The sequence below is a fragment of the Alnus glutinosa genome, chromosome 11 (assembly GCF_958979055.1).
Source record: "Alnus glutinosa chromosome 11, dhAlnGlut1.1, whole genome shotgun sequence".
In the NCBI taxonomy this organism is placed as follows: Eukaryota; Viridiplantae; Streptophyta; class Magnoliopsida; order Fagales; family Betulaceae; genus Alnus; species Alnus glutinosa.
In genome coordinates, this window is record NC_084896.1 from 16,863,257 (window position 1) to 16,934,441 (window position 71,185).

General features: G+C 35.9%; 8 protein-coding genes, 1 long non-coding RNA gene and 1 pseudogene across 12 annotated transcripts in view; 6 read left to right on the forward strand and 4 right to left on the reverse strand.

Annotated features, from left to right (window-relative positions):
- The first annotated feature begins 13,090 nt into the window (after positions 1-13,090).
- LOC133881158 (zinc finger BED domain-containing protein RICESLEEPER 2-like) lies at positions 13,091-14,110 on the forward strand. Its single transcript, XM_062320112.1, has one exon. It carries the CDS (start codon positions 13,091-13,093, stop codon positions 14,108-14,110), a length of 1,020 nt encoding a protein of 339 aa, XP_062176096.1.
- A 93-nt stretch (positions 14,111-14,203) lies between these two features.
- On the forward strand, positions 14,204-17,220 carry LOC133881159 (zinc finger BED domain-containing protein RICESLEEPER 1-like). Its single transcript, XM_062320113.1, has 5 exons — positions 14,204-14,765; positions 14,826-15,155; positions 16,192-16,218; positions 16,768-16,852; positions 17,109-17,220. Exons 1-5 carry the CDS (start codon positions 14,204-14,206, stop codon positions 17,218-17,220), a joined length of 1,116 nt encoding a protein of 371 aa, XP_062176097.1.
- A 2,083-nt stretch (positions 17,221-19,303) lies between these two features.
- On the forward strand, positions 19,304-25,687 carry LOC133880927 (uncharacterized). The gene is made up of 4 exons (XM_062319892.1): positions 19,304-19,627; positions 19,721-19,781; positions 21,886-22,030; positions 25,044-25,687. Exons 1-4 carry the CDS (start codon positions 19,387-19,389, stop codon positions 25,293-25,295), a joined length of 699 nt encoding a protein of 232 aa, XP_062175876.1. The 5' UTR covers positions 19,304-19,386; the 3' UTR covers positions 25,296-25,687.
- A 1,046-nt stretch (positions 25,688-26,733) lies between these two features.
- LOC133880876 (chlorophyll a-b binding protein CP24 10A, chloroplastic) lies at positions 26,734-28,053 on the reverse strand. The gene is made up of 2 exons (XM_062319832.1): positions 27,715-28,053; positions 26,734-27,443 (listed from the first exon to the last, which is right to left on the reverse strand). Exons 1-2 carry the CDS (start codon positions 27,936-27,938, stop codon positions 26,894-26,896), a joined length of 774 nt encoding a protein of 257 aa, XP_062175816.1. The 5' UTR covers positions 27,939-28,053; the 3' UTR covers positions 26,734-26,893.
- Positions 28,054-33,429: 5,376 nt separating this feature from the next.
- Positions 33,430-34,374, reverse strand: LOC133881160 (uncharacterized mitochondrial protein AtMg00810-like). The gene is made up of 3 exons (XM_062320114.1): positions 34,030-34,374; positions 33,696-33,920; positions 33,430-33,558 (listed from the first exon to the last, which is right to left on the reverse strand). The coding sequence occupies exons 1-3, from the start codon at positions 34,372-34,374 to the stop codon at positions 33,430-33,432; spliced, it is 699 nt and encodes a 232-aa protein (XP_062176098.1).
- Positions 34,375-39,956: 5,582 nt separating this feature from the next.
- Positions 39,957-41,012, reverse strand: LOC133880958 (probable proteasome inhibitor; annotated as a pseudogene).
- An 11,304-nt stretch (positions 41,013-52,316) lies between these two features.
- Positions 52,317-54,320, forward strand: LOC133882529 (uncharacterized). Its single transcript, XR_009902680.1, has 3 exons — positions 52,317-52,602; positions 53,843-53,948; positions 54,081-54,320. It is a non-coding gene; the product is annotated as an uncharacterized LOC133882529 (long non-coding RNA).
- A 966-nt stretch (positions 54,321-55,286) lies between these two features.
- LOC133882528 (protein FAR-RED ELONGATED HYPOCOTYL 3-like) lies at positions 55,287-56,983 on the forward strand. Its single transcript, XM_062321729.1, has 4 exons — positions 55,287-56,231; positions 56,329-56,442; positions 56,538-56,586; positions 56,748-56,983. Exons 1-4 carry the CDS (start codon positions 55,287-55,289, stop codon positions 56,771-56,773), a joined length of 1,134 nt encoding a protein of 377 aa, XP_062177713.1. The 3' UTR covers positions 56,774-56,983.
- Positions 56,984-57,500: 517 nt separating this feature from the next.
- On the reverse strand, positions 57,501-59,938 carry LOC133881161 (uncharacterized). The gene is made up of 3 exons (XM_062320116.1): positions 59,935-59,938; positions 59,445-59,762; positions 57,501-57,874 (listed from the first exon to the last, which is right to left on the reverse strand). Exons 1-3 carry the CDS (start codon positions 59,936-59,938, stop codon positions 57,648-57,650), a joined length of 549 nt encoding a protein of 182 aa, XP_062176100.1. The 3' UTR covers positions 57,501-57,647.
- Positions 59,939-60,231: 293 nt separating this feature from the next.
- The window catches only part of LOC133882298 (probable protein phosphatase 2C 71), a 16,796-nt gene continuing 5,842 nt past the window's right edge, over positions 60,232-71,185 (forward strand). The window contains exons 1-4 of one of the 4 annotated variants that reach the window (XM_062321438.1): positions 60,232-60,538; positions 60,832-61,610; positions 66,515-66,645; positions 68,966-69,032. In XM_062321438.1, coding sequence (XP_062177422.1) covers positions 60,325-60,538; positions 60,832-61,610; positions 66,515-66,645; positions 68,966-69,032 — 1,191 coding nt within the window. In that variant the 5' untranslated portion in view covers positions 60,232-60,324. The remainder of the gene's footprint in view (positions 60,539-60,831; positions 61,611-66,514; positions 66,646-68,965; positions 69,033-71,185) is intronic. The other 3 variants (XM_062321437.1, XM_062321435.1, XM_062321436.1) reach the window with 3 other exon arrangements.

The window sequence follows — 71,185 nt, forward strand, 5'->3', positions numbered from 1 at the left end:
GATGATCCTATGGAGGCTCTTACTCGATTGAGAAAAATCATTAGTATTTCGATCTATAAAATTCAATTTGAGAAACTGTCCAATAGATTGAAAAGGTCTCTCTGAAAACTACAAGGTGAGTTGTTTTTTAAGCTGCTTAAAGGATGATATTAGGCTGTCTTTGAGACTGTTGAAACCACAAAATCTGAATGATGCATTTGGATTAGCCAAAATTTAAGAGGAATTTGTGATGAGTAGTCGAAGATCTTATAGATCTAGTGGTTTTCATACCACATCTGCTTTTCAGCGAGGAAATTACTCTCAAGGTAGGCAGCATCATAAACTTGTCTATACAAATGCTGCAAGAACAGAATTGAGAGGGGAAGGTAAGTTGGGGTTCCCTAATTTGTGGATCTTGCAATTTTCTCAAAGATTCAATTGGAGATCCAATTTGATGTTAAACGGGCTGTCAAGGTGGCCAATGGACAAATTGTGCAAATTGAGGGTTTTTGTCTAGCCCTACCTGTGAGGGTTCAAGGTTCTAATTTCTCTGCTGAATTTTATATGTTACCTTTGGGTGGTTGTGACATGGTTTTGAGAGTTCATTGTTTACGCTCTCTTGATCCCATTATTTGGGATTTTTCAAAGCTAACTATGGAGTTTTCCATTTTATCTTAAAGAATTGTTTGGAAGGGTCTAGTTCCTACTTAATCATCTTAGGAAGATTGCATTTTTGTCTCTAAGCTCCTTAAGACTAAAAAGAAGGTTTTGGTACTTCAAATGATGCATCCTGTAGTTTAGCCACAGAAACAACAGCCAAATGCCATTTTTACTGACCTTTTACAGGAGTTTGCAACAGTTTTTGCATAACCTATTGGACTACCACCAATGAGGTCTCATGACCATCAAATAGGTCTTAAAGAGGGAACCTAACCTATTTGTGTCAAGCCCTATAGGTACCCTCATTACCAAAAATGTGAGATTGAGAAGATTGTAAGGGAATTGATGGAGTCAGGAGCACTCAAACCTAGTTAGTCCTCTTTTTCCTTCCCTGTTTTACTACTTCGAAAGGTGGATGGAAGTTGGCGCATGTGCATGGATTACTGGGCTTTAAATCAAGTGACAGTGAAGGACAAATTCCCTATTCCTGTTGTGGATGAGTTATTGGATGAGTTGAATGGTGCTCAGATTTTTCTAAACTTGAACTTAGATCTGGTTAGCACTAGATTAGAGTTAAGCTTGCTTATGTGCCCAAAATAGCTTTTAGAACTCATGAGGGTCATTAAGAATTTTTAGTAATGCCCTTTGGGTTGACCAATGCACTTTCTACATTTCAAGGTCTCATGAATCATGTTTTTAGACCTTAACTAAGAAAGTTCGTATTGATTTTTTTTTTTTTTTTAGCAAGGATAATGAGGATCATTTAGTACACTTACAACTGGTGCTGGAAACCTTGCAGAATCAACAGTTATTTGCTAAGTCAATGAAGTGTAAATTTAGGTGTCCTGAGGTAGAATATTTTGGCCATATTATTTCTACTATGGGGGTCAAGGCTGATCTAGCCAAGATCAAAGGGATGATCAAATGGCTCTTCTCTAAAATCCTTAAAGAGCTTCCTTGATCTCATGGGTTACTATAGAAAGTTCCTTAAAGGATATAGCCAAATTGCAGCTCCATTGAAATCCTTATTAAAGAATGATTGATTTATGTGGACAACAAAGTCTATTGTTGCCTTTCTTCAACTCAAAGAGGCAGACACTACACCCATTGTTCTTATTTTGCTTGATTTTACCAAAGTCTTCAATATAAAGTGTGGTGCTTCAGGGGTGGTTATATGGGTTGTGCTCATGCAAGACTCTAGACCAGTAGCTTTTTATAGAAAAACCTTGAAAGGGAAAGCTCTCCACTACTTTACTTATGAGAAGGAACTTCTAGCCTTGGTTTCAATAGTTAAGAAGTGCCGACCTTACTTGTTGGGCAAACCTTCAAGATCAAAACCAATCACTAGAGTCTGGAATTTTTACTCAAGCAAAAGATTGGAACTCCAACTCAGCAAAAATGGATTACTAAACTGTTGGGGTATGACTTTACCATTGCATATAAGATGGATAGGGATAATGTTGTGGCTGATGCTCTCTCAAGGAAAATTGAGGACTTGTTGGTTCCTTTACAGGAAGGCCAACTCATGCTTATTACTTTTCCTAATCTAACTTTGGCTAATGATATCAAGGACAACTATTTACAAGATCCAGTGCTACATCAACTTCTGCTAGACTTGCAAAATGGTATTAACCTTCACCCTAAATATAGCCTTAGGAGTGGTTTACTCCTCTACAAAGGCATATTGTATGTGGGTCCCTTTGAGTATTTGAGGACTCAAATTTTAAACTTGGTTCATGATAGTCTTGTTGCAGGACATTCAGGTTATCAAAAAAACTCTCCATTGGGCCAAGCTCGATTTTTATTGGCCAGGTATGTGCTGATATTAAACATTACATTAAGCATTGTGAGATGTGCCGAAGGAATAAGTGTGAAACCCTATTGCCTGCTGGGCTTTTACAACCTCTCCCTATTCCTACACGAGTTTGGGCGACTGTTTTTATGGATTTCATTGATTACCTCTATCTCATGGAAATAGTATCATTATGGTGGTGGTGGATCGCCTAAGTAAATATGCCCACTTCATGCCTATTTCTCATCCTTTCACGGCTGCTAAGGTAGGTAACATTTTCATGCTTAATGTCTTTATATTGCATGGTCTGCCTTGCTCCATTGTGAGTGACAAAGATGCAATTTTCACAAGCTCCTTTTGGCAAGAGTTATTCAAACTAGAGGGCACCAATTTATCTATGAGCACAGTTTATCATCCCCAAAAGGATGGACAAACTAAGGTGGTCAACAAATGCCTAGAGCATTATCTTAGATGTTATGTGGGAGAAAAACCTAAGCAATGGTCTACTTGGCTTGCCATGGCGGAATACTTGTATAATACTAACTTTCATTCTTCTACTAAGTTCACACCATTTGAAGTTTTGTATCGCATACCTCCTCCAAAGCTACTAGAATAAATTGTAGGGACTACTCTTAATCAGGCAATGGATAAGCATCTTCACAGCATAGAACATATTCCTGCAATCCTCATGCATAATCTCTTAGCTGCACAAAAAATGTAGAAATTTCATTATGATAAAAGGCGCAATGAAAGGTCTTTTGTTTCAGGTGATTGGGTTTACTTTAGGCTTCAACCTTATAAGGATAAAACTCTTGCTTTATGGAAATGCCTGAAGCTTTCTCCCTGCTTCCATGGCCCTTTTCAAGTGCTTCACAGGATAGGCGAGGTCGCTTACAAGCTCGATCTGCTTGTGGATTCCAAAATCCATCCAGTCTTTCATGTTTCCTATCTCAAGAAATAGATTGGCTAGCGCTTGTGCCCTTACCCTCTTTACCTCCAGTTGATAGTCATGGTGAAATTCAGCCTGAACTCGAGGAGATTCTACAACGTCGGGTTAATAAGGTTAATAATCATGCTCTTACCAATGTTCAGATTAAATGGAAGGGCACTTCAGTGGAGAATGTGACATGGGATGATTTTTGGACTTTATGGTCGTTGGTTGACATTTCCTCACCTTGTGGGCAAGGTTCTTTAAAGAGTGATGGACTGCAATGATCACTAGTTTTAGTGAGAAGAAATAAGAAGAAATAAGAAGCATGGAGGTGTGTGCATGGGAAGAATAAGGGAACACATGTTTGTTGTGCTGAAGTATTAAAACACACGTATGATAGAAGTTGTTAGGCTAGCTGGACTTAGTTGTTAGAAGAGCCAGCTGGGGAGTCAGTTGTAAATAAGTGGGCTAAGCCTAGCAATTGTAAGGCTATAAGCCATTGGGATTTGTAGAAGTGGGTACGAAAACATCTGAACTCTTTTGTAGTCTTTTACAATTTGGAGCTTGAGATTGGGCTTGAACCATTCTCCTTTATTCAATATCCATTCAATTCTTTCTTATCATTCACTCTCAGAATCACTACATTCTATCATCATTCCATTCATAATTCACATAAAATACGAGAGTATTACGTTCAATCTGGAATTGACAAATCTGAATTTAACTTCACTTAATGAAATTCTAATTTGCTTATTTCCTTGATTGATTAGGCTTAACCACATCTTCTAGGTCTTCCAATTTAAGTTGGATTCAGCCTTGGATAAAATTCTTCACCGACTTAACCAGTACACTAAAACTTATAATCAAATAAGTTTTGACACCGAATTTGCCAATACTAAAAACCTAACATGACTTATGTGACTATGTCATTTATGTGACTATTATAATTTATAGTTATAGCTTCATTTTTAATTATATATAGTTATGATTTATGATTCATATCATATGATATGAGATTATATATAATAAGATATGAACATTATGACTTATTTTTATCCTAACTTCTTAAGTATCTAATAATAATACAATTTAATACTTATATCGTATAATATAACTATATAAGCATTATCATTATAATTTAAATATATATAAGATAGAACCATATGATTATTAGATTCTATAATAAAGATACATTGTGCTATATGAGATAAGATTTAATATTATATAAATTGTTAGATCAATGATCATTTGATATAAAATTTAATGATAATACTTATGATCATATTATCTAATGATAATACTTAATTTGTGATTATAAGAAACACATTGTTGATTTTAATCCTAACCATTTAATTTGTGATTATATAATATATCAATCACATTATTATTGTTTCTAATTATATGAATAATAATAACCATGTTTATTTGTTATTCTATACTTAAACTAAAATAAGCTATAAGTATCCATCTAAATTATGTTCTTAGAATCTTAGATCATACTTAAATTTAATCAAATGAATTGTTAGATCATATCACATATTGTTGTTAAATCATAGTACATTGTTAGATCATACTTAATTATACACTGATACAAAATAAGTATTGTTGATATGATTATTACATTTTATAATAAAGATATAATGTGCTATATCACCTAAGATTTAATATCATATAAATTGTTAGATCATATGATCATATCAAAATTATGTGCTTATTGTATATAGGTATAACTTATAACCTAATTTTTGTAGTTTACATTACTATGAATTGTAAATTTATGAGTTAGGATTTAGGAATTATGTGACATTATATGACTATAAATTTATAGATATGTATATATACTTAATCATATCACATATAAATTTTTATATTATATTCATAAGAATTGTTAGATCATGTTACATAATTTACATGATTATATCATACTTAGTCACTAGTTATATATACAAAATAAGTATTGTTGATCTGAATGATGAGTCATATGTTTATTATATAATTTACATTATATAATGAAGATATACTGCGCCATATCAATGTATCTCCTAACTTCTAAGATTTTGTATCATATAAATTGTTATAACTTATAACATAATCTATATAGTTTATATTAATATGAATTGTATATAAATTATTATATACTTAATTATATCCATAAGAATTTTAGATCATATTATATCATTTACATGATTAGATCATGCTTAGTCAATAGTCATATAAAATAATTGTTGTTGATATGAATTATATGATTATTACATAAATTACAATATATAATAAAGATACATTGTGCCATATCAGTATTTCACCTAACTTCTAAGATTTAGTATCATATAAATTATTATATCATATACTGATTTAACTACCATTAGATACTTAATGGTTAGATAATTTAAGATATGACCATATGATTAACTTTAATAATTAAATTATATATTATATAGATAATTATAAATATAATTATTTAATTATAGTTTATACTTTATAGATATAATTATATGTTGTATACCAATAATTATTGTTACTTAATTAGTATTCAATATATACATATACATATATACTATATAAAATCACAATGACTATTGTTAAATTGTCACTTAATAAGTAATATTATATATATATATATATATATATATATATATATGAGTCGCGCTAATAAGCAAGCCGAACCCTTATACGAGTATGTTCGTGTAGACCACGCGTCGACCTGAGAGGACCCAACGCTTGCAGATGCGATTGGAAGGAAGATGGCCATCAAGAACAACCTACAGCAGCAACGGTGGAAGGCTTGGAGGAGGAATGTGGCCACCACGTGCTGGCAAGTGAGATCCACTTGCTGGTATGATGTGAACCTCGTCAAGAATAACGAGACCCAACAACGAAAGGGAACCCAAGATCGTTCTATGGACAGATTCGAATGGAAGACCTAGACCCGTTGTTTATGACAAACAAGAACCTCGGTATAAGAAAGACGCCACAAATGGTGGTGGAAACTCCGTTTGATAAGTCGAGATGAACGCCACGGGAAATCCCGATAAGTTCGCGTAGTTCTTCAAAGAACCAAAGAGAATAAACCTCAAAAGTTTTATGAATAATCAATGTCTCCTTTTTCATTGCTTATGCACCTATTTAAAGGGCTGAACATTACAAGGAAAAAAAACCTAACATAGAAAACCTAATTAAAGCCGAAAATGGGTAAGGAAAGAAATCATTACCTTTCTAAAACACACAAGATATATAAGGCAATAAAGGCTGGACGCCCACCCTCCTAATCAAAGCTAAAATAAATCCATACTTGCCTAAAAAAAAAGACGCTAAAATAGGAAAGAAGAGCTGGACGCCTAGAGTCATATAGAAGGAAACAAAAGACAACATAAAAGGAAAGAAAGTGGCGCCTAGAATAGCCATGCAATCCGATCCTTCTAGAATAGACCCAAAATATTTCTTTCCAATTCTTAGCCTTGACCGGATCCTTCTAGAACTTGAATCAAGGTGACGATTTTTTGTTGCCTACGTGGATCATGCTATTGGGCCTCCACGAATTTGCTTAAGCCCATAACTCTTGAATGAGTCCGTTGAGTACATCCTTGAACTTCTTTGCTCGTGCTCTCGTAACAGGCCCAATTGGTACTTGAATGAGATCCTTCGAAGCGGTGCCTTGATCTCCATCATGGTACAAGTAGGCCACGCTCCGGTGCATGGAAGTCTATTGGAGATGATCGGGGACACGGTGGAATGGCGCGTGTCAGGCTGGATCTAGTGGAGGAAAGCAAATCTAGTTTTGAAAAATTCGACCCAAGATCATTGACAAATCTAGCTGAAGACATGATAGAGGAGGGAGATGGCCAGGACATCTACGATGGTGGAGAGTTAGTCGGCAGAGTAGATGAATTGAGATAAGGCCTCCGAAGAGGTGGATAGGGCTTCCAAGGAGACTGTTAAGGCCTTCAAGGATGTAAGTAGAATCTCTGGGGAAGTAGTTGGAGCTTTAGAGGAGGCGAGAGGGGGAGAGGAAAAGGGGGGGGGGGGCAGAAGTGAAGGGGGAGCAAGAGGGGTCTCTTAACAGCAAGGGAAGATTTGCTTTTGGGAATCAAGAGAGAGAAGAGAGAGTTGAGAAGATGCTGAGATGAAAAAAATCACATTATAAAATAGTTACTAAAAAGAAATGTAGTTTCCTTCGTTAGTACGAGCCAAACCACTCTTATTTAGAGCATTCCCAATAACTTAGCCATTTTTTCACTTTTAGGCTAAATGACTAACCAATTCATTCAAAAGTCCTTCCATCCGATTATGCAAATCAAATGCAAAATGTATTTATGATGCATTTGTGAATAAAACAACTCCACATGTGGAGCAACTCACTATTCATACATGCATATCTTTTTTTATTTGTTTATATTTCTTTCACTCTCTCTCTCTCTCTCTCTCTCTCCTCCCCTCTTTCACCAAAAAATCATTTACGCCATAACAATATTGTAATATATCTCTGAATCTGGAAAATTATATTTTAAAGTATGTCTATATGACAAAATCTATGTTTGCTATGTAAAGGTCACACACATGCAAATCATATCAGATGAGAACAAAAATTTTGCCGACTTTATAGCAAATAATTATTCAAAAAATGACCATATTAAAAAAAAGAAAAGAAAGATTTATCGTTGAAAAAATATCTTAAAATTAAAATAAAAAATAAAAAAAGAATAAAAAATATTTAAACAATATAATAAAATAATAAATAATCAAATGTATAGTATCTTTTTAAATCCATTAATTAAAATAGATAAAATAAATGTTTGATTAGCTACTGTACATATAAAAATAGATAAGCCTTTCAGAATTGCCGTTCTCTCTCTCTTTGAGACCGCAGAGAAAAGTTGAGAGAGTAGAGAAGATAACAGTGTGCTTGCTTGTCGGGGGAGGGAGGTCAGCCTCCCTCCTCCCGGCTCTTGTCTTGCTGCTTCCTCCCTGAGCTTTTCTCAGTGGAGGCTAGATTTTCTCCTGGCCTTTAGGGTTGTGGAGCTTTTGTTCTCCTAGCCTTGATAGGCTATGATGATTTATATTTGTGTTTTCTTTCTCTTTTATTTTGTTTTTGGCAGGAAAACTCAAATCTAGGAGTTCCAGCCTAGAGGTGTGGCGGTGATTAGGGATGTAAAAAAACCAGTCCGTTCGACAACTCGCTCGATACCCGCCCGGTTAAACTCGACCCGAACTCGAGCTCGGCACTGTACAAACCCGCTCGTTACTGTAGAAACCCGCTCGATTAATAAGTGATACATACTCGACTCGCTCGACAAAACTCGATAGGGGCTCGCGAGCCTAACTCGTTTAAAGCTCGACCCAACCCGCTCGCCCGACTCATTTAGGGGCTCGTGAGCCTAGTTAGCTCGTTTAAAGCTCGACTCAACCCGCTCGCTCGACTCGTTAGCTTTATATATAATACATACATATATATATATATATATATATATATATATATATATATATATATATATATATATATATATATATATATATATATATATATATATATATATATATATATATATATATAAGAATGTATATTAATAATTAAGTAATATATATTATACTTATATTGGTTATTCAATATTTGTATTTATATTACTCCATTTAATTTTTATATCATTATCATATGAATATAACCATATAATTTAAGTATTATTATTATATATTTATGAAATCATTAAATCACATGATCTGATATTTAAAATCATATGAATTATGTGATCATAAAATAGTACTTAGCAGTTAGCTCATATGATCTAATTTAAGTATTATCATTAAATACTTATGAGTTGTGATGAAGCTCGACTCAACTTGTTAACTCATTCATACATCTTTGTATATATATATATATACAAATATATTAGAATATAGTTAGAATATTTTAATTAAAATGAGTGATGTACATTTAAATATGTATATTAGTAATTGAGTAATATATGCTATATAAGTAACTTTAGGATAACATATTAACTAGTTAGTTAATAAACTAATCTATTATTTAGTTAATTAATATATACTAAGTAAATAAGTGAATTAGTAATATAGTTAGAATACTCAATATTTTGTGTTAATATATCTATATATATGTGTGTGTATTATATATTAGCATCAAGTGCTGACATACTAACTAGTAATGAGTTAGTTAATATGTTCGTAGTTAACTATAGGTTATTTTAATAAAAAAAAAAGAAAAAAGAAAAAAAAGGTTACTTAATATTTGTAGATGTATTATATATATGAATGTGTTTAAACAATAATTCGTGAATAACGAACAATCAGAGCTATTACTCACTACATATGTATTTGTGTGTATATATGTTAGTATTAATGTCCTAACTAGCTAGTTAGTTAATAAACAAACATATTTAATAGTTAGTTAATATATACTAACTTAATATTACTAAATTACTAATTAAGTTAATTAATATAAGTTATATGTTATAACTATATAAGGAGTTAGAAAGTTAGTTAATAGGTAATATGTTACTGTGTTTGCGCATATTAAATTATCAATTATAGTTATAAATGTATTAAATTATTAATTAACCGTATATGATTCATAAAGTATAGGTAAGAAATTATAGTATTATTAAGTAACTAACTAGCTATTAAGTAACTAATTACCTAGATAATTTCATATCATAGTATATGATTCATAAAGTATAGTCAAGGAATTAGAGTTTTATTAAGTAACTAACTAACTATCAAGTAACTAAGTAACTAAGTAACTAAATAACTAAGCATAGTTAAGGAATTAGAATTTAGGGTTTAGGGTACATAATATTTTGTATATATATCATATATTATTAAGTTATTAACCCATAGTAACTAGTTACTTAATAAAATAACATTTTAACTAGTTAGTTAATACATAATTATATACTAACTTATATTTACATTATGTATTAATTACTATATTTTTGTATTTACACAAATAACAAATTATAGTTACATTATGTCTGCGTGTGTCTAAAAATAAATCACATTAGTATAGTTACATATGTATATTAAATTACATAATCATATTGTGTATAGAATATAGATAATAGTCTTAATAGATATAAATATATGAGAAATGTTAGAAATACATTTTTGTATATATATATATACAAATACATATTAATATGTTTGAATATGTTAAACAAAATGAGTTATATACATTTAATAAGGACAAGTGTTATCATAATTACGTCTGATGCATTGGGGGTGGAAAAAGATGAAGAGATATGCATACACATATATAATGAAAATGGGGAGTTTTAAGGTGTAATTACTTAGACAGTGTAAGCAAGAAATGGACGATTCAGTGACTTCAGTCTTTCAGATGACAAATAATATACATTATATACAACATATTAATCTAAAGGCTATTAATATACAGTTTTTATCCAAGTATGAGTCGTATGCGTGGATGATTTTATTTGAAAGACAGTCAGACCACGCATACGACTCATACAAGGATGAATTACATGGAAGACAGTCAGACCATGGCATTTTAATAGCCTGTACGCGTTTTGGGGGGTGGGTCTACAGTGTCCAAACCGACAACGACGAGTTGACGACTGACGAGAGTCACGAGACTGAGAGTTTGGGAAATTGGGAGAGATGAATAAAATACAAAAAAGAAAAAGAAAAGAAGAAACCCATCATTTCAGAATTCAGAGTTTCAGACCTTCGGTGAGTGACTGAGCGAAAACACCGAAACAGTGAAACGGGAAACCCATCATTTCCTTTTCTTGAATCTGAAGCGCCAGCCTCAAAACCAGTTGATTCTCCTTCCATACGCTTAGGCTAGGAGTGCTAGGTAGTTCAGAAATTTAATGCTAGCATTTAATGCAATTGTTTTCACCTCAACTACTCGTTCCTCTTGTTTGAAATCCAGCCTTTGATTTTCATTTACCCATTTAATCGAACGGCTTCTAACCTTCTACATGATTTGGGTTTGATACAATTTAGAGTTTCAAAACGAAATTTTTGATTTCAAACCAGACGACCGATCAGCTATCCCATCTCGCCGCCAGATTCCGATTTTTGTGGCAAAGTTTTGTTCTTTCTCACACACACCAATGACAGAGGCAAATATGACTTTTGATATTTTGTACTTGTTTCTTCTTCCTCGAATCCCCTATTATACTCATACAACTCATAGTTCTGCTCACGATTTTATGAGCAAGAAGACTCTGAAGAGAGAACTCCCCCCCCCGTCTCTTGATTCTTAAAGTAGATTACATGGTAGATACGTTTCAATGGTTTCATATGCCCTTTGATGTTATATTTTTTTTGTTTACTTTGTATTTAGTAGTTATGTTTTAAGAATCTTTAAGTTCTAATGTTAATTTTTGGCTTTTTAACTTTCAGGAGAGGAGACGAACGTTCATTTTTTGCTGCTTTGGTTTTGTTTCTCGATACTCCAAGGCTCCAAACTACAAACCTGCATATGACACACTGACTCTGAAGGTATTTTCTTCTAATTCACCAAAAGTAATTACTGATTGTAACTGTTTAAAGAATACCTTGCAACAAAAATTTGTATAACAAAATAAAACTACAATGCAAATCCAGGAAGTAATTAAACAGAAAATGTTTGTACATGTATAATTTCTACTTTAGGAACAAGTATGTATAAAGAATTTTTTTTAGATAACTTTTTAATTTTTTATAAAAAAATTCTTTATATAATCTAATTTTTTCTTTTTTATTATATTGTTAGTAGATTTCATATTAAGATAAAATAAATTGTAACTATAAAAATAAGTTATAACTGACTATATTGCCGTATCTGTTTGTGTTGTATTCATAAATACATGTAACATGTTCACTTTAAAGAGTATAATTGAATAAATAACATAAAGATAAAAGAATGTAAAGAGTATCACCCAGATCGAAGTCCTAGGCCATCCATTAGGCAAGCAATTCACGTTCTTAATTTTAGAAGCAACAATGCCAAATCTTCCAACACAGATGCCTGTTCCCATGTATCATCTACCTACACTAGTAGTCACTTCTGGTGCTGTGGTGCACCTTCCATAACTTCAAGCCTTCAACATGGTCGTTGAACAAGTGAACCATCTTGGTTTTTAAAACTAGCATAATCACTTTAGCCTGGCTAGCATTATGGTAAATGAGATATATCTGTTAAGTTTTAGTTATAGGATACATCTGTAAGGGTTAATATATCAAAACTAGCATAATCACATCTAATAAGCAGAGTTTTTCTAGTGCTGCCTACAACTGCTTCTGTATGAGGAATATAATTAAGGATTCATAATTAACAAGAATATTATTTTATATTCTATTTGATTATTAAATGAATTAAACTTATCAGATATTCTATTTTGGGCAAGAATGTTAGCATTCTATTTCTACAGAAAAGGTGAACCTCACAGTAATGAAGTGGATTAAACATTTAAACCTAAACACCAGCAATGTGACCTTTTCCTCTCTAGCACTACAATTTCGAACCAGATTCAGTTAATCAAATAAACCCAATATTTACCAAGAAGATTAAACTAAAAACAGGACCACACATCTCTGTATCAGATATACCAAGATTAATAGGTGGTCGATATTACCATTAATAACAGGTTTCTAATTCTTCTTTCAATTATTGGTGATTTTAGTTTTGTTTTCTGACATGTTTGGTTAGTATGTTTGTTCCTAGTTTTGGGCATTTTTGTTTCATACCTATCTTTCACATCTTAATAGTTATGGAAGATACAAGTCAACCAATAGAAGTTGATCGATCTATGTGTGGGGATGATTCAATGATAAGTCCTTCCCTAGAAGATGAATCTCAAACTATGGGTCCTCTTATCGATGAAAATCCTAAGAATAATGCGTATGGAAAGAGAGAGAGGCGGAAGACTTCGCCTGTTTGGAATGACTTTGATATTGTAGAAGTTTGTGGTGTCAAGAAATCGCAGTGTAAGTGGTGCAAAAAGTTGTTTGCCATTTTTAGCTCAAGTTCTACCTCTACACTTGGTAGACATTTGGTTGCATGTCTCAAATATGTGGCTGCCAACAAGAAGCAAAAGTCCATTGTCCTTGATCCTAATGCGGCGGGGGATATATCTTTGTCAAATTATACTTTTAAAATTGAGAGATCTAGAGAACTTGCTGCTCACATGATTCTTTGCCATGATTATCCTTTTAATATAATGGAGCATGAATTGTTTAACAAGTTCTGCAAGTCCTTAAATCCCCTTTGGAAGAAGGTTAGTCGTACAACCATTAGGAAAGACTGTTTTACTACGTACAATATTGAGAAGAAGAAGTTGAAAACATTGTTGACGGGGGTGGACAAGGTAAACATCACCACGGATATGTGGACAAGTGCACAAAGAGTGTCATATATGGTGGTGACTTGCCAGTTTGTGGACTCCGATTGGTTTCTTCAAAAGAGAGTGTTGAATTTTTGTAACATACCACCTCCACATAGTGGTGTTGTTATTGCTGATGCACTGCGAAAGTGTTTTGGTGATTGGGGCATTGAAGACAAGGTATTTACAATAACGGTTGATAATGCTAAAGCAAATGATACTGCCATTAGAATTCTTAAAGATGATTTCGAGTTGAGGGAAGTCTTGCCTATTGGAGGTAGACTATTTCATGTGCGATGTTGTGCTCATGTAACTAACTTGTTGGTGCAAGCAGGACTTACTGAAATTGGAGACATAGTTGATTCAGTTAGAGAGGGTATCAAGTATATAGTGGCTTCTGAGGGTTGATTGAGAAAATTTAGTGACATTGCTAAAAGATTGCAACTCCCTTGCAAGAAATTGATTTTAGATGTCCCTACACGTTGGAATAGCACTTACATAATGTTGGCGACAACCGTACAATTCAAAGAAGTATTTCCTAGGTACCATCAAAGTGATCAAGCTTTTCAGTGGTTAGTAAGCCTTGAAGAATGGGAGAAGGTTGAAAATGTGAACCAACTTTTGTCAATTTTCAATGAGGTGACCAACATAGTATCTGGCAGTGAATACCCAACATCAAATCTATTTCTACCTGAGGTTTGGAGGATGAAGGAAATATTGTTGTTGAAGTGTAGGGATAATAATGATTACATCAGGGCAATGGCGAGTAAAATGAGTAACAAGTTTGAGAAGTATTGGGGCAGTTGCAATTTATTGATGGCACTAGCAGCTGTGCTAGATCCGAGATACAAAATGAAGTTGATAAACTTTTGTTTCCCTCTAATTTACCCAGAGCCTGAAGCTTCTATGAACATTGATAATGTCCTATCCGTTCTTCATGAGTTATATGAGGTATATGTAGCGTCTCATAATTCATCTATTATGCAACTGCAACAAAGTACTCAAGAAAATTCTCGTTCTACAAGTGGTTCTACTAGAGTTGCTGCAGTCAAGAAATCGACTGGTCGATCAATATTTATGGAACACATAAGAACTAATAATGTTGTGTGACCCACTAAAACAGATTTGGATGTATATCTTGAAGAGGACGTTTACATATGTGAAAAGGATGTTAATGGAGAAGACATAGATGCTGAGTTTGAGGCTTTGGCATGGTGGAAATTTAATGCCTTGAAGTATCGTATCTTGTCTAAGATGGCGCGGGATATTTTAGCTGTTCCAATCACTACAGTAGCATCAGAATCATCCTTTAGCGTTGGTGGTAGAGTCATTGGTCCTCACCGAGCGAGATTATCCACCGAAACAGTAGAAATGATCTTGTGTGGGAGTGATTGGGCTAGGGCATTACATGGACTTAGAAAAAACTCTATAATAGATGAAGATGAAGCTGTAAGTGAGACTTTTATGCACATTTTTTTTTATGTGTTAATTATTTCTTTTAAGGCTCTATAGTAAGTTATTAACTTTTTTTCAGTTTGTTTTTGTAGAAAGTAGTTGAAGTAGACTTGCCAATGCCACCATGATTCAAGAAGTTCAAAGTTGCAGGGACTATATATGTAATTTGTATTTGGTATTATATTTTGAACTGTTGTTTCATACTTCTATCTTAATTTTAGGCTTTTTGTTGGAAAATCTATGTAAAGTAATTAATACCTGAAGTTGAGGTAATCTACTCAGTTTCCTATTATGCTTTTCAAATAATTTATGTGTTATTTTATTTATAAACCTCCCTTGACATATTTCTCAAGGTTTTTGGGACTTTGAGTAAATAAATGCAAGGGAGTAAAAATATCTAACTTTTTTTTTTTTTTTTGACAATTCTTGTCTTTTTTTATTTGCTCAATATTGGTGCTCTTGTAAAGCTGAGGTTTGTAGAGGCTTTTAGAATCACGTTGGCTCAAAAGGTTTGTCAATTATACATGCTAAATAAATCTTAAGTGATGAAGCTCCCTTGACATGTTTATCAAGGTTTTTGAAACTTTGAGTAAATAAATGCAAGGGAGTAAAAATATATAACCATTTTTTTTTTGAGTATATGCAGGTCCTTCTCCTTGAATAAGAAAGAACTATGGTATGATATTCTTCATTAAGTATTGTTTTAGCTTATAAAATATATGTGGGATCCAGTGCAACTATGTAGAAAAAATGTATTGTAAAATTTCTGAAAGAATGAGGGATTAGATTAATTGTAGAAAGTTCTGTTTATAAGCATTTCTTTGGCTAGATCTGTTGTTCGGTATATTATATTCTTTGGTTTTTTTCTTTCTAGATTTTAAGATCATAGTTTGTCCATAAATTCGGTTTATTCAGACGAAAATTGATTAACATACTATGCAGGGAAATAGGTATTCAATGGTCGTCGGTTTATTTTTATATTCTAAAAACAGTCTTTCTTGTTTCTGATTATTTGTGGTTATTCATTTTGGCAGATAAGATCCACAGCAAAATGGGTGAAGGTATGATAGAAATTGAAATGCTACAGCAGCTTCGTAAACATGCTAAATAAATCTTAAGTGATGAAGCTCCCTTGACATGTTTATCAAGGTTTTTGAAACTTTGAGTAAATAAATGCAAGGGAGTAAAAATATCCAACCATTTTTTTTTTTAGTATATGCAGGTCCTTCTCCTTGAATAAGAAAGAACTATGGTATGATATTCTTCATTAAGTATTGTTTTAGCTTATAAAATATATGTGGGATCCAGTGCAACTATGTAGAAAAAATGTATTGTAAAATTTCTGAAAGAATGAGGGATTAGATTAATTGTAGAAAGTTCTGTTTATAAGCATTTCTTTGACCAGATCTGTTGTTCGGTATATTATATTCTTTGGTTTTTTTCTTTCTAGATTTTAACATCATAGTTTGTCCATAAATTTGGTTTATTCAGACGAAAATTGATTAACATATTATGCAGGGAAATAGGTATTCAATGGTCGTCGGTTTATTTTTATATTCTAAAAACAGTCTTTCTTGTTTCTGATTATTTGTGGTTATTCATTTTGGCAGATAAGATCCACAGCAAAATGGGTGAAGATATGATAGAAATTGAAATGCTACAGCAGCTTCGTAAACATGATAAAGGTGGCAACCGGTGAGTGTTCTGTTTCTTGTTGAACCACATTTACTGTCCTTTATTTAATGGTTACTGTTAAGAAGTTTTTATGAGCTCTTTGGCAATTGTTAAATGGGTTTATTCCTTGCTGTTGTGTGCAAATACGGAACTAGTCTGACTATCGTAACCATATATGTATTGTAAGTATATGATTGATTTTGTAATGGATTAATTACCCAATTCACAAATAATTTTGGGGTTAAGACTTGTGGGTGTATTTAAATGGTTTCAACAGGTGTTTGAGAAGCTTGGACCAAGCTTATACAATTTTCTACGGAAAAACAATTATTGCCCATTTCCCATTGATCTTGTCCGTGAGATTGGCCAACAACTATTGGAATGTGTAGCATTTGTGTAGTAATTTCATAAGCTAGTTATTTTTCAATCTTTCCTTTGTTTTTCTGCCTTGCTATTACCGTTTGATCTACTGGTTACATCTGAGTGTTAGATATAGAATAATTTTCTTAATACAGTTGAGTGATAATGTCAGATCATATCATATCATTGTTCTGCCATTTATCAATATATGTAAAATGTGGCAGTGATATGTTTGGAAATGATGTTTTATTGCATTGAATTGCCTAGTCTGGTGTCTTTTTTTTTTTTTTTTTTTTTTTTTTTTCTTTCTTGTGGCTTTGTTTTCTGATGATGATGTTAATCACATTTGGAGTTATGCATGATTTACGTATGATACATATTGACCTGAAGCAGGAGAACATCCTTTTAGTTTCTTCAGATTATGTTAAAGTTCCTGATTACAAGGATATTTGCTCTCTCCGTAACTTCAAAGATTTGCTTTTAGACGGTAGCAACTGTTTTACTAGGCTTACCAGGCTTATGGCATTTTGGGGTTGCTCTATTTAAGTCTGGATCTTTTTTTCTTTCGAAGTTGCTTGTAATTTTGTGAATGTTTGAAATAAGTTAGTTATTTGACGTTTATCAAGAGAGTAATAATATTTAACAAATTTTTTTTATTGAATGTAGGGTGACAAGTGGAAAGTGCCAACCCTTTAAAGTTGAGACTACATTGTTTTAAATTGTAATTTGTATTGTATTTTAGTTTTTTATGTAAATTTTATCTCTTATTTCACTTACGGATTTTGGGTTTTTTTTTTTTTTTTTTTTTTTTTTTTTTTTTTCCTTGCAATCCAAGATTTATTTTTTTTCAAATTTGCTTATAATATTGTGAATGCCTTATGCCTAAAATAAGTTATTTGGCATTTTTAAAATTGATATTGTATTTAATAATTTATTTACTCACATTTACAGATCATATAAAAAACAAACTAAACGAGCCTTAAATGAGCCGAGTTGCTCAAATAAGGCTCAAATAGCTTTTTAATCGGGCTCGAGCTCGGGCTCGGGCTCTTTTAAAATTTTAATTACATCTCGAGCTCGAGCCGAACCGAGCTTATCGAGTCCCGGCTCGGCTCGATATGGTTTACTTAACGAGGTCGAGCTCGAGCTCGAGCTCGAGCTCGAGCCAAGGTATTTATCTAACGAGCTGAGCTCGGACAAGGATTTTAAAGCTCGGCTCGAGCTCGAGCTCGGCTCGATTAATGGGCCTCTTAAACGAGCTAGTCCCGAAAATGTAAAACTCGACTCGGCTCGGCTCGATTACATCCCTAGTGGTGATCGTGTCTTTAACGGAGGTTGTTTGGCCGGTTTTTCCTAGATTTCTTCTTCATTTTTGGAGCTAGATCTATACAACTCCATTGTGTTTTCCAAGACACGTGCCCCCCAACCGTGCTTCCCGTCTTCGTCCGCTCCAGTCGCCGGAAGCTTGGGCCACGGTGGTCGTCGGTGTTCGGCGCGTGGCTTGCACGCGCCAGAGAGCTTGTTGCTCTTTGGCGCGCGTGATGGCCACGCCCCGCTTCTTTTGGCCGTGCACGGTGCTGGTTGAGGTCTACGGTAGTTGATCTACGGCTGGGTGGGAAAGGTGACGGCGCGTGTCATTCATGCGCTGCCGTCTTCGGTGGATTCCGCTTTTTCCTCTACTGTCTCTGTATTATTCAAATTTTATTAGAATTTCTGTTGGCTAATTGCTAGATCGGCCCTCTTTTATTTGAGAGTGGGCGTTAATGTAAGAAATATTCAAATGTAATTCTGGTAAAATTTGATATTTCTGCTCCTGCAATTGTTTTAAGTTAGATGCTTCTGACTTAGAGTTTAAGGGTCTTGTTCACTTTCCTTTGTCTGTACTGCCTTTGGGCTTTTAGTTATATGTAGTAGCAAATGCTACCTGTTTTTTGTTTTATAACAAAAAAAAAAAAAAAAAAAAATAGATAAGCCATTCAACAAGCAATCAACTTCAAACATTGGAATCTCCGTTAATTCTCCCACCAACTCTGCAACGGCCAAACCATTTTGCACAGTCTCCTCTCTTACCTCGTAACTCTCGCCTTCACTTATAAATGCTTTAGTTATTAGTAATTGACGCTCTCGTCGGTCTCTCTCACATCGAAACCAGTCTCAGAACAAGGCCTCGTTCCCTTTTTCTGGTCCTCTAAACAATGGCAGCGGCGTCGGCTTTCTCCAATTCTCTTATGTTATCTCCTTCTCTAAGTTCCCACTCGTCGCCCTCTCATCGACCCTGCAGCATTTTGTCCCCGTCACGATCACAAATCTCTCTTGGTGGCTTCAGATCTCTTCCTAGAGCGACCCGATTGAAGAAGAAGAATCCAAGCCATTTCACTACCCATTGCTCTCTGGACGCTGCAATAGATCCAAAGGAAGACATTCCTATCGAATCAAGTATGAGCTTTGCTTTGCAACTCTCTCTCTCTCTTAGTGGATTGGTGAACTTGATGGGTTCATTTCTTATTTTTTGTTTTTTGTCTTTTGCAGGATATGCAGCATTTCCGACGGTGATGGATATCAACCAGATTCGTGAAATTCTGCCTCACCGGTGAGTGACTTTTCCTGTAAGATTCGTGCAAAAAATCTGTTTTGTAGACTTCAGTAGAACAGAGTGAGAAAAACCCTTGTTGCAATGCTACCCAAATTTTGTTTGGTTGCTGAAAAAGTGAAAAAAAGGGAAAGAACTTTTGAATCTTGTTTTATTTTGCTTTTGTTTCCAAAGATGTGAAGAAATTAGCTCTATTCAGGCTTCATTTGTTTCGAGTAAAATTTTTTCACCCGAAAACATTTTTTTGGAGAAACTGGTTTTTCCATTTTTTTTTTTTTTTGCAATGAAAATGGGGAAAAATACACTTTACAGTTTACGCCCCAATGTTTCACTTCTTTTCCAATCTTGCATCCAAAGCGAAAAAAAATTTGCAATGCACCCGGACCAAATTTTAAAAATTTTCAATATTACCCATCTGTTACTTAAGTCTGGCATTTTTTACGAAAATAGTTCCACGTGCGATACACGTGGGTTTTTAAGAGAAATCTTCCCCAAAATATTCCTAGAAAAGTCAATTTCTATTTTATTTTTATTTTTATTTTTGTTTATTATTATTTTTTAAATAAAAAAAAAAACCAACCAAAAAAAAGAAAGGAAAAAAAAAGAGAAAAAAGTTTGGGGTGCCCGAAGCCACCTCATGGACCATTTGGGGGTGGCCCATTCGGCCGGTCTGGGGGTGGATTGTGCGAGCCACCCCTATTTGGCCAAGGGATTGACTCGGCCACCCCCTATTCGGCCAGCTTGGGGGTTTGGCCAATGGGGTGGCCAAACCATCCCCCGGTAGGCCGAATAGGGGTGGCTCAGCTAGCCTGTTGGACAAATGGGGGTAGCGCAAAGGGTTTGAGGTGTCTTCGGCCACCCTCATCTGGCCACATGGGGGTGGGCGGTCACCCCCAAATGGAGAAGCCACCCCCCCCAACTTTTTTTTTTTTTTTTTGGTTTATTTATTTATTTTAAAAAAATTGATTTGGGATATTTTTGGGAGAATTTCTCTTAAAAATTCATGTGCGTCGCACATGGGTCTATTTCCATAAAAAATGACAGACTTAAGTAACCGATAGGCAACATTGAAAATTTTTAAAATTTCGTTGGGGTGCATTGCAAATTTTTTTCACTTTGGACGTAAGATTGGAAAAGAGGTAAAACATTGGGGTCGGGGGGGGGGGGGGGGGGGGGGGGGGGGGGGGTAAAGTGTATTTTTCCCATGAAATTGTGAAATTATAAACATTTAAATTTATAAACAAAGTTTTCATAAATAGTCTCAAAACTTTTCATCCTCAACCAACTGAATGTACCTATATTTCATCAAACATCTTCTGTGCATGTCCGATTTTCCTGCACTTTGCAAGCAAGTCAACAATGGAGTTCCCCCACAAATACATAAGAGATGCTGCCAAGGCAATAACATTGATTATCATAGTCTATGTCTTTTTTCATTCTTCTATTTATGCCACTCGTTAGTCACATGATCAAATCTCTTAGAGACTAATGACTCCACCTCAAACTTAGTTGATTTAATCAAAACTCGTATTAGATTGGATTGAAAGAGTATAAGTGAGTTTTGACTGAGAGGGGGTGCATGCATCTATACTGGGTTAGGGGGTGGGGGTTAGGCTGGAAAAGGGTGGCTTCGGCGGGATGGCCCTAGTGGGGTTTGGTTTTGACAGGAGAGGGGGGGTGGTGTATGGGGTGTATCGTGGTATGGGAAGGGTGTCTGAAGAGAGGAGTTGTGAACAGAAAATGTTGCACACCTTAAAAAAAAGTAGACCATTTTACAGAAAACAAGTGGGTGGTTTTACTGTTGACAAAATGTTTTTTATTAATCAAGTTTTCCTTGCCTAAACACTCGAAAATACCAAAACTGTTTTGCAAAAAATGTTTTATGTCGAAACAAACGGAGTCTAAGCGAAATATAGTAAAAAAATTGTATTAGGTCTAGTTGATTGAAGGTGTTTTTTGCTTCTTCTTCTATTTATTTATTTTTTAATTCCCAAACAATGAAGCATCTTAGCTTTAAATTAAATGTTGTTTCTCTTAGGATCCAGAGGAGCTTATGAAAAGTTTGTAAGTATAAATGTTTTTCCTTCTTTTGGTTGTGGTTTAGGTTTCCCTTTCTTTTAGTGGATAGAGTCATTGAATACAATCCTGGAGTTTCAGTTGTTGCCATCAAGAATGTAACAATAAACGACAACTTCTTTCCTGGCCATTTTCCTGAAAGGCCAATAATGCCTGGTGTTCTCATGGTGGAGGTAATTGCTTTTTTCCATTGATTGATGTTTGAGGGGTAGTTTATAAATTTCATGGGGATTTTCAAATATGGAGCAATGCTCATCAAGAATTGCACCGGTGTGCAAAGTAATGATCATGCATTTGGAACTGAAACTTCTAGTGTTATGATGTGTTCTATGTTCATAATGAGGTTGTAAGACAGTTGAGGAGCTTTCTTTTGTTCCTGATGACCCTTGACTGAACTGTGTGTTTGATCATCCTATCTTAAGCTTCCAAAGCTATGGACTTTGGTTATCAAGACCCTTAGTTGTCAAGAAGTATATTCCAGTTCATTGAAATCAACAGTTAAAACTGGACTACACGATAAGAACAAAATTCCTTTTGGTCAGAATTATAAAATAACTCTTGGGCCACTGATAACCTTTCATAAGGGATAAATGCTTACATTTCAAAGCACGTATCTTTTTATTTATATGAGTTTTGTATTTTCGAAATTATCTAGGATTAAAAAGTAGAGGAATAAATTAGATCACTTATTCACAATTGGAGTCACCTTTCAAGTGGATTACTGTATTTTGACTGATGTCTCTTTCCACATGCCCACTAGATTACATCAATTTTATCAATCCTTAGCTCAAGTAAAGCACATTTTTCCAGTTCCCTAGCGTTAATCACTTGAGGCTGATACTTTCCTCAAGTGATGAAGGTGCGGCATGGTGATGGATAAATATAGTTTCAGCTCTTATGATTCAGAAAAGGCTGATCATTGTGCGAAATGCTAATGATGGTTGTTAATGTTACACTAAATAAGATGTAATTGATTAGAAATTTTTTCTTTGGAATCGAACCTATTTTGGTCAGTTCAAGTGCTTGATGTTGATAATGCATCCCATAATTAAAAGTTCAAGATGGATCCTTTGGGATTTGAGGTTTGTAATTGGATAAGGTTTGCCAGTTGAACTGCTCCTACCTCTACAGCATTCAGTTCATTTGCATATTCTACTGGATTCTGTGTTGTTTTCAGAGTAGTGTAGAGTAGCAAAATGGTGCTCAGTGAATGCTGATGAAATTGTCATGGCAAGGTGGTACTTAGTGATGCTGATGGAGATGTTAATGCCTGTTAAATACCATAATACCAGTGATGTTAATTATTTGATGTGCTATACTTGGACTATGCACTTACAGCCTGTTTAGGAGAGGGGAGAATGGGAGGAAAGGAATGGATCCATTTCTTTTCACTTTGTTTGGACGAATAAAATGAGGGGAGAAAATGACTTCCAAGGAAATGCTCCATTCCCTCTGGACCTAGTTCTGTGTTCTGTCCAAATATGGGCAGAACGGGAGGGAATAGAAAGCTTTTCAATGAAAAGTGCTTTCCTATGCAGGAACTGTGTTGGGTGGAATGAACACCAATAACTTGAGGTGTCTACCATAGATTGTTGGTTCATCAATAGTATTCCACTAGAATATTGAGTCTAAGGAGCAAAACGTCATTTTATGGTGAATATGAATGCCTTTTGGCTGAGTTTCTTTTTGCTGGAGTTGGCTTTCTCTGTGGCATCTAGGCCTCTGTAAGCTTACTCTGTAAGCTTACTCTGTGACCATGTTTTTGAGCTATTGCTCAAGTCCATTGACCTGAGAGAGTTCATAGAGATGGACTGTTATTCATTGCAGAATAAAAATTGGTGCCATAGAGATATTGTAACCAAGCTTAAGTGAGTGAACTTATTTTGTGAAGGGAGTTTCTGAAGCTCAATTTTCATGGATCATCTTGTTTATTGAAAAATTTGGTGAAAAAACAAAATTTTCCTCCAATTTAATTTAATTTAGGTGAAATCCATTGCCACATACACCTGTTTTCAGTTAAAAGAACCCTTCTTTTAAGCCACATTGATAATAATGGTCAACTTTATTAATGGCTGTTTTTTAATTGACTTTATTACCAATTGGAAAAATCTACTAATTTGATTGCATAAACTAGAGGTTTCAAGGCATGGTCGGAACCTTGTTACCATTGTGGTACTGAAGTATATATATGCCAAAATGAATCCATTCAATTGAGAATCTCTCTTTTTCTTTTTCTTTAGTATCATTCTCAAAATACAGCGTCATGCTTGGGCTTGTTGTCCAGGTAATTAAGATGAATTATCATGGTAAATCAGAGTTGAATAGTAGAGGTAACAGGTAAATTGCATTTTTCCATCCGACACTATGAGGTCAGTTGCATGTCCCCCTAAACTTTGAATTTGAGCTATCAATCCCTTAAATCATATGCTCAGTTATAATGTTTCCATAATATTAAAATTTATCCAATTTCTGTTGTATTTAACCTTAAAATTCACGTGGTTATCATATTATCACATGATTATAGGCTTAACTTTCTTTTATTTTTATGTGATCTTGTTATAAACATATGGAAATTAAGTTTAAATATGATGAAAATCGAGGAAATTTTAACAATATGGGAATATTACAACTAATTAGTCTAGGGGTTGATTGCTCAAACTTAAAGTTCAGGACGAGGATGTTACAAATTGCCCTATAGTTTAGCGTTGGAATGTATAATGTAGCCAAAGATTAATATAGTCTGATTGGAGATAGGATTATTCTAATTTTGGAGCTTTGGCTTGATCCTTACTCCTAAAGATGAGAACTTATAAATAAAAATTTGGCTTCCCTAAATTATATGTGCTTGAACTTATGACAAGTGTTGAAACTGTTTAAATGAGTACTGTTGCAACATCATTGGCAATGCGAGCTGTTAAGTGCTTTTCGTCAGAAATCATTTCATCTTTTTCTCTCCTCTTTGTTTCTGTCTTGTTTCATTGACTATACTTATCAAAACGATTTTGTCTTGATACTCTCCATAGACAAACAATGAGCATTGCCTTCATCTCTCCTGGACTAGAAGCAAATATCTTATAGATCCCTTCATGTTAGAATCAGTACTTAGTAAAAGCTGTTTTCATTATTTGGTTTTGCCTTCGATGAATCAGATGATTAGTGATTAATGACAGTGGTTGTTGGATTTAGGCAATGGCACAGGTTGGTGGCTTGGTTATGCTACAACCAGAAGTTGGAGGTTCTCGTGAGAATTTCTTCTTTGCCGGTATTGACAAAGTGCGATTCCGGAAGCCAGTGATTGCTGGTGACACCTTAGTTATGAGAATGACACTTACCAAGCTGCAGAAACGTTTTGGAATTGCAAAGATGGAAGGGAAGGCATATGTTGGAGGTGAGGTCGTATGTGAGGGCGAGTTTTTGATGGCCACAGGCAGTGGATGATTTGCACCCCTTTTTCACCAATACTTCTGGTTGATTTCAGGCAGTTATCTCTAACCCAGAAATCTCTTTTTAATCCAAACCTTCTTGGTGTCCTCATTTGATTAGATGTTACTCAGGAGAATACCAGTTTCTCTGGAAAATTCATCACAATTCACAAGCCCTGGACTTCTTGACAACTTTTTTCCTTCTTCTCAATGCCCCCAAATTTGGCACTGATTGATTGTAAAAGGGTGGGATCGGGGTCTTACCTAGCAAAAAAGACAACAAAGCTTGCTATTTCTTTAGAAGTTGGTCTGTCATCTTACATGGGTGAAGCAATACTAGCTATGTTTTGAAGATTTTCTGGGTTTGATTTTGACTCTCTTTCATAGTCGAGTTTTCTGTTTCTACAATGAACATGTGTATGTACATCTTTTCTTATTTTCGTTTACGTAAAACAATATTCTTATTTTGATGCTATACAGTCGGTAATGGGATTCAGAAGTGCAGTTTAACTGTCGTCGACTTTTTCTTTTTAAGAAAAAGTATGCATACTTTCTCGAATTATTAGGTAATTTGTCATGTCTTTCCAAACTTTTAATTGAGGCCACATCCTCTTAAAATCTCCAGAAAATTGCGATATATCCTTTTGTCCCGCAAAAGACAAAATATTCCTAAAAATTCTCAAAAAGATAAAAACATCCTTCTAAATTTGAGGAAAAAAAAAAAAAAACCCCATGATGACAATAGGTCTTGTGAACCATAGTGGCAGCCGTGCATGCCTGCTAGATCACTAATCTTTTTTTGGGTTAAATATTTTTGGCTCTCACATGGTTTAAAAACTTTATTTTTTATTTATTATATTTTATTTCATATTATTAACGGTATTTCGTTTAGGGTTAAAGAGCCACACCTATTTGGTCTAGAGTAGTTTTGATCACCCTGTTTTTTTTCTTTGGATGTGGCTAAACTAATCCCAAGGGCCATGAAGATTGTTCGGCCACCCTCAGACTGGTCATAGATGGCTTGGGCCATCCTTCTATATTTTTTTATTTTTTAAAAGGATTTTAATGTTTTAATATTTTTAGTTCTTTTAGTTTTTTAATTGTTTCATTATTTAATAATTTTAATATGGGACATAAGACACGTGTTAATTTTTTAAAGGTGTTGTTATAAACTTTCGTCAATTTTTGGACGGAAGTATCATCACTATTTTTAGCCATAAATGATGTACTATTTGTGATACGAAATGAAGCACATGAGGTAAAAAAATAAAATCTTTAAACCGCACGAGACAAAAAAGTATTTAACCTATATATATATATATATATATATAAGTATTTTTATCATTTTTGGGAATTACGTTTGAGAAGGACATTGCAAACTAGTGCAAAACGGAAACAATCACATGAGGGGAGGTTTCCCCATCACAAGTATAATGAAGATAAGAGATTAGAGATAGAATAAAGTAGTAAAATACATTATATCACAAACACACATTAATCCAAGAAGTATATAGAATTGGAAGTTTCATGGAGGAACTCGGAGCTCAATAAAACCAACAGTTACGATCGAATCTCGTCTCTAATTCAATTATCTACATTTTAACTTGCAACTTCTCACAACCCAAGAGCACCAAGAGGCGTCTTCCCTTGCCCAGCCTCGAAGTAGAAAATGAGCATGGCTACCATCGCCAGCCTAGCATGCTTGATCTCAGCCAACTTCAGTCTATCCAGCTTCTCCGCGTCTGGGATGTAAACGCCGTCCTTGAGCGTCCCGGCCAACCCCAACGGGTCGAAGAATTTGCCGCCCGGGTAGCCTTGATCCCCGGTCGCGTTGGCAAAGTTTTCAGAGGTCCTCGACCACGGCGTGGCCCATTCGACGGACTGCGAGTCGGGGTTGAAGAAGTCCACCCATCTTTTACTCTCAACCCAACCCATTAGGAGGAGCTGGGTGCCGAGGAGGGTGCCGAAGGAGAAGGGCGCAACCGCGCCGGGGGCAGCTCCAGCCTCGAACCATGGGATGCCGCTCCATGCCTGGCCGACAAAGATTCCGACCACTGCAGCCATTGCCCACCTGCCATGGATGAGCTCCGCTTCTCTGTACCATTTCAGGAATGCCGGGTCCTTCCCTAGTCCTAGTGGGTCAAAACCATAGTCTCCTGGGAGCCTGCAATTCATATTTCCATTAATAAAGTCCTCCGTAACTTCAACTAAATTTCTACAATTATATGCTTAAATTTGAAAAAATTCAAGCACGTGATTGTGATAGAGTATTTATATATAAGATCTACCTAACCAGATAAATGATTAAACAGTCAAATTTTTATTTGATCAGTTGAATGTTACAAGTGGTCTGGTCTTTCACAATTATCTGGCTAAATTCTCTAAAATTTGAACAAATAATTATAGACGATTTTAATCCTAAAATCGGCACTTACGAGCCATCGAGCCACTCGGGGTCAATGAAGTTGCCACCGCCTCTGATGCCGGGGACCCAAGACTTCTTGGCCTGAGCAGCAGCCATGACAATCAACTTCTTAGGCCCAGCAGCACCACCCACTCTGGCTCCGAAGCTGGCAGACAACAAGGTGTGGCTTCTCTTCCCTCCACACAGGAAGGAGGATCCCAACCCATTTAGCACTGCAGCAGAGGTAGCGGCCATTTCTCTTTCTGTACGTAGAAGAAACTAAATAGGCTGGTTATGGAGAGTGTAGAATGTAGATGATGCTTAAGCTTCTCTAGGAAAATGGGTGGTTTATCAAGTGAGTGAGAAGACGTGAAGGGAGAGAGAGAGAATCTAAAAGAGGCATTGGGAGGAGCCATGTAGGATAATGAAATCTAGGCTACCTGCCGTGGATAGATTTCGGACCAATGGGAAGTACAACTCCATCCGCATCCCATCTTCCCTCCAACCACGTGGACCAAGCCTTTCCCTCTATTTGGTCCTTCTTACTTTTGTGTCATTTTCACTTTTAAAATCAGATTATCTAGGTTAATTGACGGCTAACATAAAGTTTTTACAAATCGAACGGTAGGAGTTCATCTAAATCGGCTTTTAAAAATTAATATGTGTCTTTTAATTATGTGAGAAATATATGATTCTCTATTCTAAAGGACGCATGTTATTTTTTTTAGAGCTTGAGTTATATATAAGAACTTTTACAACTCAGTTTGTAAGAAATTGTTGTCTATTGTGAAAAGTATGGGTGTAAGCGAGTTGAGCTACTCGTGAACTTACTTGAAATTGGCTCGACTAAACTTGACTCGTGCTCGACTTGATTATTAAATGAGTTGTTTGTGAACACGAAACTAGGTTCAATTATTAAACGATATAAACACGTATAAAATCGGTTCAACTCGATTGATGCCCGTGAACTCGCTCGTATAAAGATTGACTCATATATATATATATATATATATATATATATATATATATATATATATATATATATATATATATATATATATATTAAGTAACAAATAACAATGGTCAGTATAAGTAGCAATAATTAATTAGTTATATGTATATTAAATAGTAAAAGTAAATAATATCAATACTTAATTATATGATCTAATGACACTTCAGATACTTAATCATATTATTCATATAATATAATAAGACCATATGTTCATATACTAATATAACATCGTGTCATTCGATCATATATATAATCACTATATCATATGAATATGATTATATAATCTAAGTAGTATCATTAGATACTTATGAATCATTATATCACGTGATCCAAGATCTAAGATCATACAAATTGTTAAATCATATGATCCTATGACCATAGGATCTAAGTATTATCATTAGATATTTAGGAATTAAGATAATTATGACTCGTAATGATCATATTTATCATAGATAATCTTATAGGTCATATGATATATATGATATCATTCATAATTCATATAATATATATATATATATATATACACACACAAATTAAGCACAAGTATAAATTATAACCATGTCTCATGAAGCGGCTGGGGACCACCCTTCATGAAGTGGAGGTCACTAGTTCGAATCCCCACTCCCCCCTTTTGTGTGGACATGTCAAAATAAATAAATAAATTATAACCACATAATATCATATAAATATACAAATTCATACTAATACAATGATTAAGCATGATTTAAGATTCTAAGTATTTAATAATTTTTTAATCATACTTAGATATAATAATTTGGTATATAGATGACAGACATAAGTATGAATTCGCATTAATACTATGATATAATGACAATTCACGTAACCATATTATTCATATGCAATGATAATGTAATTTATATAATTTCAAATTAAGTGATTAGTATTAGAATCACCAATGTATTAATTATAATCACAAATTAAGTATTATCATTAAAATTTAGATCATATGAATACATGATTATATGTATTATCAATAGAATTTAGATCAAATTATCATATGATCTAACATTGTACCATATAATCATTAGATCACATGATCTAAGTATTATCATTAGATACACAAGATCATATGATCATATAATAATTATCATTGTTAATGTTATTAACTAAATATATGTTAGTTAATATTTATATTGACTATTGACAAATTTTTATCATTAGATACTTAGGAATCGTTAGATCACATTCATGATTTAAAATCCGAGATCATGTAATAATACTTATATGATAAGATACAATCATTAGAACTATATTAAGTATGTAGTATATTTCTTCCCGTTCAATAAGTTATTAATTTTTTTTGTTAAGTCAATAAGCTAATTATTTTTGAATTCTTATTATTATAGCTTAATTATAATTTATAGCTTCATATTTTATTGGCTATAAGCCTATGATTTTTCATGTAATTATTATTAAGCATCTAATTATATCAACAAAGTATAATTTTTTTTATACACATAGTATATTTAGATTTTACCAAACATATTTATTATAAAAAATAGTTTTACTCTTCTCAAAAATAATTTATATATATAGTCAAAGAATATGTCACCGTTGGCACCCATTACCTCATACTTAACCACCACACGTTACCATACTTTCCTTGATATGCGGACGAGATTTGAAAGCCATTCCTTGATACTTGATATACACAGAAGCTATTAGAAATTTGAAAACTCTTGGACACGTGGGTTACATTCAGAGTGTTAAAGTGTCCCACATCGTTAAGATTTTCTTCACTTAAGCATTTTATAAGCCATGATATCTCTTCCTCTCTCAAGACATCTTTTGAGAGTGAGTAAGGCCTATTTGACTTTTACATGGTATCAGAGCCATTGGTTTCTTGCGATGATGGACTTTTTCCTCCCGTTGTTGTCCACTTTTTAATAGGAGATGCTCAACACGTGAAATATTTAATTAAAATTGAGGTAAATGACAGAGTCAATGTTTGAACTTAAAACCTTTGGCTCTGATATCATGTTAAATCACCACTTGTCCCAAAAACTTAAGCTAATAGGAAGAAGTAAATTTAATCACTTGATTAATACTTTAATATAGAGCACCTTGGAATTATAATTTCTCTTAAAAAAAAATCACGCTTTCACCTCTTCTCTCCCCAAAAGACTCTTAGACTTGAAGCAACCACTTCTCTACCTTCCTAACATTTTTGCTTTCTGAAATGATGATTTGTTCTTCTTTTTTTCTTTGCTTGAATCAGATGTCAAAGGTATGCTACATGTAATTACTTTTCTCATTAATTCAAGAATCAATATTGTTATTCACTTCTTCATTTTTCTTTTCTCACATATGGGCATTCTCCTTCTTTATTTTCTTTTCTTTCTTCCCAAAACATCATGCAAATCCCCCGTTCTCAATTATTCCGTAGGCTATCGTCTTCGGCCTTGAGATGTTTCGGAGTGGGGTGTAACGTGTTGGAGAGAGAGATTTCAAGTGCCGAGGGGGTAGCGCTGGGTGTGCAAGCCTTTTCAACTTATTTGAGCTCGAGCTCGAGATCGGCCAATATGGAGCTCGATCTCACACATGGTTCACCTCTTGGCAAGCTAAGCTCGAGAATAGAAACAAGGCATGTCACGAGCTTCAGCTCTTCAGCTTCGAATAAACGTAAGATCGGCTTAAAACTTATCTACTAAAGGAGTCGGCTTTGGAGGATTAATAATCACAGCAAAGAAAAGGCGAGGAAGGTTCGCGGTGGAACATGTAGTACTCGAGCGCGCTGGACACATTATATATACGATAGAATCAAATTGATTTGTTGGAAATTTTCTATAACTTACATGTCAGAATAACATGTATCATTTAAACATGTGAAAATTACATATTTTTTTTTATTAATGTTATTAAAAAAACATGTGAAAAGTACATACTATTAAAACAACATGTATTTTTTACATGCCAAGGGACACATGTCAATCTTAGATATGGTTTGTATGAAATTTCTTACAAACCGATTTGTAAAATTTTTTTGTCATTATATATATATATATATATATATATATATATATATATATGAAGATTGTGCGTGGTACGTTGGTGAAAGAAAACACAAGGCTAAACCAAAATAAAGTGAAATAAGAAAAGGCAAATGATATTTTTACACACTTTTTTGTATACATTTTGTATACACTCTCATTTGGTGTGAGACTCATGTATATGAGACCTATCTCATATGTATGGATTACACACTAAATGTTGGTGTGTATGCAAAAAAGCGTGTACAAATAACACATACAAAGTCCTACGGGCCGAGGCACATTGTTTCAATATTTATTATTTTTTTTAAAAAAAAAAATCTTGCCAAATAATCCCACCCAAAAAAAGTTAAGGCACTTTTAGATTCATTAATTCATATCGTGTAATCATTATTTTAACCACACAATGTACATAATAATATAATATAAATATAATATAAAGAGAAACACTATACATGCACCACATTTTTATTTGACTTTGTTCATATGACACTGTAATCGGATAAGCTTTTGTTAATTAAAATAATATTATTTAATAGATTATTATACGATAATTATACAACTTGATAATATGATTGTGAAAATCAACATTTGTAAAAAAAAGTGATTAATCTTAACGGTCACGTCATTCCATATGTAATCTTTACGAGGGTAGAATAACAGTCTCCAATTATGTGTTAATTCTGTGCTAACAGAAAGTCAGAAACCATTGGCTTGATTCCTAATTTTTACTTTCCATCTTTTAAATTTTAGAACATTATTGTTATTATTTTAATTTTTTAATTTTTTTAATTTTTAATTTTTTTGTGTTAGTTAGAACATTACTTTGAACGAGCTAAAAAGGGGGGCCTTGAATCTTGTACAGAAATCTACCACGTTACTTTGAACGAGTCAAGTAGAAGATATATATTAGTCAAAATGTTGAAATTATGCCTTATTTATGTTGCCTTGCAGATATTTATAATTCTATTGGATGAAAAATTTGTCCTTTATTTACATTCTTTATATTTTTTTAATCTTATATAAATTTTATTTAATGAATATAATCTACATTTTTTTGTACGAGGTTATAAACCATGGACCCAGTATAAGATCTATTAATATTAGACCTCACATATATGATTCGAATTGATATTAGGTGATGTCTAACGGGTTCTACTCTCAAAGACTAAAACTCTACATGAATTATGAACAATAAAGTTTTAATCGAAAAATAAGTTCTTTTAATTCGATCGACACAAATTCTTAGAATATGTAATTTTCATGTATATTTTTACAATAAATTAAATAATTGTAACTAATAAAGAACTACACCATGTTGGAGCAGTGTGGGACAATTAATTGAAGATATACGTCTTGGTCTTCAACAATTTCATTCGTTCTCTATCAATCATGTAAAGAGGGAAGGTAATCAAGCCGCTTATTGTTTGGCTAAATTAGATATCTCTCAATTGTTAGATAAGAGATGAATGGAGAAATGCCCTACTATATAATTCAGGCTTTTCAAGCGGTTAACATTAAAAATAATAATAATAATAAAAAAATCATTATTTGTGATTGTTGAGAGAAAAGTTATATATTGAATCACACGTTTGTTGTACATGAAGAGCCTATATATATAGGTTAATAATCACAGAGATACACGTCAATAACCCATGTGGGACAATACATACGTACACATAATATAATATATACTAACATAATCTAACATCCCCTCTCAAACTCAAGGTAGAGTGCGAGAGACCATCTTGAGGTTAGACACAAAATCGCGGAACTGCCCTGGAAGATGAGACTTTGTGAAGAGGTCCATGAATTGATCATAAGATGTAACAGAATGAAGTTGTAGAGAGCCCTGAAGAAGATGATGACGGACAAAGTGACAATTAATCTCAATATGTTTGGCCCGTTCATGAAAAACATCATTATGGGCAATCTGAATAACACTTCTGTTGTCACAGTAAACAGGAATAGCTGAGGAGAGAGAGAGACCCATATCTTGTAGAAAAGCCATCGTAACCAAAGGAGCTCCAAGGTGGTGTCAGCGAAAGCACGATATTCTGCCTCGGTACTAGAAGGAGCAACAACAGACTGTTTCTTACTGCTCCAAGAAACAAGAGAGGTGCCAAGTAGGAAAAAATAACCGGTGGTGGAGTGATGGTTTGTAGGATCACCTGCCCAATCCGCATTAGTAGAAGCATGTAACTCAAAAGGGGACTGAGATGAGAAGTGGAGCCTATGAAATAATGTCCCTTTGAGGTAGTGAAGGATGCGAAGGACGGCAGAAAAAGTGAGTAGAACGGGGAGCAGTCATAAACTGATTCACCTGATGGACAGCATATGAGATATCAAGCCGAGTAACAGTAAGATAGAAAAGGCTGCCAACCAAATGCTGATAGAGAGTGAAATCATGAAGAGGCTCGCCATCATGTAGATTAAGACGAACATTGAGCTCAGTCGATGTGTCGACGGTCTTACAGTTTGTGAGATTGGCCCGTGAAAGCATATCAGAGATATACTTGGCCTGTGTAAAATAGTAACCACCAGAAGAAGAAGAAATCTCAAGATCAAGAAAATAGCTGAGAGTGCCAAGATTCTTCATCTCAAAATGCTGACTGAGAAATTGCTTGAGCTCCAGAATACCAATGGAATCATCGATAGTGATAATCATGTCATCAACATACAACAACAGAAGAATGATGCCTCAATCTATGCGACGAATAAACAAGGCCGAGCAATAGGAGCTGATGGAATAGCCAAGACTAGAGACAGTGGCACTAAATTTATCAAACCATGCCCGAGGAGCTTACTTTAGGCCATAGAGAGCCTGGCAGAGACGACAGACCTTGTTCGGAGGAGAAGAAAGGCCAGGAGGTGGCTGCATATAGACTTCCTCACTGAGATCGCCATTAAGGAAGGCATTTTTGACATCTATATGAGAAAGTGACCAATGTCAAGAGGCGGCAACTGCCAATAGAGCACGCACAGAAGATAGGCGCGCAATAGGAGCAAAGGTCTCCTCATAATCCACACCATACTTCTGAGTAAAACCTCTAGCAAAAAGTCGAGCCTTGTATCTGTCAACAGTACCATTAGAACAAGTCTTAATTTTGTAGACCCACTTACACCCAACAACAGACTTCCTTAGAGGCAAGTCAACCAGATCTCATGTATGATTCTTGTGTAAAGCATCAAGTTCATCTTTCATCGTGTCCTGCTAAAGAGGGTTAGTGGAAGCCTCATGATAGGAATGAGGTTCATGTAAAGCAACTAAGGCATGAAAGCAATGAAAATCCTGGAGATGGGATGGAAGAGACTTTACCCGAGTGGATTGGCGAAGTGCAGGTGGGAAAGTATGAGCGGGAGCCTCGGATTGAACAGAATCTGGGGACTCGAGCAGAGGGGCATCATGAGCATTGGATGATTGCGGCTCAAGCGAGGAGGACTCTGGAAAAATATCACCAGTGGTAGAAGGAGAGAGAGAGAGAGAGAGAGAGAGAGAGAGAGAGAGAGAGAGAGAGAGAGAGAGAGAGAGAGAGAGAGAGAGAGAGAGAGAGAGAGAGAGAGAGAGAGAGGCGTCTCTAGAAGTGTGGTAAAGGGAGGGAAAGAGGGTATGCAAAATTTCCCTACTTCATGAAATTCATGAGGTTGGAGCAAAACAAAACTGGCAAAACCAAAAACACGAAGTTGATGGTAAGTGGGAGAAGAGCCAAACAACCGCTCGTGAGGGGTACAATGAGCAAAAAGAGGTGTAGGCAACCTGTTGATAATGTAGACAGCTGTGAGAGTGGCTTCACCCCAAAAAGGAGTGGGAACCAAAGAGGAAAGGGGAAGAGCAAGAACAGTGTCTAGAATGTGCCTAAGTTTACGTTCAGCTCTTCCGTTTTGCTGAGAGGTGCCCGGACAAGACAAGTGAGGAGCAGTGCCATAGTGTTTTAAGATGTTTTGAAAAGCATGTTGAGTATATTCTAAGGCATTATCAAAATGAAATGCTTTAATGCGTTTTGAAAACTGGCTCTCAACCATTTTTGCAAAATTACGATAGATATCCAATAATTCAGAACGTGATTTCATTAAAAACACCTAGGTGTGACGTGAAAAATCATCAACACAAATCACAAAATAACGTGAGCCACTCATACTAGGAACAGGGGAGGCCCCCAAATATCAGAATGAATTAAATCAAAAGAAGTAGATGCAATAGACTCACTATTATTAAAAGGCAAAATTGGTTGTTGTCCAAGTTGACAAGAAATACAATCAAAAGAATTATTGGACACTGAACCTAATAAACCCTTAGATACTAAAACTTGTACCCGAGACAGATGCATGACCAAGACGCAAATGCCAAAGAGCAAGAGATGGTGGGGATGAAGCGGCAGCAGCAGAAACACCAGGGATGGAAAGGTGTAAGGATGAAAGCTCAAACAGTCGCCCAACATTACGCCCGGTCCCAAGTGTCTAGCCCGTTCAAGGATCCTGCCAATACACACCAGAAGAGTCAAAAACAAGTCTATAACCTAATTCACACAGTTGCCCAACAGATAGAAGGTTAAAGGACAATTTAGGCACATGAAAAACATCAATAACAGAAAGGGAAGGTATATGGACAGTGCCTACGGTTTGAACAGTCATAGAAGAGCCATCAACTGTGTGAATTAAAGAGGTATGTGGTGGAAGGGAAAAAGTGATAAATGAGGAGGCATAGGGCGTCATGTGATTACAGCAGTCGGAGTCAAAAAGCCAAGAGGAAGATTTACCTGGCAAAACGGATAGGACAAATGAAGATGCATTACTAAAACGAGCGAGGACCTGGTTGATAATTGCTTCAAAGTCAACTGGAGATAAGGTGAGAGCAGATCCTGTAGAATCGCCAAAGGGAGCAGCCAAAGAAAAAAGCACTCTTAGTAGTGGTAACAGCTGCAGCAGATGCAGAAGATTTGGCCTTGTGCCAACATTTGTCAATAGTATGCCCACGACGGAGACAATAAGGATTGTCACGATTCTTGGAAGGAGGTCCACGACCAGACCTATCAGACCTGTCAGAGTGCTCCATCTGAGAAGATGAAGCACGAAGGAAGCGATAAGCTAATACTGGATGAGTATGCGGAGTGTGCTGAGCGCACAAAGTAAACAATCTAGTCTCCTCTCGAACAAGCTCACAGACAGCCTGGTCTAAAGTGGGAAGAGGAGCACGATGCAAAAGTTGCCCACGAACAGGCTCAAAATCATCTTGCAGAGCCATCAAAAACTGATAGAGACAATGTTGGTCCCTGCATTCAGCATACATCTGAGCATCAGTAGGATCCTTCCAACCAGGATTAGAAAAGAGCCAATTGGTCCCCCAAGAATTGCATGCGAGTAAAAAAGTCAGTAATAATCTGATCTGGTTCTTGCTTCAGACGATAGAAATCAAGAATAAGCTGGTACTTCCGAGAACCATCAATAGAGGAGTAGCTAGAGGCAAGCATATCGCAAGCACCCTGAGCATCATCAAAACTGCCAAATAATGCTGCAATAGAGAGAATGATGGTGTTACGAAACCACGTAAGAATCTGATGATGTTTGTTGTCCCAATCAATAAGACGAGTGTGGAAAGCGTCATCAGTTTCAGCTGTAATTTTAGTTGGCTTGGGGATATCCCCAGTCACATAAAGCCAGAGCTTGCGACCTTTGAGAAAACTCCGCATAGATTGGGACCAAACAGTGTAGTTGGTGCCATCCAATGTAGCATGAATATGAGTAAGAATCTCGTTTTGTGCCATATGGAGATGTCAAATGCAGACATAGACCAGAAAAAATGAAATCAGAATGAAAAAATAAGTAGAAAACACATGGTCAACTGATGCAGTAGTCAAAGTCAATGGTCAACGATGCTGACGTGGCACTAGGGTTGACGTGGCACCAGGGCTGATGTGGCGCAGCAAAAGGAGGCGCGTGTGATACACACGCGGCTGGAGGCGGTGCGTGGACGCGTGAACCAGGAGGCAGGAAACTTCTAGTGGCGCGTGGAGGCGCGTCCACCATCGGATTGGGACGATCTTGGTGGCTATGAGCAATTAGGCAGCTGATCTATCGATCTGGGTGGCAATTGGAGCGATCAAACGGCTGTAGCGTCTGGCGGCAGAACGACAGAAGCGTCTGGCGGAGCATGAAGACTCCGATTGGGCTGTTCCCGGCAACTCTGGCACGGTCGTCTCCCAAGGTTTAGAGCGGTATATGGACCAACTCGAAACAAGGACTGGAAGAAAAGGAACCGAGGAAGACAGAGCGATGCGGTATGGCAAAAGCAACGGTGGCGCCAGAAAATTGCTGGGAAGAGGCCGAAAAGAAATTAAAAAAAAAATAAAATAAAGGTAATTCAGAACCTATGCTCTGATACCATGTTGATCAGAGAAAAGTTATATATTGAATCACACGTTATGCTGTACATGAGGGCCTATATATATAGGCTAGTAATCACAGAGATACACGTCAATAACCCATGTGGGACAATACATACGTACACATAATATAATATATACTAACATAATCTAACAGTGATAGCTAGTTGTTAAGAGAAGAAGGTCAGTGTATATATATATGGATGTGTTATTCTTACATTACATTATCCTACACCAATCTTACACCAAGACACATTGGGTGTGGGCCCCATGTATACGGGATCCACATATATGGGATCCACATGCATGGGTCCCACACCCTATATGTCTTAGTGTTGAATTGATGTAGAGTAATGTGATGTAGAAAAATTATTTTCGATATATATATATATACCTGCAAAGAGTCCATGGATAAGGGATTTTGGTAAGATTGGCATGCAAAGCTTATTGAACATCCGGCCTATTCAGATACGTCTCAGCGTAATCTGGCGCACAAGGGTCATAACTAGCTCTAGCTGCTTTCTTCTCCAACCCATCCTGTCAAACCAAAATCGCCCATCAATTTGAAACTTACACATACGTACGATTAATAACAAGCTCTAATTATAATTAGGAAAAAAAAATGAAGTGATCGAGATCGAACTCACAAGTTGGGAAAAGAAATGGAGATCATTGCGTCGCCGTTTAGTAGTAGTAGTAGTGGTAGTGATATTTGTTTGCACACATTTGGGAGTTTAGAGGTTGTACATGTCCATGATGCCATGCATAATCAATCATTCCCTTTGTATTTGTTTCATCATCCATTGATGCGTTCCCAATCTGCGCCCATTTATCAACATCACTTTAAGTTTCATTTGATTTTTGAACAATTTTTTTTTTTTTTTTTTTTTTTTTTTTTTTTTTTTTTTTGGTCTTTGCAATATAAAATTATTTTTGTTCGTCATTTAGTTGATGTTCTATTGAGGGCCTAGATGGCCTAGATACTGACGAGCTCTGTTGATCTTGAAAAAGCTTACTTACAAGCTCAAAGTACTCATCCCAAATTCTCATTGATTGATTTGTACACTAATCATCAAAGGGAATTAGAGGGCTACTGGAGGACTTGGATACTGAAGAGCCCTGTAGGGCCTAGATATTGATGACCCCCCAAAAAAATCCTATTGACAAGCCCTAGGCACTCACCTAAAATTCTCATCGATTGATTCGCACACTAATCATCTAAGGGAAATGGGGGGCTACTGGAGGGTCCAAAAATCGAGGGGCTTGAATATCAGTAGGTCCAAAAAAAGCTTACTGACAAGCATAAAGCACTCACCTCAAATTCTCATGGATTGATTTGTACACTAATCATCTAATGGAATTGCGAGGCTACTGTAGGGTTTGAACACCGGCAAGCCGAGAAAGAGCCCACTAACAAGCCTAATGCACCTACCTCGAATACCCATGGATTGATTTGCACGTTAAAATTAGAGCCAATTAAAGGTCTTGAGATGGATGGAGAAATGCCCTTTCTTTTCTTTGGATATTTTTTTTTCCTTTTGTTAAAGATCTTTATTACACATAGACAACCCTAAACTATACCTACACCGCACAAACTTGCACAACAAGATCATCTCCAGTTGAGTTTCAACTATATAGGAGGCTATTTTTGTAATTTTACACTATGTGAAATTACAAGAATACCCTTCTATATAACTAACTAGCTCATCTTCAATTCCTCTCTATTAAAGAGGTTCCAGTTCCCAAACTTCCATCTTTACCAACAAGCTTGAACCCTTGCATCTACACGTTGACTACCACACGTCGATCTCCACCATACAAACCAATATTTATTATTATTATTATTATTGCAAATTTAGTTATATAATATCAAGCTATTAGCCCCAAAGTAAACAAAATTAGGGAGAATTAAATACATAGCTGGATAAAAGGGGCTGCTTATGCATACATAAAAAAGATGAGGGGCGAGAGAAAACAAAGTTTATTGAAACAGAGAGTTCTAAATGAAATCTGAACCGTTCCCAAAATGTTCTAGGTCTGGGTGTGTCCCATTCCCAGGCCTCCGCGGGGCTCTTGCAAAACGATTAGGCTCAAAACCAGGAACATCAGGTGGACCATAGGGATCAAAATGAACACTTGGAGGTACACCCATTTGTCCTCCAGGGAAAAAAGGATCTCCCCGAACTCCGCCATGCCAGAGAGGATCATTGGGTCCTAGAAGCATGCTTCCACCAATTCCAAAATCACCCCTGGTTGGGTACATTCCAGCACCAGGCCCAGGAAAGAGATCACTACCACCAATGGGATTAATAGAAGGATATGCCATTCCTGAAGGATGAGTTTGAGGGCCTGAAGGTCTGCCAATTGGAACACCAATGGTTATATTACTTCTTGATGCTTCACTGGTCTCCAAACTTGATGAATTGGGTTCCGAAGAACCGTCCAATTTAGACACAAGTTGAGCATCCAGAATCTTTACCAGCTCCCCCAGATTTTTGAATTGCGACGAACAATTGGTGCCCCTACTTTCTACAACATAATCTCCAACACTAATTTGTAGATGGACCGGCTCGGCAGCCCCGTCAGCGAGAGCATCGATCAGTAACTTATCGTGCATCGCAAGGCACTTCACCAGCACCTTCTTCGAACCCTTCTAAGGGTTCGTGTAAACGAACGCGTACTCGTCGTCTAATTCCTGCCAGTTGTCCATGCCCACCTTATCGGTGGACGGAGAGGATAAGGCGGTGTCGGAGAAGGCGGCGGGTCCGGTGGCAGTGAGAACGTAGCCCGAGGCAAGAAAGGAGGCGTGTACCGCGAAGGCGATCTTGTCGTCGTTGTTGCGGAAGGACAGCCTCGCTGCCCTGATGATCACCATCACCCTCTTGTCGTTCGCCATTGCTGCTTTCTTTTTTCCTGATCGATTTCGAGGTTTTTGCTGAGGAGGTGTGGAGTTCTGCGCGTGTCAAAGGAAACTGATATAGCAAGCAAAGTCGGTTAAACAAAGAGCCCAGTTGTACAACACGTGTTAATTCAAATAAAAGTATACGTGTCAATTCAAATAAGAGTATTTTTTTTTAAATGAAACAGAAAACTTCATTACTGAATATGAGCCACATAGGGGATTACACTTGACCAAAGGCCAATACAAATACAAGAGAAGCTCATACATGCCCGAAGGCAAAAACCACTGCCCGTAGGCCATTGTGACTAGAGATAAAAAAAAACTCCACCCACTAAGTCAGGAAAAACCTGATTTAAGGCAGTCTACCATGTTGTAGACTGTGACAAAGATCAAGAATATACAAAACAACAGCTACCCAAATAATAAATAAACATTACAAGGATTAGACTTTAAGTCTCTCTTAACAATAAAGCACAATCTATCACAAAGAAGAGAGGCAGATCTAGCATCAAGCCATCAAACAGTCCCCATAATGTCTGAAAATTACAAAGGTAAACCGTAACAGAAGACACAAGCAAAAAATCCAACACAGTGTCGACAGAAAAGACAAAGGCGGACTTCGCCGGAGACGGCGGCGCGTGGAAAACACACGCCATCACCAGTACTACCCAGCCGAAGATCAGCCGTCGTAGACGCCATCCCCACCATGCAAGGCCAGAAAATGGCGGAACGTGGCCATCACGTGTGCCAAAGAGCAAAGGACTCTCTGGAGCGTGCAGGCCACGCGCCGAACTCCGACATACGGCGTGACCTGTGCAACCAGCAGCAGGAGCAGACGGCGACGGAGAGCTCGGTTAAGGGGTGCGTGTCTAGCAGAAATCGGCGGACGTGCGTAGATCTGGCTTTAAAAATCTGAAGAAAAACAATAGAAAACCGGCCAAAAGCACTCCGACGACGACACAACAAGCCGGCCACTCCCCCAACTTGAGCAACTAGCGTTGAGACTTCATACCTGAGCAAAAAAAAAACACAAACCACCATAGCCCAAAGGGCTAGGTGAACAGCAACCCCTACCGGATCAACCGGGGGAACAAAAGCTCTACAGCCCTAATGGCTGAGAGAATAACTAACCTCCACTAGTAAAACCAGGAAGGGACAAAAAAACTCTCCAAAGCCCTAAGAAGGCTAGGAGACACCACCTTCAACGATAAGCTCTCTCTCAAGAAAAAACGAGAGCTTCTCTCTCCTCAAGAAGCTTTTAAATAAGAGTATTGTTAATATGCTATGAAATTATCTTTTTATTTTTTTCAAAATTAATGTTGAAGAAAATCATATTATATAGAAATATAAAAGCAATAGCGGAATAATATAAAATAGAGACAAGATATTTTACGTAGTTCGATCTATGACTTACGTCAACATGATAAAGTGTCAAAAGGACTACATTATACTTTTATTTCTTGATGAATCTATAATACAAATTATTCCTATTTATAGAGATGTAAGGAGAATACAAAAAGGTATGAAAGAATATCAAATCTTGATTATAATCAGTTATAATCAAATCGTACAATCTCATATATTCTCCTACCATATCTTATCTAACGGAAATGTTACTATTATTACAACATTATTAAGATTTATCCACCAAAAGTATAAAATGAGATCCAAGCTTATTTCTATCATACTTTTGCATTTTTATTTTTAATATTTTTTATTTTTATTTTTTTTTCAATGAAGGATTGTCCCAATAGATAGCGTAACCCCACAGATTAATATTCCCAAAAGACATGTTATTCTTTTGACTCTTGTTCAATTATTTTTCAAATTCACCATTGAATCTGATAGATTTGATAATAAAAACAAAAAACAAAAAATATGGACAGAATTGGACAAGAGTTGAACATAAGAGAAATATGGCATTTATCTTCCCTAAAAAATTAATATTTATATAAGAAACGTTTGGTTTCCACCTTTTATCCATCTCTATACAAGAAATGGACAAATCCAACATTGAATATGTGAACCACACGGAGCAAACACATGATCTCACAGATTCAATGATATATTTACAAAAGATGGGCAGGAATTGGATGTGTATCAATTCTCTAAGTATATTATTTTACATTTGAAAATGTGAGACCTAATGCGAGTCTCACAAATTCAATGGTGAATTTGAAAATGAGATGGGTATGAAATGAATTTGTATCATTTTTCATTATTTTATGATTATTTGTAGTCGAAATACAGTAAACATATACTAAAAATCAAAGCAGTAAATAAAGTCCCGCGAACTGACAGGTGTGACACTTAGACCCATCAAACTATAATTTTGCTGCAATTAAGCCACTTTCTACAATTTTTTTCAAAAATACCCTTATTTTCATTAAAAAAAAAAAAAAAAAAAAAACTAAGATTAAAAATCAAAATTTTATGCAAATTCTTTTTATACTAGTTGAACCTTACTTTATGTATTTTAGTATTTAATCATTTTTTATATAAATTTAATTATTATTTTTAAATAAAATATTAGTATTTTTGGAAGAATTACAAAAAAGTGGATTTATCGCAACAAATTTGTAATTTGATAGGGTCTAAGTGTTATACATGTTAGTTCGTGAGGCTTTATTAAAAAAATAGTTATTAGTTGAGGAGTCAAAACATATTCAACCCATGAATTTAAAAATTTTCTACTACATACAAGTCCACCAGAACTCAAATCGACCGTAAATTACTATACTATATAGAAAGAGGGATATCACTACTCCGATGTACTTCTATTTTCATCATCTCTGTGTATTTTTCAATTTCCTAAAAATAAAATAAAATCCTACTCTTCGGAGTAACTTTTCTGGCTGGACTCATTTTTTGTGACAGTCGCAGGGATATTTTGCTGGCTTCCATCCTGCTGAGCCAGAGCCAAAGCCAGAGGCAGAGGCAGTGGCAGTGCCGCCAAGAATACAGAGCATCAACATCGATCAACTTATGCCGGATGTTATGGTAGAAAAATTAGCAGCAATGACAATGAAAAAGCATCAAATAATGGCGGCGGCGGCGAGTGTTGTGCAGTTTGCTTGGAAGAATTCAAGGACACGGAAAGGTGCCGAGTCTTTCCAAAGTGCAACCACAAGTTCCATGTGCTGTGGATTAATGCTTGGCTGTTGCGCCAAAATCTTACTTGCCCACTTTGCCGTAATTCCCTAGAAGATACAGTATGGGATCTTCATCGAAAACGTGTATCAGTCGCCGTTGCTGGAGATGATCGTGTTTATAAAGATGGATTGATTTTGTAAACTTTTCGTGTGTGATCAACTCTGTGATCAGAACAGAGTCATTGATAGAACAAGTTTGAAAGACAGATTGATTTTGTTAACTTTTATGTGTCATCTTCTTTGTATCAGAACAGACTACACAGTCATTGATAGAACAAGTTTGAAAGAGATGGCTTTTTATATATATATATATATATAATTTTAATGAACAGAGTATGTGTTTAATAAGAGGTTGCTTGCAATAAGAGCTTAATAAGTTATTCCTCCAAATTTATTCTTACATGTCGATTTGGATCGATTTGCTTAGGTCATGGGTGTAACCCGCATAATTTGTAAAATTTAAATTAGATTTTTTTACCAATTATAAACAAAATCTTAAAAGACTAAAAATTTCATGTAAATTCATTTTTATACAAAATTTATGTCAAAATTCATAAATTTATATAAATTATTATTATTATTTATTAATTTAAATTCATATACACATCGAAACGGGTCGTGTTTTGACTAATCCAATACAACATGTTTATTAAATGAGTTATTCAAGTCTGGTTGTATCGAGTCAATCTAACACAATCTATTTATTAAACGGGTTAGCAAGTCATATTGTGTCACCTGCTAATTTAAATTAAGGGTTAAATAGGTTTCACCCCCTGTGGTTTAACTCCTTTATTTTTTGCTCCATATGATCGTTTCTTATAGCAGATGGTACTTTGGTTTTGGCGAAAGACAGAGATGATACATCTGTTCAAATTTTCGTCCAGAAACTAACGATTGTTCACAGTAGTGCCACTAAACACCTTTTAAAAGTCGACACCTATCATAGATGCCATATAAGTTTGCCATTTCAGCTGCAGGTATGACGTGTACATGCCACATCGTCACTGCCATTGCCACCCACAGTGGTGAAGGGGGGGGGGGGGGGGGAGTGGCCATGGGGGTGGTTCGGCTACCCCGAATACTCTCATTTTCTCTTTAGGGGTGGCCGAATCACCCCCAAGGGCTATGAGGGTAGTTCGGCCATGGGCAAAATGGAGATGGCTACCCAAAAGGGTGACTCAGCCAACCCTTCTTTTGATTTTTTAATTTTTTATATTTTTTAAAGCTTTTAAAAAAATAAAAATATATAGCAGTGATATGGTGCTGATGTGACATGTACACGTTATACCCATAGCTGATAGGACAAACTTATGTGACATTTGGGATATATGTCTACTTTTAAAGAGTGTTTAGTGGCACTGACTTGGACTACCGTTAGTTTTTTGACGGAAAATACTATTCTCATCTTTCCCCAAAACCAAGATATCATTTGCTATGATGCAAAAAATAAATGAGTTAAACTACAAGGGGTGAAACCTATTTAACCCTTAAATTAATCGCATAAAAATTGAGAAAATTAACCTACTTAATTAAATAGGCTGAATTGGAGTTTACCTATAAATTAATCCGATGTGAACCCGCCACGCATAACACCAGTGGATAGCCCTAATCCACTCTCAACTGATCAAAGCTACGCTAGCAATAGCCTGGAAGTTTGCTGCACCACTTGCTATAGAGGTTCTTGCACCAAACAAGTTTTTATTTGCTGTCTCCTTACAAAGCCATGTTGATCGTATTCTCCTGCAAGGCCCTTGGAATATAAAGGGCTCTCTACTTCTTCTCCAACCATGGACTCCAGGACTCACTATTAACGAGGTTTCACCTCATCTTTGTCCTTTTCAGATTCAGATCCATGGGCTACCGTTGCAAAATATGACATCTAGGAATGCTGTGACGATTGGTAAGGGGCTGGGAAATCTACTGGAGGTTGATAATCTGGATTCTCTTGGTTCCATCTGCCGTCAGCACCTCCGTATAAAGGTTGAGATCAATACCCTAATCCCTTTAGTTCCTGGATTTCTGTTTCCACGGTCTGGAAAGGAATCCATCTGGACAAGTTTCAAATATGCGCGTCTTGCTGACTATTGTACGCTCTGTGGTCTTATTGGGCATAAGAAATATGGTTGTCCGAATCCTCCTCAACCATTGCCTCGAGAAAAATACTCTCTTTCTCTCAGGGCAACAACGATTTCAGGTCCCAGTTGGATAATGGTTCCTCCTGCAATCTCCTCGGAAGCTCCTACTTCATGTCAAACCAAAGCTCCTCTGGAAGTCTTTCATGGTGATGAGTCACGAGGTCTGCAACTCGTTCCGTGTTCAACTCCTCTGCAACACAGCTTGTACGTGCCAATGGACCAAGTGGAAGATATTCTTTGCTCAAACAAGAAACTTTTGGATTCCAACCACGTTACATTGCAGTCCATTCCTCTTTGGATGGATGCATCTTCTTTTGACACGTCATCCACTGCCAGTGATAATATCTTGCCGAGTCCTAGCCCCAGTTACCAAGACAATGGTAAGTCCACCCTTATCTCAACGCCATCTGTTTTTTCCACCGATCCTTATCCTGTCATCCTTGCTACAGAATATCCCCCACCCATAATGGACACCACTTTAAAACCCATCCAAGAAATGTCGAAGCCCACACCATCACCCCTCATCCAAGAATTCTCAGAGCCCAAACCATCAACACACTTAGGCCTAAATATTCTACCCCCTCAGCCCTCTCAAATAACCCTATCCCCACTAGCCTTCCCTCTCCATACGGTTAAGCCCATATACTCATACCCGAGTATATTACCTCAGCCCAACCCACATACTTTCTCCAGAAAGCACAGCCCATCTCCAAACATGACCCGCTTTCATCCCTATTACCCAAAACCATTCCGGGATAAAAAAACAAATATGTCTGCCATTCTCCCCTCCATTATCTCCTTCATCTTTCCCCCCACCCTCTCTGACCGTTAGTCCTGTTTCAAATAGGAAAAAGCGAGTTACTTTTGCTGTTGAAGAAGATATCCCCATATCATTCCTTAAATCCCAAAAAATTTCATACTTTGCTTCCCCTGGTTCTCGGGTAAACATGGAAAGGGTAGCCCTCTCTCTTACAACTTTGAAGAATTCTACCTTCTCTTTGGGTCCAATATCCAACTTTTTGATGCATACATTCCCAACCTCAATTGGTGTTTCTCCCACTATGGCTCAAAAGGTCACTGCTCTTAAAAGTCCTTCCCGAAGATACACTCGTACTAAGAGAGAACAGCTGCGCCTGTTCAATCTTGCAGTTTATGAAGATGCAAGAGGCTTGAAGATTTCATCCTCTTCTGTCACTGAAGCTGAAGCGCAAGGAGCGGGTCTCTATAGGCCCCCTCCTTAACAATGAAAACACTTGCTTGGAATTGCAGAGGACTTACCCAACCCTCTGCAATTTGCAACCTCAGGGTACAAGTCAGAAAGCATTCCCCTGATGTTCTTTTCCTTTCTGAAACCAAAACTCTGCCTTCTGTTGCTTCTAATATTTTGAACAATCTTGGTTACTATTCGTTAGTTCATGTTCCCCCTGTTGGATCAAAGGGTGGACTTTTGTTGGCCTGGCGCAATGGAGTTGATCTTGAATGCTTTGCGACCAACAAAAATATTATAAGTGCTTGGTGCTATTGTGATCCACCCAATAACCCATGGATATTATCTTGTGTGTATGGTCCCCCTTACAACAAAGATAACATTGATTTATGGAAAAATTTAGCTGCTATAGGTTCTAAATATTATGGGCCTCGGCTGTGCATAGGAGATTTCAATCGAATTTTAGATCAGTCTGAAAAATATGGGGGTCGGCCCTATGCAAGTTCTTCAAATGATGCATTTCGTAGTTTCCTGAATACTCATGGATTAGTTGACCTTGGATTCTCTAGTTCCCCGTTTACATGGTCGAACCATAGATATGGCAGGCATCTCATTAGAGAAAGACTGGATAGAGGTGTTGCATCCACCCAATGGATACATCTCTTCCCTACTTTCTCAATTCAACATCTACCTGCTCATGCTTCAGATCATAATGCCCTGCTTCTGAATACTGTTACTCCAAATTCTAATCTCTCTAAGCCTTTTCGCTTTGAGGAATTTTGGACTAAGGATCCCTCATGTGCTGATGTCATTTCCTCTACTTGGAGCTCGACCTTGTTGGGTAGGTCATCATACATTCTTGCACAAAAGTTGAAAACTACAAAGGCTGCTCTCAAAGTCTGGAATTCTATTCATTTTGGTAATATACAACAGAGAATACATGTTCTGTCCTGTCAACTGGATGCACTTCAGAGATCCCCCAACTATTCAAACTTATGCAGTGAGGAAATGGTTATTAAAAAAACTCTGGATAACCTTTATCTTCAGGAAGAGATCCTATGGAAAAATAAATCTAGAGAAACCTGGCTAACTCGTAAGGATCTAAATACTAAATTCTTTCATGTTTCTACTCTCATCAAAAGAAGAAGAGCCTCTGTCGATTTTCTCAAACTGCCCTCAGGAGCATGGATTACAGATCGAAGTGACATTGGGAATTGTTTCTCCTCACATTTTACTTCGCTCTTCTCTACTTCAAATCCATCCTGCCCAGATGAGCTCCTTTCTCTTTTTGAGAACTCCATCTCCTCTGAAGTAATGTTAATCTTTGTACTATCCATTTGAGCAAGAAATTTTCAATGCTCTCTCTAGCATTGGCTCTACAAAGGCTCCAGGACCTGATGGATTCACAGCTCTCTTCTACAAGAAGTATTGAAATATTATCAAAGATGTTGTTCTTAGCAGTGTATGAGACTTCTTCTTGAAAAATCATCTTCTTAAAGAACAAAACCATACTTTCATTGCTCTAGTACCAAAACAGTTAGGACTTGCTTCAGTCAACCATTTCAGGCCTATTAGCCTTTGTAACATTATTTACAAAATCATTTCAAAAATCTTGGCAAACCGCTTTAAGCTCTTACTTCACCATTTCATCTCTCCCTTCCAATCTGCCTTTGTTCCTGCTAGAAATATCCAAGATAATTCTATCCTAGCTCATGAACTTATGCACACAATGAAAGCAAAAAGAGGGAGAGGTGGATTAATGGCTCTCAAAATAGACATGGAAAAAGCATTCGACCGAATGGAATGGAGTTTCCTCTTGGCCATTTTAGCCAAACTAGGTTTCCACCCTACTTGGATCAACTGGATTCGTATATGAGTCACCTCACCTTCATTCTCCATACTCATCAATGGAAGCCCATTTGGTTTTTTCACTCCAGCACGAGGACTTAGGCAAGGTGATCCGTTATCTCCGTTCCTATTTATTTTAGGAACGGAGGTCTTCTCAAGACTGTTATTCAGACAATCTTCCCTTGGCCTCCTAAAAGGTATTAAACTGGCAAGGTCTTGTAATCCCATTTCTCATCTCTTGTTTGCAGATGATCTTCTCATATTTGCCAAAGTTACTTCCTCTGAAGCTTCCGCCATTAAAGATTGCCTTGATTTATATTGTCAATGGTCTGGGCAAGCTGTTAATACAGCTAAGTCTTCAATTATGTTCAGTAAAAATACTGCAAGCTCAGCTATCAACAGTATCAAAGAAATTCTACCTTTTAAATCTACTGCAGCCGCTGCTTCCTATCTGGGACTTCCATTTTTCATTCGAAAATCAAAAAAGGAAGCTTTTCAATCTATACTTGCAAGAGTTTTGGGGAGACTTGAAAGTTGGCGTGCTAAAACTTTATCTCAAGCAGGAAGAACAGTGCTCATCAAAGCCACTGCATCCTTTATACCATCCTATACAATGAGTACCTTTTTTCTACCAAAATCCCTTTGCACAGCTCTGGATAAAGGATTTAAAGATTTCTGATGGGGATTCCCAAAAGGAAAATCTCATAACCTCTCTCTTAAATCTTGGCGTTCTATTTGCATTCCACGTCATCTTGGAGGTTTGGGTATCCGAATTATGTATGATGTTAATCTTGCATTGATTACTAAACTTGGTTGGAAACTTTTGTCTAATCATGACTGCTTCTGGGTGAATCAGTTACATCAGAAATATATTAGATATGGTTCCTTTCTATCTTCCCCAGACTTGGTAAATGCGTCATGGCTCTGGAAAGGAATTCTCCGATGTAAATCTCTACTTATATCTGGGACATGTCTGCAAGTCTCCATCACTTCTCATTTCCCTGTTTGGACAATAGCCTGGATTCCAACCTTGCCTAATTTCAAACCAACCTCGAAAAATCCAGGTAACAGAGAACTCCCTTCCTTACTCATTTCAGATCTATTTATCCCAGGCACATCTCAGTGGAACACTACCAAAATTCTTTCCCTGTTTGATGATTTTTCTGCACAAGAAATTATCAAACTTCATATATCCTCTAATGTTAGCCCAAAATACTTTATGGACTCCAGCTCAATCTGGAAAGTATTCAATTGGTTCAGCTTGCCTTTCTATCTTAACTAGAAATCATCCATACTTGATTATCCCCTCCTCACAACCTTTTTGGAAGAAACTCTGGAAATTAAACTTAAATGATAGGTTGCGTCTGTTTTTATGGAAAATTGCATGGAATATACTTCCAACTACTTCCAGAATCAATTCCATCTTACCTCTTCCAAATAGACAACCAGAATGTCCTCTTTGCAAAATTGTAGATGACTCTCTTCACCATTTATTTTTCAACTGCATTTTTGCACGGTTTGTTTGGAGACACTCCTTTTGGCCTCTGGATTCCTCAGCTTTTGATTTCAACACTATGGCAGATTGGATACAACAGATTATCTCTCCAGGGATTTCTTTGAAGATACCTTCAATTTATCATCATAAATTTCAGATTTTTGCCGTGGTAACCTGTGATCTTCTATGGTTTTATAGAAATAAATCTTATCATGAAGGAATCACTATTGACATCCGCCTTATCTCGAAGCATATAAATACTGTTACTATGGAGCACTATAATGGCTGGCACTCCTTTCATCCTGTTGTAACTGAGACATGGATTCCTCCTACATCACCCTGGGTGACTATTAATTTCGATACAGCTATTAGAGATTCTTTCTCAGCTCAAGCTGCAGTATGTAGAAATTCAGAAGGTCGCATTCTCCATATGGCTTCTCAAATCTCTTCACCATGCAATCCAAATTATGGAGAAGCCCTTGCAGCGAAGTTAGCAGTCTCTTTGGCAACTTCTTTACATCTTGATCACTTTATTCTGGAAGGTGATTCACAAGTTGTCATCTCTACTCTCCGACATCCAAATGTTTCTCAAGATTGGAGGATTTCATCCCTCATTTTGAAAATGATTAGATCCATCTCAGCCTCTTCCTCTTGGAAGGCTACAAAAATTTCAAGAAGTGCAAACTTCTGTGCCCATTATGTGGCACATTGGGTCGCAACTAGATCATTTTCTGGTAGCATTCCCACTTATCATTCTCCTTTACCTTCAATTCCTATTGTAAGTGGCAAAGACCCCCCCTCTTTCTTGAGAGGTGGTAGGCATCTTTCCACCTAGTTCTAGTTTTTTCCCTATTGCTTGTTTCTTTCAAAGTATCTAAAAAAAAAAAAAATAAAAAAAAAAAAATATGACTCTTAAAAATGATCATTTAATTAAAATTCAATAATAATTAATCACATGGCAGAAAATATAAAAACACAAAAAATAAAAATAAAAAAAATTCAAGGGTTTTGGCCCTTGGGCCACCGACCACCCCCAAGGGCCAAAACGCTTCAATTTTTTTTTTTAAAAAAAAAAAATTAATTTTTGATGATTTTTTATTTTTGTAATTTGTTATATTGTGACATGTATCAACCCTCAGGGGTTGATACGTAGCAGACCGTTAGTTTTTGGATAAAAAACCTAACTGAGGTACTAATTCAATTTTTTCTCAAAATTAAAATATTATATGTGATACGAATTAAAACTCAAAGACTAAAATATAAAGTTTTCAAAACTTGAACCAGATAGGCAGATATGCATTTAACCATAAATTTAAAAATCCCATCCGATCTTTAAATGATGAGTAATTCTAGCCGTCTAACTAATGTCCAACTTATGTCCAACTCTGCTGACGTGGCACCACGCCACGTCAGCCATCATTTAAAAAAAAAAAAAAAAAATTCAAAACCAGCGTGAAAACGATTTCAGTATACCTATACCCATATCACCATTTTCCCCCCAAACCCATTTTCCCCCCAAATCTCTTCCTCCCTCAACCCCATCTACCGCCACCCACGACCACCACCATCATCGAACACCCACGAGCCCGCCATCAGTACGAACGTATAGCAGCACGTCGGCTCCATCTCCGTCTCCATCTCCGGATCCAGCTCCATCTCCATCTCGACCGGTGCGGTGGGTCCAGCTCCATCTCCATCTCCGGATCTCCGTGAAGCTCCACCGTTTGTTCTCCATCTCCAGGCAACACTCTCATCGTTGGAAAAATCAGACAATTAGGTTCGTTGTAGTCGTTATTTTCTGTTTGCTTGACTGGAAAACCCAGGAAAAAGAAAAGAAAAATTTCCTACAAAATAGTTCCTTTCTTTCCCCTTTTTACTAGGCATTTACTGTCTACAGTTAAAAACAAAACATCCAAAAAACTCTTACCTGGCCCTGGGGATATCTGGATTCCTCTGGGATTCATCCTATAAAAATGGCAGAAAGAGTAACGGATATGATTATGCTCCTTAGAAATATTACACAAGACATGCTAAGTGAGATATGCTCCATAAAAATTGTTCACGGCCCAAAATACCATCATGTAGATAAGCAAACAACAATATCAATCCTTACCTTTTCAAGTCCTCCACTGTTATTTCATCATTCCGGTAAACTTCAAAGTAACATCCTATCTCTCCCACATACTTCAGAATGAACAAAAAGGTATTAGACTAATAGTTTCTTTTTTCTAAATACAATCAATAAAAGATAGTACGAGAATTATATAGCAAATTGTTTACAAAGAAGTAACTTTACACTATAACTGACTTTTCATAATGTAAACTCCCATTCCCATGAAAAGAAAAAGCAGAAAAGCCTCTACAATATTAACAAGTACTTCAACTTGTTTAGAAGAGCGAGAATGGATTAGCTGATTAGGCAGATAAGTGAAAGGATATGGGACTAGTTAACTATTTTTTTTATAACTGTGCAAAGGAATTTATAACTAATTTCAAGTGAAACAACAAATTAGAGATTGAGGTCTTTTTCTTTTTCTCCTTTACTTTTTCTCTTGCCTGTTATTCTTCCTCTATTATCTTGCCTGTTATTCGTCCTCTTTTTCTCCTTTACTTTTTTTTTTTTTTTTGTGTTTTCCAATATATTTTTTTTAAATCGCCATTTATTTGTTCAATTATCTTTTGTTCATCTAAAGTGACATCACAGGGTTTCATCTAGTTTCTGACCAACCAAAGAATGAGAATGATGATGGTTTTATTATGAATGAGGTGAATGATGAGGGGTCGAGTTTGTTTTGAAGTTTTGTTGGCTTTGTGTTATCGGTTCTGTTTGTTGGGTATGGTGAGTCCATTTGATTGATGAAACTCTATATTGGGAAGAGGATTTGGTGTATGTGTAGTTGACTCTAAACTGAAGGATTGGTTGTTAAATAGGCAGTAATAAACATATACAATTGATTATCTTCATTTATATAATATGGCTCTCATTTTGGTTTAATTTCATCGTTGCTAACTCATAGATGGACTTGTCACCGTTGGTATTGGGGAATACATGCGAAGATGATCATTCATTGACACAACTTCCAATTGATAATGTTTTGCCCCTTGAAATTGACTCTCAAAATGGTATGTTAGGCGTTTCATTATTCCTTTAATCTTGCTTCAAATATTAGCTAATGATATTATTCATAGTTGTTTCATTTTGACTTTGTTTTATTCGTTTTGATATATCTGGAAATGAAATTGCATATGATGTAGAGTCAGAAGATAATGATGTCAATTGCAACAACGATATGAAGCTCATAGATGGAGTTGAAAATGTGGAGGACCCTAAAGAAGGAATGACATTTGACTCTTTAGATGAACTTGCTTCTCATTATAGGACATATGCAAAGCAACAAGGTTTTGGGGTGGTAAAAAGGAGCAAAAAAAAGCATGCAAGTGGGCATACACGTTACATTACCCTAGCATGTGCACGTCAAGGCATCAGAAAAGCCAGTTCAAACAAATAGAGCGGGGTGCAAGGCTTGTTTGAATGCAAGGTTAGTTGATACAAAGTGGTTTGTGACTAGTGTATCTGCTAAGCATAATCATGATTTAAGTCCAGGCAAAGCTAGATATTTTAGATGCAATAAGAATTTGGACTCTACTGCGAAGAGAAAGCTTTTAATAAATGATAGAGCTGGAATAAGTATGAGCAAGAGTTTTAACTCATTAGCAGTTGAAGCGGGGGGGTTTGAGCATCTATCATTTGGAGAAAAAGATTGCCGTAATTTTATTGCCAAGTCAAGGCATCTTCGGCTTGGCACAGGAGGCGCTGGAGCCCTTTGTGACTATTTCAAAAGGATGCAAGCAATTAATAATGATTTCTACTTTGCCATAGATTTTGATGATGATTGTAGGTTGAGAAATGTGTTTTGGGCTGATGTGCGAAGTAGGGCATCGTATGAAGATTTCGGGGATGTGGTTACATTTGACACGACCTACTTGACTAATAGATATGAAATGCCATTTGCTCCTTTCGTGGGAGTTAATCATCACGGACAGTCAATACTTTTTGGGGCGGCATTAATATCAAGTGAGGATACAAAGACATTTGTATGGTTGTTTGAGACATGGTTGAACTGCATGAATGGACGAGCGCCAAGTGCAATTATAACAGATCAAGATAGGGCTATGAAGAATGCAATTGGCATTGTTTTTCCAAATACCCGACATAGATAGTGTTTATGGCATATATTGAAAAAACTTCCAGAAAAATTTGGATCACATCCACAGTACCATGCCATTAAGAGTGCCGTACGAAGTTGTGTGTATGAATCTCAGACATGCGATGAATTTGATGTAAATTGGCAAAGGCTACTTGATTGTTATAATTTGAGGGATAATGCATGGTTGCGTGGGTTATATAGTGAGCGTACTTTTTGGGTACCAACATATTTAAAAGATGTATTTTGGGCTGGAATGACTACCACACAACGGAGTGAAAGTATGAATGCTTTTTTTTATGGTTATGTGCACTCATCAACCACATTGAAGGAATTTGTTGATCAATACGATAGCGCTTTGCGTAGAAAGGTTGAGAATGAGAGTGTTGCTGATTTCGTCTCTTTTAATGAGACAGTTGCATGTCTAAGTAGGTTTCCTTTTGAGAAGAACTTTCAACAACTTTACACCATCGCAAAGTTGAAAGAAGTACAAGAGGAGATTAAAGAAGTGATGTATAGTAGTAATTCTCTTATCACAAGAGAAGGTGCAATGTGTACTTATCAAGTGACTGAACAGGTACAAATTAATGATGCGTACACGAAAAAGGTATGCTTTATTGTTTATTACAATGAATCTTCATGCGAAGTGAATTGTAGTTGTTGCTTGTTTGAATCAAGAGGAATTTTGTGCAAACATGTCATATCTGTATTGAATATAGTTGGAGTCACATCATTGCCTGAAAAGTATTTTCTTAACCGATGGAGGAAGGGCTTGAATCGAAAATATAAACGAATTAGCAGCAGTTATGATTCAGGTAGTTGCAACCCTAATGCAGAAAGATATTCCGACTTGTGCAAAGATTTGCTTGTTTTGGCAGAAATCGCCTCAAATAGCGTGGAGCATTACATGACAGTGAAAAATTGTGCTCTTATGTTAACGATGCAATTCAGTGGTTCGATCTGTGAACATAGTCCACCTTCTCAAGCACTTGTTAGTGGTTCTACTACCTGTAATTTGTTTATTGATGGTACGACGGTAGAAAGTAATAAGGTTCGTAGCCCTCTCGCGGTTCGAATGAGAGGGAAGCCACCATCAAATAGGATAGTTTCTGAAGTAGAAAAAGCGGTGAAAAAGAAGACACGAGGAAAAAAGAATCAAACAAGTAACACAAATGGTAAACAAAATAGTTCCAAGAAAAAGGTAAAGAAGATTGCTTCTGTTCCTTATGTTTAATTATGCTTATTTGAATATTTTTTCAATGTTTTTTTAACATGTTTATATGATTTATTAATCGAAGATTTGCGAAGAAACACAACAATATGCATTGGACACAAATGAAGCTTTGTTATCTTCCATAACTAATATTCAGCATGACAATGTAATCGGAACTCAAAATAGTGTAATTACTCAGGTATTACAGAATAAAACATAAGCTTCACATAATAGCTGAGGAATTATAAAAAATGATGTTGATACTGTATATAATGTTTTTATCATATTTTGCAGGGATCTCAAATCATGCAGAATCATGTTGTGCCTCGTTTTTCCAACGAAGGTTGATTTTCTAGTTCTCACTTTTTATATTAATGTAAGGTTTTGATGTCTTATATCTAACCTATAAGCATAGGGGCATGGATGTAAGCTTTTGATGTTCAATTCATCTTAATTATATGTAATTTGATGTTCTTGCTTGATTGAAATGTCATCTATTATCAGGTATGTGCAGTTTGGAGAGGCTTTGAGATCAATGAAATTTAATGAGTAAAGCTCTTTTTCCATATGGTGGAATTTTGCCTTGGATTTTATTTTGTAAGGAACAACGACATGGTGGTATTTTGTTGATGTATTTTTCGATTATGGAGGAAAGGGTTGTATTATACATGTTGCCTTGAATTTTATTTTGTAAAGAACAATGACAATTGATGGCTAAGTTTGTAACCCAATATGATGTATTTTTGTTAGGAATAATATGATGTAAAAACTAGTTACTAATGCTACTGAGAGGTTACCATTTGCTACATGTACTTAGCACAATGAAACTTATAATTATATGCTGTTAAAAAGTAGAAGCCAACTTGTGACCAGGAAGTGCTTGTGTCAAGTTTTTAAAGTGAATATTTTATAGGTTCTTTGGGATCATTTCATGCTGCCTATCATCATTCATTTTGAGCATAACGCAAGGACTCCACTCTTTAGGGTAACTGCCTTTCAACCATGGTTTTGTGCCTAAATGGAGTAAAATGTTTGGATGTTTTGCCAATACAACATTGAATTGAGTGTGGACATTATTTGAGTTGTTTAAATTGCATCTCACAATAATACGTTGAGGTTCTAGCATTTGGAGTAGGAAATAATTGGTGACCTTGACAGAAATTGTGGACCATGCAACCATTCGACTACTTGTAGGATTTGGCCATTCATCCTCAACCCAATGCTTTCATTCATTTTTACTATAATAGTCTCCAGTGATGCATTACCATGATTTTCACTATCTTGATGCATTACCAGTGATGCATTACCATGATTTTATCAACAAAAAGATGCTAAAATCATTACAACATATACATTAAAATAACAAAATAAAAAAATAACACAAAATACTTCCAAAATAGCAACTCAATACATTGCAACAATGCTTTGATATTCGATTAGACTTCTGCTTTGGTTCATCTTCATCTTGATGCAAATGTTATCTTCGACTAAGTTCTCGCTTCGGTTCATTTTCAAGAAGGTTATCTTCAATCTGAACAAGTTCATATCTTGAGGCAAATGTAGACATTCCAGCTTTGGTTCATCTTCAATTTGAGAAATTTCATCTTCTTCCTGAAGCAAATGTAGTGGGCCTAGTAGTTGTAATGAATTAAAATGAAACCACCATTACGATTCTGTGTTGGACATGTAATGTGAGAATATGCTAAACCATTATACAATATGCTTTAAGAATGACAAAGAATTAAGCATGATAATGTTAACTGTCATAAAGCTCTCCAATAACATCTCTAATACTCGACTGTTGGACATGCCAAGAAGGGAGAAAATGCAATTTGATGGGTTACAAAGAAATAAAAGATAAATATCCCAGAACACCAAATATGCAAGCAAGTCAATGCTTACTAAAGACTTAAGAAGCAAGGCCAGTTTAATGATAAAGAATATCAGATTAATTCATTTATTTACATCACTAACTTAGATTCCCAAAAACAATTGCAAATAGTAAGCCCAGTTGAGCAAATCCTGCAAGCGAACATTTGGCTTAACAGAAATCTAGCAGAAGAAACAAAATTGTACTCAAAAGAGATGCAGTCAACACAACAGTGGTTGCAAAATTAGCATTAAGTAACAATTCAGAACCAGGAACCATGCTTGTAAGATGACAGCAAGGAAGTACCATAGGAACCTTTGTAAGGCAAGTGTAGATTTATTTGACATGGAAACATAACAATGATTTCTTTCATCAACTTTTTGTTCTAGTCATTGCATGAAGCATTACAAAAACACAATTATATTGATTATTTGAAAGAATTCTTTTAGCAATTTCATCTCACTTTCTCCTCTTGAATCTGTAAACCTTCTTATATGTTTTTTTAACACTTAATGCTACGACTAGACTAACCCTTCCCGATATTGTCATTTTAATTTAGGATGTATTGATGTAAGCAACAATATGCTATAAATGCAAGAATTAGAAAGATAAAAACTACCAGATATTTCAAAATTTGAACCACATCGCCAATAGTTCCAGTATGAATAACATACAATGACTTTCCTTTTCTTTTTTGGCTCAGGAAATAAACCAATTTTTTTTTTTTTTTTTTTTTTTTTTTTTTTTTTGTTATGAATAAGATTTTTTAGTCCAAACACAAAAGAAAAAAAGAACACTCCAGCAGGTTAGAAACACCAAGCTAAAACCCAGAATATTTACAACAACAAAATACACAACCAAAAGCCCAACTATCCATACTCAGCCAAACCCCACATCAAAGATCCTCGAACCTACACACTTAACAAACAAACAATACAAAAACCAATAAACCGAAAACTACACATTTAGCAAACCAACAATTTTTAGTAGAACAGAGCATAAAAACCCAACTTCCTAGCTACTAGCGCAGCAACCCTTCAGCCATTCAAATCCATAACACCGAAAGGAATACTCCAATTTTTACAAAGCTTGAAAAAAAAAAAAAAAAAAAAACCCTAAGCACAGACTATAAGGGGTTTGAGGGATTACAGATTCAAACCCCCAAAGCTAGATATGAGTTTCAAACTAGAGGAGAGGAAATCGGGGGAAAAAAAAGAAGAAGGAAAACCTAGTAAAAAGGGGAAAGAAAGGAACTATTTTGTAGGAAATTTTTCTTTTCTTTTTCCTGGGTTTTCCAGTCAAGCAAACAGAAAATGACGACTACAACGAACCTAATTGTCTGATCTTTTCCAACGATGAGAGTGTTGCCTGGAGATGGAGAACAAACGGTGGAGCTTCACGGAGATCCGGAGATGGAGATGGAGCTGGACCCACCGCACCGGTCGAGATGGAGATGGAGCTGGATCCGAAGATGGAGACGGAGATGGAGCCGACGTGCTGCTGTACGTTCGTACTGATGGCGGGCTCGTGGGTGTTCGACGGTGGTGGTGGTCGTGGGTGGCGGTAGATGGGGTTGAGGGAGGAAGAGATTTGGGGGGAAAATGGGTTTGGGGGAAAATGGTGAAATGGGTATAGGTATACGAGTAATTCTAAATGTCATACCCATATTCCTCTTGTGTCCCTTTAAAAATGATGTGGCTTTTAAAATTACCATGTGATCAAAATTTAATTTTGATCGATCACAAGTTCAATGGTGATTTTAAAAGCCACCTCATTTTTAGAGGGACACAAGAGGGACATAGGTATGACATGTAGCATTACTCATAGGTATACTGAAATCGTTTTCACGCTGGTTTTTTGAATTTTTTTTTTTTTTTTTTAAATGATGGCTGACGTGGTGTCAGCAGAGTTGGACATAAGTTGGACATAAGTTGGACATTAGTTAGACGGCTAGAATTACTCTTAAATGATATTATTTCTACTCGTAGTCGTGGAAGCTCTCCTTATCCATATGGCTCTTTCTAGATTCTCCAACACGTGACGACAATCTCCGTCCTCTCTCTCGCTCTTTCTAGATTCTCCAACACGTGGGGACAATCTCCTTCCTCTCTCTCTCTCTCTCTCTCTCACAAAGGGAGAAGAAAAGAAACGATTAATCAAATACCACCACTGTCAGAAAAGAAGAAATGCGTAAATAAATATATCTTCGAAATGGCGCATCTACTATTCTTCTCACGCTCTCCCACACCGTCGTCTTTGAGCTTCTCCACCTTCTTCCAAATATCCTCTAAACCATTCCACACGCTCGGGATTTCCTCTTCTCCTACTTCTCCAATTGGTGCTCCGAACAGAAGGCCAGGGCACCTCCTGATGCTTTCCAATCCTATCTCTTCGTCCGCGGATTTCGACCTTCTTTCCACAACCGGTACGCCATTCAAGTCTCTGATTCTTGGTTGTATGGTATTGGGTTTCTGTTTGGTAACTGAGAAAAAGGAAGGAAGAGTTGGCGAATATGTGTGTTTTGAAGATAAAGTTTTTCTTCCAGAAAATTCTACCACAATGCTCGCCTTCCTCCACTAACGCTAATAGATAATGATACCCAATTTCTGGTTTCTTTCTTTTTCCTCACTTTTCTCAGCTTCCATACGGAAAGTTAGAAATTTGTTTTCCTTGTCTTTTCACTTTCTCGTTGTTTCCACATTTGGTGGGTTTTGGCAGAGTGTTCTGATGGCAGTGTGATTTTCCGGTTTGGAAATGCGAGCGAGGTCGAAACAATTGATGAAAAAGAGACTATTAACAAGGACTTTGGACATAATTCATGTGAAGAAGTTGAATCTTGTGCTGAGAGAGGACAAAGAAGTAATTCAGCTGAAGTGGATGATCTTGTTGATCTCATCTCTGCATGCGGAGAGGATGGTGGGGTTGTTGATGCTGGCAGTAGTGCGGTTAAACCAGTTACTGATTGTACGTTAGAAACCAATTTGCATATTCAGGAAGATTGTGTTGAAGATGATAAAAATGTAATTAAGAGTGCAAGATCATTTTCCGACGATGTAAACATTGGAAATCCTAAAATCAATTGCAAGAATGAAGTTTACACATTGAGTACTTCGTTGAGTTCGGATGTGGTTTCTGATTTAGGAATGGTTAGTACTTGTAAGGAAGTTTCAGATGAGAAGAGTGTTGGTGAAATGACAAACCAATTGGTTAGTACTTCTAAATCTGACTCCATTGAAGTATCTGGTAGTTATGCTTCTGAAAGAAGTAGCACAGAGAATGCTTATATTGGGGTTGCTTATCCCTCTAAGGCTGACAAGGAGCCTAGAGTGGATACAATGAAGAATTACGTGACTGGTGAAAAAAGTAATGACTGCGATGTGACTGAAGTAATGCATGGGTCCACTCCATTTGAGGCCATACCAGTTCTCAGTGAGGAGACACGCCATAGTACAGTGGATGAATCTGTTGATGCAGATAAAATTGAAAACTCGATAGCGGTAAGTCCTGATATACTTTTCTTTATGTGGTGAGCTTTATCCTCGGTTTGGCTGTCATCGACTATTAGCAACTCATTGCATCATTATGCTTGTTATAGTTGTAGAGGATGATATCAACTATCATCTGAAGCGATATTTCAACCATTCCTCTCTCTCTCTCTCTCTCTCTCTCTCTCTTCGTTCAATTATCAGGGGAACTGATAATTTTTATTGAAATAAGGGTAGCAATGGGAAATTTGTGATATCTCACTACCCCTTCCTCCTTTTGCTGTTACTTCTATGTGAAGAAGCAATAGTACTCTCCATTATGTCCCTTTAATATTTCAATATTCTCTCTTATTACTTGACCTGAATTGGTTTTGTTCTCTTACATTTTATTTTTTTGCACCTGTAAATGTTATAAGTTATGTCATTTAGCATAAAGTATGGGTCATTAATGGCTTGTCAGTTGTCAACTCTGCAATGGTTAGAAGACAAAGATCATTGCAATTTTAGGGCAAGGGTACAAATAGAAACTTAGGCCACACTAGGAGGGTGAAAAGTGTTATTTACCCCAAAAGATTTTGTAGGTAGAGCTAAGAGAAGCAGAACTCTGATGACAATGGAAAATGTTAGTTGTATTAGAGTCTGTTTGGGATTGCGTTAAAGAGCTTAAAAAGTGTTTTTTTTTTTACTTAAAAGCCATACCAAGCAAAAATAGGTCCGTTTGGTAAAAAACTTAAAAAACACTTTTTTGCTCTAAAAAAGTGAAGCTTGAAAATGAGGCTTTTTCTATAAACGAAAGCTCTATTTTCTAACACAATCCCAAAGAGGCTTTTAGTATATCAGTTTTACAAATGCTGACTATAACATGTGGCTGCTAATCTTTAACCAAAAAAAAAAAAACAAAGAAGGAAACAATAGAAAACAAAGTGTGGCTTCCATCTGCCATTTATGGATAATAATATTTATGATTAGTGGACAAAATTGTCAAGTGAAGCATCAGTAAATCTCTTCTTATGCTGGATCAGATATGTAGCTCAATCAGTAGTTTCTGCCAGATGTTGAGTGTTCTCTGTTGCCTGTTGGTAGCTTTGGTTGTGTGAAGAAGGCTTTATCAATGGGATTTTCTAGGTTATTTTTGGTAAATATTCTACTGATGTAAAGGGAACAAATGGGTTGCACTTATTAAAAGAATATAAAAAGAAATAGAAAAAAATGGGTTGGACTTCTGGAAGAGTATTAGAGCTGGTCGGGAGGTGTTTTCTAAGTATATCTGATTTTACATTGGGTTTGGTAGTCAGGTTTGTTTTTGGCATAAGTTATGGTGTCAAGAGGCTCCTTTGAAGGTTGTGTTCCCTATGTTTCTATGGAAAATTGTGGGCTGGTGTGATGGCCATCTGTTATAGAATTCATGTTTATATGGCCAATGCATGATTTACAGTTTTGAGTGACTCATTTCTTTCCTTGACAAGTTGTATTTTGCTTGAGCTCATGGAACTGGGAGATAGAATGTGATCAACATTATTTTAGAGTTGAAGCTCGAGGTTGAACCTTCATTTTTGGGGTTGAGAGGGAATTTTTCATATAGGCTTTCCTTGGAGATATGCTTTGTGGACATAAGTACCAGAAGAGTGTCATTTTTTTTTTTCTCTGACTGTAGCAAGGGGGAAGCTTCTAACCTTGGAGAATCTTGGAAAGTTATAAAAGTTGCAGTATTGATGCTGCTTGTGTAAAGTTAGTAGAGAAAAAAAGGGGATCATCTTCTTCTTCATTCCTTCTTTAAGAAAAAGAAAAAAAAAATGAAGTGAATTGGTGCCCCCTGGTTCATTACTACTTCAGGCTCTCGTATTTTCACTGTTTAGGAGTATGAGCGCTATGCCTTGGAGTGTTATGGAGACCCTGGCATGGTGGAAAGGGTGTCTTGGTAGACAACAGTGCATGGTGATCCAGAATGCCATTCTTTCATGTTTAACGTGGTGAATTTGGTGAAAAAGAAGTGCTTTAACATTTGTGGGCATTTAGCTTTTCAGCGAATCAATCGAAGCTTCTATCTTCAGGTTGATTTTTTGAGTGGATGACGACATCTAGTTCCTTCTTGCTATTTGTTCAAATTGATAGAGTCTTCCATTCGAGGGTGTGATGGAAAATCTGAAGTAGTGATGACTGGCAATATATGTGTATTAATGTAAAAATAGTCCTTGAACCAAATGACATCTCCTCTGACAATGAATAAAGAATGGAGGAAGAAGTTACAGATTCAATATATGAGTACATGTATCCAAAAACAAAAAAAAAGGAAATTATGAAGAGGGTTGCTATATTATGTTGCAATTTTTTAAGGTTCATTATGAGCAATTTTCTCATTTGTAGATTCTTTTTTCCATAAGTATGTATTCCCGTAAATAACCTGGTAGTTTCTCAGCTGCTGATTCAGCACTTGCCCTTACAATAAATTGAATGAAATACTTGGTTCTTGTAACTGTTTTTTAATGGCATAATTCTAGGGATGGCAATGGGGGCAGTGTAGGGCGGTGTAGTCCTTATTCCCATCTCATGTTGAATTTTCATTACATAACCCTGATCTGCCCACCCCATTGATCCAACAAAGCCAAGCAATTTCAAGAAGAAAATAAGCTTTATAGCTACTAAAATCTAGGATCTTCAAGAAGAAAAGAAGATCAAAAAAGAGAAAAAAATGAGGTGATAGGTTACAGTAAAAATCCATCCCCTGTCCATGGGGTGACAGGTTATAGTAAAATGAGGTGATGGATTAGCGAAAAGATAATCTATATATAGGGCTGGGTGGGCCGGAGAGACCTAAACCCCCAATACTGGTGGCGAGTTATAGTAAAAGCCTAAGTGCCCACCCCACTCCTATTTAGTGACCTCTGTACCCGCCCCACTAAAGGCAGAGCATAGCTGGTGACCCTTTTAACGCACTCCTTTGCCATCCCTACATATTTCTAATATTTAGACTTAAATTTATGGAGCTTGCATTCTTTCTTGAGATGATCATCTTGACCTGATATAGTAAATTTACTTTATTCTTAGAACTTGCAGATTTTGTTTAACATCAGTAAATTTTTGACTTTGCCCTTATTCCTTATCCATCTGCATACAAAAGTGCTGAAAACCATTTGCAATGCATCTGATGTTGGACATGTGTTTTTTTGGCATTCCTAGAAGATGATTAAGCTTGTTCTGGTGTTGATTTTGGTTCATATGATGCTGAAGATGTGCTCCTGCAAGCCCTTTAATTCAAGTTTCGTTGATTTACTGCCCATTACTTGAACATGATTATCTTTGAAAGCTCCACCCAATCTTTTCAAGTTAGATTATTTTATGAGCTACTTGTTAGAATATTAAATAAAAAAATAGTTTTTATTTCCGTTTAGAATATCGATTTGTGATAAATTTATAATAATAGAATAGAATAGAATTATAAATTCTATACAAAAAAAATTGGAATGCCATTTCAAATTCCTTAACTTTATCTCGTTATATATTTTAGTTTTTTTATAGAATATTTATATATTTTAGTTCTTTATAGAATATTTATATAAAATCAAATAGAGTTTTATTTGTATTGTATAAGATTAATCTATATTATATATATTAGAAATAGGATTATAGTGGATGAATCTTGAGACGTGACATGTGCCATAACAAACAAGCGAAACTAAGTGGTTCGATAAAAAAAAGAAAAGGAATTGTTGTTTTGACGAAACAATTATGGATGATGTGACAATTAAATCTTTTTTTTTTTTTTTTTTTTTTTTTTTTTTTCCGTTTAAAATTTTGGCACAATTGGCAATTTAACATGATATTAGAGTAGTTTATATAAGTTTAAACTTTTGGAACAAGTGGTGATTTAATATGATATTAGAATAGTGTTCCAGCGTTCAAACGCTAACTTCACACTATACATCTATTGCAATTAAGTATTCAATGTGTTGTGCTCTATTTATTGAGGAGGAGTTTAGACCTACACATAAAGAGGATTGTTAGAATATTAATTAAATAATCAAATTCATTCTTTCCTATAAGCTTAAACATTTGGGATAATTAGTGATTAAATTCATCATTTCTATGTATACTCACTCAATACTTGAATATGTACCATAAAAGAAAATTCTCTTTTATTTAGTATACATGCCTAATACTTCCTGATATAGATACAACATGGATACATTTTAGGATACACTTGAGATTAAAGTTTAATTTTCAGAACAGAAAAGAGATATTGGACTTTTATTTAAAACTTTTATAAAATGAAATATTATGAACACGGGATTTAAAATATGATTTTTAAAGTTTATGTGGAGTCAAATTAAAGGAAAAAAAGAAAAAGAAAGAGCTGATTTTTACCAAAGGAGGTCTAAAATAGTTCTTATTCATAATTAGCTTCTCTTCCCTAAACTTCTTTGTTCTTATCATTCTTTCGCTTCTCTTTCCAAAGACCTTGAGTCGTATTCTTTCGTGATTTTCTATTGCTTTTAAGCATGCTTGAAGTATTTTGATATACGCTATTCATGTTTTAAAATGAAACTTAATATAATCAATAATCATTTACATTTATGTATGTATTATTTTATTCATATCCTTAACGTATGGTATCGTATCCTAAAATTTTGTAGGATGATGTATCCATATATTCATGTTGCATTGCACCTGTATCCTAAATTGATGTCAGATTTTCTATATAATTTCCATTTTCTCCTAATTGCACGATGCTGTCAACAATTGATTTTTTATTTTTTACTTTTATTTCTTCTTCTGTTTATAAATAGATATTATCTGCATCTTTGCTTCTTTTAGAAGCCTACTGTTTTGCTGTAACCGGCATTTTGCTCATTAAGCTTGTAATATTGCAAAACCCAAGCAATTCTGTATTTTTTTCTCATATATATAAATTTTTATAGTTAGATGACAGTGCCCCTTCCTTGAATTGGAAGGAAGAATTCACTGTGTGTGATACACATGAAAGCAGTGCTGATAGAGTAACAAGTCTCAAAGCAGTGGAATCGCGTCCCATTGCGAGTAGTAATACTGGGTATGCTACTTTTTCGCTCTCTCTTAACCTTCCAAATGTAATTTTACTTTGTTAAAAATTTGGCGCAAGTGTGTGGTCTGGATGACTTCAATTGCCATAGGGCATCTAGAGTTTTATAGAAGTCACTAGATTGGAATGTTGCACCTATCTTTACAGTAACCATCTGCCTCTGCTTTATACCAAGTCTGGCATGGGTGGCAAAGCTTTGAATACATGCACAATCAGTTGATGTATCTTTGATAGTACCAATGCATTGATGTAACCAGAATTCTATTGGTTATTTGTTGCCCTTCAACTCATTACTTTTGCTTGATGTGTAATTTTTTTCCAAAAGTGTACATAAAAGTCAAACGAAATGAAAGAAATAAAGATGTCCCCCTCCTGTTTTCCATGTATTGCTTAGAAAAATAAAAAGGAATTAAAAAAAAAAAAAAATCTCACACTTTTCAACCTCTTTCCAATTTGTTTTCATTGTTCTTTGTGAATAGCTTACAACCGAGGAACTCTTTATTCAAATAATTTTTATTAATACAAAAATTCCTCATGAAAATATCATCAATTGCATATTGTACAACATAACAGAGAATTTGACATAAAATCTACCTTTTAATTAAATTTAGAAAAAAATTTAATTGAAAGAAAAAAGATAAAACTTGTGGAATTTGGGTTATGAAAAAACAAAACTAATAAACACTAAAGGATGTAGAAATAAAAAGAAATGTCCAAGATTAATTGAATATTAAATTAGAAAATTCAGAGGTAAAATTAAAATGAATGAGTAGCCTTTGAAAGTAATCAATTTGCAAAAAACACAAATAAAATATCTTTTGATACCAAAATTTAGAATATTGTTTAGAAGCACATATATAGATAGTATGTATAGATGTGGTCGTCATTTCTATTTTCTTATGCAGATTATTGAAATACATATAAGCCTGTAATAAGTAATTGAAAAATGCATATGAGAATACCATGTATTTTGGACACATGCCACTTTAATAGACTAAATTAATGTAAGTTTAGAGGAAAACCTTATCCTTACCAAATTGTTTGCTAGCAACCTCAGGCGAACTAGGTGTGAAAGTGAATTATGCACTGTTAAAAACAAGCTAAAGTGATGAGATGATTGAGAATGAATGAAAGGCAACATTTATCACTTTTATATGCTAAAATAAAGTGATATTATGACCAAAAATATTGTGCTTTTGTGTATGCTTCATGGCCTCGGCAGGGGCGGAACAAGAATTTTAGGTGAGGGACAAAAATTAAAAGAATGCTTTTTGAAGGATAAAAAATTAATTTTAAAGAGCCTATCTTACTTATAAATAACATATAAAAAACTTTTCCAAAAAAAAAAAAACATATAATTTAGAAGAAATTTTAAAAATTTTGAGGGCTGCTGCTCCAAATAAAATTATTACTATTTTCTTTTTTGCTTGCACGCCCGAAAGGCATTTCTGCAATTTGCAAAGATGTGAACTGTGCGGTTAAGTTCCTGTTGCATATGGACTATCTCATAATCATTGTCTAAATTACTCAAATTACTAATATGGACTTTTTACAAATAGAAGCCACCATATGGGGTATGGTCTATCCTATACCCTTTACAAACAAACTACAGAGAAAAATTATGCACCGTTAAAAATTATTACAAATTAATCAAAATCCAAATATAAGTAAGGGTTAAAACAATAGCACTATTCTTAAGGTAGTGACTATATTAGATCACTTGTTTTCAAGAAACAAAATATGACCCTCCTACAAAGCAAACAATGATCTATAATTAATTTATGTTATTTGTTGAATTAACTCATTACGTATCCTAAAAGCTTAAAGTTGATAAAAAGATGTGAATTTAATTATTTAATTGATATTTTAACACTCGCTCTTACGTGTGGAATCAGACTGGACGTAGAATATTTTAATTGAAATGAGAGTAAACTGTAGAGTTAAGATTCGAACTCACGATCTTTGCTCTAATACCATGTTAAATCACTATTTATCCTAAAAGTTTAAGCTGATAGGAAGATGTGAATATAATTATTAATTGATATTTTAACATAAAAAGGGAAAAGAGAAATTAAGGCTTTTGTCCCCTTATAGAGGAGAAATTCTATAATTGTAATTTTCAATTTTTATTTTTATTTTTATTTTTTTAATTTTTACTTTATTATTATTTTTATTTTTTTTGTATTCTCTCTCTAGAAAAAGGTAGGATCTTTGAAGGGAAGATCACATGTGAGTAAGTATCTATTCAAGTTAACTCTGAAAGAGATATCTAGTATTTTGTTCCTCATGTTTGTTTATTATTCATTCACAGGGAGGAAATCTCCACAGAAGGATTATTCCTATACAATGGTGCTGCCTTATTGCCACATCCGACTAAGGTATCTTCTTAATTTCCTTGTTTTATGTCTTGATGCTTTAGTAGTTGCATATAAAATCTTAAAAATTTAAAAGAACTTTGATACTGACAAATGAGAGTGGTAGAATTTAATTAGTCTCAATTTATTTCAAATTTCTATCGATTGGTTTCATTTTGCTTTCATGGTTTACCCATCTTCCTCTTTATCAACTTTTAGATTTTTTTTTTTTTTCAATGATAGATCTTAACCAATTTCTGGATATGTTCTGTTTTTTAAATGCTAGATTACATTTAGTTGATAATGTTAAATTACCAGTTATTCTAAAAGATTAAGCTGACAGGAAATAGTGATACACTCCCGCTTACCTTTGGACTCAAACTTTTCCTTAACAAGTGAAGCTCAACAAGAATATTTAATTGAATGGGGAATAAAATATGAAGTTTAGGTTTGAACTTAAAACTTCTGTTATGGTATCATGTTAAATCACTAGTTATTCTACAAACTTAAGTTGATGGGAATAATGAATTTAATCATTTTCTTAATATTCTAAAAATTAATAAATGAAATTTATATTGCTATATGTTTATTTTGTGCGTGTATGTGTATATGTATGCATATGTATACATACATACATACACATAAATGAATGTATATATTAAAATTGATGGATACATAGACATGTTTTGTCTTTTTTTTTTTTTTGAAAGAAAGTTGAAACTTTCATTGATAACAAACGCACGTTACAACTAACAATACAGCATTCATACAACATACAACCAATGCAGCATTCCTCCATCCACCCTTGAGGTGTACATTCAATTTAAGTCAAAGACTCAAATAATTACAGACAGTTGCAACTAAAAAAATTCAACCAACAGAATGGTGCCTCTACGTTGACATAAACCTTTACTTGAACAAGGAGTCGGTCACACAAACTGGGCAAAAGCCAATGACTGAATTAGTGCACGCATAATGCAAACTGTCAGAGAAACCCACATCTAAAACAAACACAGGAGAGCTCAAGGAGGATTCTGTCTTCCGGGAGCAACCCTTCAACCCCCAAACACCGAAAAACCTCCGAACACCACCAGCCTCACCATACACGGCGAAAACACGTGGTTTGTGGCCCTCACGTGCGGCCCAAATCAGAAAGAAAACACTGGCGCGTGAAGCCCACGCACCGACCACCGGGAAACCGCACGGCCGTGAAGAGCGGCTGAAGCACCGGAGACTGACGGCGAATAAGGCTAGAGGGCGCGTGTCCACCAGAAGACGACGGAGAATCGTAGATCTAGCCTCCAAAATCCGACCATGAGAACGCAAGGCCACTGAACTCCGCCGTCAACACGCCGAGATCAACCACACCCCTCCGACACCATCCACAGAGAACTCTCTTGCTACCACAAACGAAAAACTAGAAAAAACAAACAAACTCCATCGGATCGACACCCAGGAGACAAAACTTCCACACCCCTAGAGGGTGGGAGACTAAAACCCCAAAAAAACCAAGGGAGGAGGGAGGCGTGAAGCCTCCCTCCCCCACCACAACAGCCAGAAAACGCCCTCTCTCTCTCTAGAAAAAACGGGAGCCTCTCTCTCAATCATCAAGAAGAAGCAACTTTTAAAGTGCATGTGTAGACATGTTTTGTCTTAAGCATTTCACATTTACACTTTTCTGGGGGAAGAATAGAATAGTTGGCATGGATAGGATGGAAAAGGGAACGGAGAAATAAAATCTATTTGTTTGGTAAGAGGGAAAAAGAAATGAAAAATGAAAACAAAAAAGTGGGAGGGGGGATAGAGGGAGAGCCAAAACCCTTCCAGGTCCACTATGTTTAATTTGCCAAAAGTTAGGTAGATTGGAACTCTTCCTCCATTCCTTGCACAATTTTAAAATTTTTCTGTGTATTATTATGTACAACATAGGGTAAAATCAATAAATTGATGACAAAATGGTGGTCCCCCTTCCCTTCATTCCTCAACCAAACAACCAGTGGAAGAGGTGGACTCCTCTTCCCCCTACCTCCTTGCTCCTTCATCATTCCTCTCTCCATTGTCTTTTCTGTCTCTTCTATCAAACATAGGTTTAGTCTGGCCAGTAGATTTTATACAGCAAATACCTGTGCAGGGGCTTTCATGCTTTTATGCTGAGCCACTCTTGTTGGTAACCAATT

Bases quoted from the DNA above. Each gene is read 5' to 3' on its own strand.
- LOC133881158 (XM_062320112.1), top strand. From the start codon at position 13,091: ATGGAAGATACAAGTCAACCAATAGAAGTTGATCGATCTATGTGTGGG.
- LOC133881159 (XM_062320113.1), top strand. From the start codon at position 14,204: ATGTTGGCGACAACCGTACAATTCAAAGAAGTATTTCCTAGGTACCAT. The intron at 14,766-14,825 runs GTCGATCAATAT...CCACTAAAACAG, and splicing joins TGCAGTCAAGAAATCGACTG to ATTTGGATGTATATCTTGAA. The intron at 15,156-16,191 runs GTGAGACTTTTA...TCATTTTGGCAG, and splicing joins AGATGAAGATGAAGCTGTAA to ATAAGATCCACAGCAAAATG.
- LOC133880927 (XM_062319892.1), top strand. From the start codon at position 19,387: ATGGCAGCGGCGTCGGCTTTCTCCAATTCTCTTATGTTATCTCCTTCT. The intron at 19,782-21,885 runs GTGAGTGACTTT...GTTGTGGTTTAG, and splicing joins CGTGAAATTCTGCCTCACCG to GTTTCCCTTTCTTTTAGTGG. The intron at 22,031-25,043 runs GTAATTGCTTTT...TGTTGGATTTAG, and splicing joins CTGGTGTTCTCATGGTGGAG to GCAATGGCACAGGTTGGTGG.
- LOC133880876 (XM_062319832.1), bottom strand. From the start codon at position 27,938: ATGGCCGCTACCTCTGCTGCAGTGCTAAATGGGTTGGGATCCTCCTTC. The intron at 27,444-27,714 runs GTAAGTGCCGAT...TATGAATTGCAG, and splicing joins CCCGAGTGGCTCGATGGCTC to GCTCCCAGGAGACTATGGTT.
- LOC133881160 (XM_062320114.1), bottom strand. From the start codon at position 34,374: ATGATTATCACTATCGATGATTCCATTGGTATTCTGGAGCTCAAGCAA. The intron at 33,921-34,029 runs GTGAATCAGTTT...TTCTCATCTCAG, and splicing joins TCTCATATGCTGTCCATCAG to TCCCCTTTTGAGTTACATGC. The intron at 33,559-33,695 runs GTCTCTCTCTCT...CATCTTCTTCAG, and splicing joins GGCTTTTCTACAAGATATGG to GGCTCTCTACAACTTCATTC.
- LOC133882528 (XM_062321729.1), top strand. From the start codon at position 55,287: ATGACTACCACACAACGGAGTGAAAGTATGAATGCTTTTTTTTATGGT. The intron at 56,232-56,328 runs GTAAAGAAGATT...TATTAATCGAAG, and splicing joins AAAATAGTTCCAAGAAAAAG to ATTTGCGAAGAAACACAACA. The intron at 56,587-56,747 runs GTTGATTTTCTA...ATCTATTATCAG, and splicing joins GCCTCGTTTTTCCAACGAAG to GTATGTGCAGTTTGGAGAGG.
- LOC133881161 (XM_062320116.1), bottom strand. The intron at 57,875-59,444 runs GTTCGTTGTAGT...TACAACTACTAG, and splicing joins GGAAAAGATCAGACAATTAG to GCCCACTACATTTGCTTCAG.